Raw genomic sequence first — 72,089 nt, 5'->3', positions numbered from 1 at the left:
TCGATATTACAAATTTGCATTCTACCAGGAAGGAAACAGGCCCACGTTCCTAAACTTCTATTCCTAGGGTAAGTTGAAGTTTCTAAAGCATGCATGAATTCAGGGGGATTTAGAAAGAAAAAGGGCAAAAATATTGATTATATCCTTACTGGGGAGGGCTGCTAAATATTCCATGAAGCTCCCATATCACTTCTTTTCATAGTCCTTCATCTGTGCCATTTTCTCCAGAGAGAAGCATAGGAAGTTTTTATTCAAGGAAAGGGAAACTTGTTTTCTGAGTGGGAAGATTTCTAGGCTCTGTTTATGCAATTCTAGGCCCTAACTACTATTTTGTCTTCTAACTTTTATGTCCAAGAGGTTTTGGGACTCCTTAGGCTTTTCTCTGACACAGTGGAAAATGAACTACTACTGCAACTTTACTTGTGGGGTCTGGAAAAGGAAGTGTCTTCTTATCTAACGTCTTCTAGCTTGTCTTTAAGGCTGAGTCGAGTGGGATTATTGTGGAATGATTATTGTAGAACCTGTTCTAAGGGGAACATGCTGGGATGACAGTGGTATTCTTCCATTTCCATTATGCACATTGTAATGGTGGATTGTCTGCTAAAGTAGTGGTGTAATTTCCATGGCATGATGGGGGAAGAAAGTGGGAGAGGAAGGCTGGTCTTTGGTTTCTGTCTTAGTTTTGTTGTTCTAAAAACATGTAGAAGAAGCATATTTTTTCCCAGCTACATTAAAGAAAATGTAGAAAAGAACTATTATTGGTGAGTTTTTGTCAAATAATTTTTTTATTGATTTAATATAAAAGATGACTCACTCTCATTCCTCTAGACTTCAACCACTCTGTGGTTGCAGTTTCTCTATTCCCATTATTCTCTGGTTGTAAAACTCAGAAACCTTATAAGGACAGTCTCTTCAATAAGCGGTGCTGGGAAAATTGGACAGATACATGCAAAAGAATGAAACTAGACCACCAACTTTCACCATACACAAAAATAAACTCAAAATGGATAAAAGACTTAAATGTAAGTCACGAAACCATAAAAATCCTGGAAGAAAACATAGGCAGTAAAGTCACAGACATCCCACGTAGTGGACTTTTCACTGATACATCTCCTAGGGCAAGAGAAACAAAGGAAAAAATAAACATACGGGACTACATCAAACTAAAAAGCTTCTGCACAGCCAAAGAAAACAGCCTCAAAATACAAAGGAACCCCACGGTCTGGGAAAACATATTTGCCAAGGATGAATCTGATAAGGGGCTAATTTCCAAAGTGTACAAAGAACTCATAGCACTCAGCAAGAGGAAGACAAACAACCCAATTAAGAAATGGGCAAAGGACTTAAATAGACACTTCTCCAAAGAGGACATACGGATGGCCAAGAGACACATGAGAAAATGCTCAATGTGGCTAATCATCAGAGAGATGCAAATTAAAACCACAATGAGGTATCACTTCACACCTGTCAGAATGGCTGCCATCAACAAATCAACAAACAACATGTGCTGGAGCGGGTGTGGAGAAAGGGGAACCCTAGTACACTGCTGGTGGGAATGCAGACTGGTGCAGCCACTATGGAAAACTGTATGGAGGTTCCTCAAAAAATTAAAAATGGAGCTGCCATTTGACCCAGTGATTCCACTCCTAGGAATGTATCCTAAGAATCCTGAAACATTCATCAGAAAGGATTTATGCACCCCTATGTTCATAGCAGCACAGTTTACAATAGCTAAGATCTGGAAACAGCCCAAGTGCCCATCAGTAGATGAGTGGATAAAAAAGCTGTGGGACATTTACACCATGGAATACTACGCAGCTGTAAAGAAGAAGAATCTCGTACCCTTTGGGACAGTATGGATGGACCTGGAGAATATTATGCTGAGTGAAATAAGCCAGGCAGCGAAAGACAAATATCACATGATCTCGCTTATACGTGGAATCTAAAGAACTTAATAAACTGATGGACAGAATAGATTCAATGACATGGAAGCACAGGTGAGACTGAGGAATGTCAGAGGGATGGGGGAGGGCGGGTGGGTGGAGGGGGAGAGAGTAACCAAAGAATTTATATACATATATGCACAACCCAAGGACAGGGACAATGGTGGGGAGAGGGACTGGGGAGGGGGAAGGAACGGGGTGGAACGGGTCATCGGGGAGAAAAAGGGACATCTGTAATATTTTAAACAATAATAAAACTTAAAAAAAATAAAATAAAATTTAAAAAAGTCAACAGCAATTGTTTGTCTGTATGTTAAAAATAGTAATCGTGGATAAAAGGGGAATATTCTTTGCTATACTCTTTTAATGATGTATTCCAAAAAATAAATTGGAAGGTTGAATTTAATTTTGATGTTTAATAAATAACTATATATATATATATATATATTATACCACAATTTGCCTAGAATAGATATTGATGTCAAAAGGGGGTTTTTGGTCATGGCTGGGTGGCTCAGTTAGTTGGAGCATTGTCCTGTACACCAAAAGGTTGTGGGCTCGAGGTGGGAGCACATAAGAAGCAACCAATAAATGTTCCTGTCTCACATCAATGTTTCTCTCTCTTCCTCTCTGTTTAAAATCAATGAAAACATACTCTTTAAAAAAAGAAAGAAAAGAGGGGGTTTTGTACTTTGGTACTTTAATTTAAAATTATTTTAATTTATATTTAGAATTCTAAAGGTGATTTTTTAGTGTTTAAATTGTTTGTATAAAATATCCAATATTTGTTAGCATAGTACTGACTGAGTATATCACGTAAAACTCCAGTAAACTTAATCCTTAACTGAAAAAAAAAAACACAAAAAAAACCAAAAAACTCAGAAACCTTTAATCTACTGCACTCTGTAGAGAGATATAGAAATAATTTTCTAAAGAAAGTGCAATTTTTAAACCTAAGCACCAATTCCATGTTGCTTGAGTTTAAGAACTATGTAAAACCTGACAGAGAAAATAATCAGATTTTAACAACATGGTCTTGTATAAGTAAAAAGGTGAAGGTGGCATTGAGAAAACAACTTGATTGAACTATTTTCTTTTATTTATTTATCTTTATTGTTGAAAGTATTACAGATGTCCCCATTGATCCCCTCCACCCCACATCCCCCCCAGTCCCTCACCACACTATTGCCTGTGTCCATGGGTTATGCATATATGCATATAAGTTCTTTGAGTAATCTTTTCCCACCCACTCCCCCACCCTGCCTTGCCACTCAGATCCCTCAGTCTGTTCCATGCTTCTATGTCTCTAAATCTATTTTGTTCCTCAGGCCATTTTGTTTATTAGATTCCACATATGAGTGAGTTCATGGAAAACTGAATCAGGAAGAATCAGAAAACCTGAATAGGCTAATAACAACTGATGAAATCAAACAGTAATAAAAATTTTTTAAAAATAATTTTAAAAATAAAAAGCTTGGCAAACAAAAGCCCTGATCAGGATGCCTTTACAGGAGATCTTTCTAATTCTTTAAGTTGTAGGGTTAGATAGTTCACTAAAAATTTTTCTTGCTCTTTGAGGTAGGCCTGCAATGCTATGAACTTCCCTCTTAGGACTGTTTTCTCTGTGTTCCATAGATTTGGGGTTGTTGTGTGTTCATTTTCATTTGTTTCCAGGAAGTTTTTTATTTCTTTCTTAATCTTATTGGTAACCCATTAAATGTTTAATAGCATGCTATTTAGCCTCCATGTGTTGGATGGTTTTTGAGTGTTTTTACTGTAGTTGATTTCTAATTTCATGCCCTTGTGATATGAGATGTTTGATATGATTTCAATCTTCTTGAACTTGTAGAGACTTGTTTTGTGTTCTATCATATGGCCTATCTTTGAGCATAACCCATGCGCACTAGAGAGGAATGTATATTCTGCAGCTTTGGGGTTAAATGTTCTGTAAATATCAAATAAATCTATCTGATCTAGTGTGTCATTTAGAGTCACTGTTTCTGTGTTGACTTTTTGTCTGGAAGATCTATTCAGTGAAGTCAGTGGGGTGTCAAAGTCCACAACTATGACTGTATTGCTGTTGATCTCTCCCTTAAAGTCCATAAGGTTATTATTGATAGATCCTTATTTATTGGCATTTTAATTCTTTATGCCTATGTTTCTCTCTCTATTTTTACTTTTAATTACAGCAGTCCCTTTAATAGTTCCTGCAATGCTGGTTTGGTGGTGATAAATTCCTTTAGCCTTTTTTGGCCTGGGGAAGCTCTTTATTTCACTGTCTATTTTGAATGATAGCCTTGCTGGACAAAGTAGTTTTGGTTTTAGATCCTTGTTTTGCATTACCTTGAATACTTCATGCCATTCCCTTCTGGCCTGTAGAGTTTCTGATGAGAAGTCAGCTGACAGCCTTATGGGAGCTCCTTTGTAGGTAACAGATTGCTTTTCTATTGCTGCCTTTAACATTATCTCTTTGTCTTGAATTTTTGGCATTTTAATTATGATGTGTCTGGGCATGGGCCTCTTTGGATTCTTATTGCTTGGGACTCTCTGTGCCTCCTGAACTTATGTCCCATTTTCCTTCAAAAGGTTAGGGAAGTTTTCTGCTATTACTTCTTCAAACAGGTTCTTTAACCCTTACTTACTTTTGACCTCTTCTGGTACTCCTATGATGCAAATATTATGTTTCATGTTATCCCACAGCTAACTTAGAATGTCTTCCTGTTTTTTAATTGTTTTTTCTTTTTGGATCTCTGATTTTGTGATTTTTTTCTACCCTGTCTTCTAATTCGCTGATCCAATCCTCAGCTTCTTTAATCTACTGCTTATTCCTTCCACTGTATTCTTTATTTCTGCTATGTCATTCATTTCTGACTGGCCATATTTCAGTTTCCATATCTTTTTTCATGCTGTTGAGCATCCTTAAAATCAGTATTCTGAACTCTATATCTGATAGATTGCTTATCTCCATTTTATTTAGCTCTTTTTCTGGAGACTTCTCTTGTTCTTTCATTTGGATCTTGTTGTTGTTTTTTTGTCTGCCCATTTTGGCTGCCTATTTGGGTTTGCTTATATGTATTAGGTAGGCCTTCTAGGACTCTCAGTCTTTTTGGAAGGTCTCTGGTGAAGGCCAATATCAGATACTGTTTGTGAGTGGCCTTGTGTACCCTGTTTGGAGCTATCAACAACCCATGGCTTGAGGTCACCTTTGTTTGGATTTGGACAGGCCCAAGATGTACACCAAAGTCTGTTTTTCCAAGGCCTGGGTCCGGAAGCAGATCAGGCAGAGATTCAAAACACTCTGAGGTCTGCTTTTGCCTGCAAGCTGAATAATCTGATTCTCTTAGTGAGCCTAAGGCTGTAGAAACTCCGCAGGGTGGGGTGGCTGACTGTTATCAGCCTCTTAATGAGCCTCAGGTTGTAGAAACTCCACAGTGTAGGGTGAGAGGTTATCCTACAGGGCGGGATAATTGCTTCCCCCTCAGGCAAAAGCTGCTTGGTAGGTAAATATTTCTGAAAGATGCCCTCTGCAGTATGGGAGAATGACTCAGCACTGGAATCCGAAGGGGTGCCCTCTGAGCTCTATCTCTAGTACCCACAACCCTAGAGTCTCCTCACACAGCTCCAGTCCACTCTGCCCTCCCTCTCTTGGAGCCAAAGATGAGTGGATGCACACTAAACTTTGTGCATTGGCTCTTTAAGAAGGTGCCTGTATTTCCAGCTGTCTCTCCCTTGCAGACAGAAACCTGGCTGCTTCTCAGTCAGATGTTACGTGGGCACATTTCTCAGGTCTGGTGCTCTTGGCTTAGAAGCCCAGCCTGGGGTTTAGGCTCCAGAGTCCGCAGTGGGAACCCCCCAGAGCTGAGATATCCCTGTGAACCTCCAGTTGCTGCCTGTAGGAGCCCAGCCAACCCTCTCTCACCTCCACACTTCCTGCCAGTCTCTATGGGACCTCCGTTTTTCCTCCTTGGTTATGAGGGTGCTCTTCATCCTGTCTTTAGTTGCAGTTGATTATTCAGGATGGTTTTTCTATTAAAATATAGAAATTGGTAATTCCAATTTGGTCCTAAGAGAGTGTCAGTGTAGCTTCCACTCAGTCCACCACCATCTTTAATCTCCTGAACTATTTTCTGGAGAAAAAAAGATTGCTACTGATATCAGTGGACTGAGAGAAGTATGTATTAGAAAGTTTTAAGATGAATAAGAAATCCATAGGGGATTGTTCCAGCAAGGAATGGGCATAATTGGTTATGAATGAAGTTACTCTATTCAGTGTTTTCTGTCTGATGGTGAAGAAATGAGACTCATATATGTGTACTCCAAAATTTTATATTAAAAGTATTCTAATAAAAGGATGTCACATCAATATGTCTTTTTTTTTTTTTTTTTTTAATATATCTTTATTGATCTCAGAGAGAGGGAGAGAGAGATAGAAACATCAATGATGAGAGAGTCATTGATTGGCTAGCCCACAACCCGGGCATGTGCCCTGACCGGGAATCTAACCCTGATCGCCCAGATTCTAGGTCGAGGCTCCACCGCTGAACCACGCCTGACCGGGCACTTTTTTTTTTTTTTTTAATATGTCTTAATAGGATCACATTTCTAAACAATTTAGTCATAATGAACATATTCACCCTTTTGTTCTTTCTTATTTCTCAAGAGTACAACTTTCAATATTGGGATTTTCCTTTGGCTTATTTCTTTATAAAGTCTAAAATGCCTTGCATGTTTTTTAAAAATATATCTTTATTGAATTCAGAAAGAGGAAGAGAGAGGGAGAGAGAGATAGAAACATCAATGATTAGAGAATAGTCATTGATCTGCTGCCCCCTGTTGGGGATCAAGCCCACAACCCAGGCACGTGCCTTGACTGGGAATTGAACTGTGATCTCCTGGACTCTAGGTCCATGCCCAACTGCTGAGCCACGTCCTTTCAGGAACCTTGCACATTTTTATAATGTGCTCTAATATGCAAATGTATCTCATCAAAGAAAAAACACAAGAGTGGGATTCTCCTGCATATTTTATTCAGTGAAGATTAAGACAAAGAATATATTCACTTTCTCTGCTAATCTCTCCAGCCAACAAGGGCATACTTTGTGTACAATGATTAAGATATTCCAGTAAGTTTCCTTTACGTCACTTCCTTGAAGCATCTGTTTTTGGTTTTCAAATATTTCCTCCCTCTTATATTTGACTTATTTTAGTTACTATGTGAACTTTATCTATTATATTTCAAGAACTTAAACACATTCTTGTTTGTTTTTTTCTGAAAAATTATTCCATATTTATGTGTTTGTTGTTAAAAATATACCCTAGATTTTTTGTTGTGTTTAGTTCATCATTCTAAAATAAGGACAATAAGACCAAAGTAAGCAGGGATTTAGCTACTAACTCTCAGAATGTTAAGAAGGGGTCACATCCTTGGGAAACAGGTAAAAAGCAGATTGGTTGCAGATCAAAAAAGGTGGTCTTTCACGTAAGAAGACATATAATTATAATCAAATTTTAAGTATTTATGTATGATTACTTTGTGTTTTTAGAACCTCAAGAGTTGGCACACACTAAAGAATAATCAGAAAGGATGTCAAAAATCATAAATAACTAAGCCAAGATCAATTATAAAGAAAATGTAAAATCCACTGGCAGGAAACCATTAAAGATGAAATCCATGAGGCCAACTACATAGGCTTTCATATTACACTTTTTGCTACTACTTTTATAGGCAGTATTCCAGGCTAAATAATCTATAAGCCTAATCAAAAATGTTTTTTAATGCTTTTTATAAAATGCAAATAAGAAATATGATAAATGTAATTTAAAACATGTCCCTTATTTGGACTTTTTTTAAAGCTCACTTTCATTTTCAACAGTGTTTTCATTTTGTTTCAACAATTCTTATTAGCTTAATGATACTGGTGACATTTGGAACATTTAAGATTGCATTCTTTTATATGAAAAAGGTAATAACAAAGTTGATCAGTGTTTTACTGCTAGATATTCTAAATGTTGTAACCTACAATTCCTTATTATACTCATACATTAAAAATGAGTACTCAGCATGGGATATATATTATACATTATATAACAGAGAGGTTTCAGATATTAAAATTCTGACCAGAAAATTGTTAAGTACCTTGGCTCACTATATAAGATGAGTTTATTATTTCTTATTATTAGTTATTATTACTATCCTTTTGAAAATGCTGAAGTTCTTGTTTTCTTATCCCAAAGATAGCCTAAAGAATTCTAAATTTATTTATTTAGCTTTTAAGGATATAACATAGAAAAACATGAATAAGAAAGTATTGAAATCAGTGATAATTTTCATAAAAAACATCAAAGAATCAAAATTCCCTTGGTGCATGGTACTGTAAATTTAATACGAACCACTTACATGAATATTAATTGTTAGCTATATGTCATGATATCAATTTTCACTGTTTTACCTTTAAGGGAGTATATTTTCAGTTTTCTGAAATTTCACCAGTTTATCATTAAGTTCTGCGCAATATGCTTATGAGAACATTGGAGAACGTTAATAAGAATCTAAAATTAAAATAATACAAACAAAGTGCTTCATTAAATTTTAGTAGCAGACAAAATGATGAGGTAATTGAATTGTATTTTTAATTTTTAAATTATTCTTTAGTGCTTTTATAATGCCAGTATTTTTTTTTTAATTTTATTGATTTCAGAGAAAGGAAAGGAGAGAGAGAAACATTTTTTGGCTGCTTCCCATATGTGTCCCGACTGAGGACTGAACCAGAAACCCTGGTATGTGCCTTGACTGGGAGTCGAACCAGCCATGCAAGGCGATATAAATGACTTTTAATAGAATTATCTGAGATGATGTTAGTTTACTAAACAAAAAACAGTAATGTGTTTGAATGGTGTGAGGGGTGTGTGTGTGTGTGTGTGTGTGTGTGTGTGTGTGTGTGTGTCTTAAACAAAGAAAGAGAGAATGAGAGTGTGAGAGAGAGAATCCAAGAATCCAAGAGAAGGACAAGATTTACTTACAAGTTAATGAAGTACATGAGCAGAATCTTCACTGTGAAAGTTCAGTTGATATGGTGCTTGTGAGATGTTTTCAGCCCTAAGGTAATTCATAAAAATTTTACAGAAGAATTTCCCTTTTAATAATCAAAATTATTGCAAGGATTTAAGCCAAATACATCTTGATTCTGAAGTACCAAGAGACTAAAAATGCAATTGTCATGAACATATATAGCTCTCAGAAAATAATTTAAAAGTTACTTTTTCTGTATAAATATCAGGATTTTAAAAGAAAAACGTCAGGATATTATTTGATCAAGTGACCATTTGACTGGATACAGAAAACTAGGAAATTAACTTAAGGTGCTAACTATAACATTGACAAAGTGTAAACATATTATAAATCAATCATTGTATAGAATAATTTAGGAAAATTGTGTAGCTTTCATAAGAAAATTCTTATAAAATTTAATTACCTGTTCATAAATATGTGCCTTTGATAAATCTTGCCTCTACGTCAGACTTAACTATAATCAAACCTAACATCAGACATGGTTAATCATTCCTTGATTTTAATTAGTATTGTTTCATAAATTTCTTTTTCTGATTATTAATTTCTATCATTCAGTTATAAAATTCAATTTTATATTAATATTGTATCCTGAAAGACTGTGTTAATCTCACTTATTAGCTCTGCAGTGTCTTTAATTCCATTGCATATTCTATATAGACAAACATGTCTTATACAAATAAAGGTATTTTTTACTTCTTAAAAAAATAAAAGAATATAAGTGGAATTTGTAATGAAATTAGTAGTTTATAAATCTCAGCTGCTTGCAGCTAACAAAGCTGGGATTCTTCTCCATACTGTCCATCAGAGTTAATGCTATTCCAAACCTGTTTTAGTCATTCACGATGGTAGTATATAATGATATTTTTGCCATAAAAGGAAAACCTCATGATTCATCAGTTACAGCAACAACAGCAGAGCTATGTTGTTATAGTTAGCTCTTGAACATACAGCCTGTGTGTTTGAGTGCAGATCATGTGCAGCACTGAATGTATTACCTGTCACAACAGTTCCTCAAACTGGATAAATTATAACCCTCAGTTGGGTAGTACAATGGTAATTTTGTTGCCATATGTTGTGCCAAAGAGCTACTGCTGTGACAGGATACATTATCGATGATGTGTGTCTATGAAATGTCCATTTTCTTTTTCTTTTACAGAAATTGCACCTCTATGAAGTTTGTGATATTCCAATATAGAGGTTTTGCCAGAGCTAAAAATTCCAAAGTACATAAAAGCACCATTCCAACTTAGAGTATGATTCTGTTACAATTATTAGAATGATCAGCTGTTATAAATGTACTCTAAACCTTATAACCAGCGCATGCTGGTTTCAAGATGATTTCAAGATGAAGAAAAGTTTCTTTTAAGTATATTAGGCAACACGTATATTGAGAATTCACTCTTTTTTTCTTGCATTTTAAAATTATACTATTCTAAAATTAAACTTGTGCTGTGAACTCTTTTTTGAAGGATTAACCAAATAATTATTTGTTATCATGAGGCTACATGTTAGACCACACAAATATGAAGATATGATTCTAAATAACAAGGCAAATGAAACACACCACAGAAGTCTTTCTCAAACCTGATTGCTTCAGTAAGTTAAATAAATATAATAATAAATATAATAATAAAAACTCTATAAGTTCTGAAGGAAGCCAACATAGCAAACATTTATCATAGAAGGGATAACAAGCAAGGGCATTTCTCAATGCACTCAGATAATTTTTTTTAAAAAACACGCAAAAAAACATTTTAAAACAGCAATTTCAATTCACAAAATCCAGTCTCTGAACCCTCTCAAGGGATTAGATTCTAGTCATAACTGTGTCCTTGCTAATTACAGCAGACCAATGTTTAATAATGTTTCCAGAGAAAGGCTTGACCTGAATTATAAAAAGTGTAAAAATGTATAAGCTATTAATAACCTTTGGGGTAGATTTAAATTACCTTGTTTCTTCATAATAACTAAACAGACTTATTAAATCAGCACCATGAACTTGGTGGACTTATGTTGGTGGTGGCTTTTCTCACTTTGGCAATAGCTAAACTGACCAGTGTTCCTGCTTAGTGTAACACTTATTTTTAATTATGTGATTAAACAAACATTATACATAAACCTTCTCCATTGTGCGACTGATCCAAAAATGGCAATAGAGAATATAGGAGATGGAGTTATTGCTATTCTAACACTTTAATACATAGCCTCTTCTTTGTTATATATCCAAAATGAGATGTTGCAGTGCTATAGTTTTCTGAAGGTGGAGCTTAGTATGGATCACTGAAAAATCTTGATATATATATGGACTCCTCTAATAAAAAAAGTAAGCACTTTTTTAAGTATATCCAGATGAATAGCATAATCAACTCAATCAAATACAGTTAATATATATTTATTGTCTACTTTATTGTTATGTCAAATTTATTTTATTGTTTTTAACCTGTCTCATGTTGATTTATTTTTTATCTTTTTTATTGAATTTATTGGGGTGACAGTGATTAATAAAATTATATAGGTTTCAGGTGTACAATTCTATAACACATCATGTGTATATTGTATTGTGTGTTCACCACCCCAAGTCAAGTCTCCTTCCATCACCATTTATCCCCCTTTACCCTCTTCTACCTCCCTGCACCCACCTTCCATCTGGCACTCACCATGCTGTTGTCTGGGTCTATGAGGTTTTTTTGGTTTTTTGTTTGTTTTGCTTACTCCCTTCACCTTTTTCACCAGGCCACACAACCCCTCCCCGCCCCCACAGCTGTCAGTCTGCTCTCTGTGAGTCTGTTTTCGTTTTGCTTGTTAGTTTAAATTGCGTCACCTCACAATGGTAAGCAAAATACCATCGACACAAAGACATCACCCTGTTGGCTGCCGTATTAGAAGGAATGGGAGGGGTAGCAAAGCATTTAGCCAAGGAACCACTGTGTATCCTTAGAATGTATTTCAAAATGTTTCTACCATCTGTCTCATGTATCCCCACTCAAAAAAGAAGTTTAAATCTTTTGAAATGAAAACCATTGCCTTTGGCTTTAATTCCAAACGATAGGATTTTTTTTTTTTTCCTGTCTTCCACTTTTAGTCACTGCATAAGCAAAATATTGAGCTACTTACTGTTATGGTATTAAATGTATTCTTAGGAGTACACCAGTCATATTGAATTAGGGCCCCACCTTTTTTACTCATTTAATCTTAATTACTTTTTTAAAGGCCCTATCTCCTTATACAATCACATTGGGGGTCAGAGCTTCAACATAGAATTTTTGAAGGAAACAGAATTCAGTACATAACACATGGTTATATATCACCCAGAACATCCTGATCATAGTCATGAGAAATAAATTCTATGTAGATAAACTAAGGGTACCACAAATAAGTGGAATCAAAGCTATTTTCCCACTATGCTACAAAGAAAGATTATTATTTTATTTCTCTTTAGAAACGGACCAGTAGGAGAGCAATATCAGCAAGACGGTGAAGTAGAAGTTTTCAGCCCTCATCTCCCACAGAAACACTGATTTTGATAACCACTCACAGATAAGAATACCATTGTGGGAGCCTGCAAATCCAGCAGAGATCTCAGTAGTCCATTGGAGAAAAGTAAATCAATTGATCAATTAATCAATCAAAGGAAAGATTCATTGAAGAGGGTGAGAAAACAATTTCACTTTACCCATGTCACTCTTCCCCCATGGTGGCACAGGTTAGTGCTAAGAGACACCCCCCCGGCTCATGATTTCTCCCATAGGGGAAAGTGAGAACAAAGTGAGTGCCCAGCTTACCCAGCTGCTCAAAAGGTCCACTTCTTCCCCACCCAACTCAGAACACTTATGGGATTGTCATGGCTGAATAGTATTCAGGCAGCCAGGAGAAGGGAAAACGGGTAGAGGCTCAAACTACTAGGGCAGGAACTCAACAAAAGGACATGGTTTCTACTAAGCACCTTGTGGACTCTACCAAGAGACCTGACAATAAACCTTGTAGGGAACATCACCTGCAGACCAACCTACTAGCCCATGCAAGTCCCTAATAGTCTATTTTCCCCTCCTATCTGCAGCCAGATCCCTGCACATGCCCCCATGGAAGGAAGCATAGGCTTCTGTAGATCTGCACAAGCATACACACACAGCTTGCCCAACTCTGCTGGGTTGGGAGAATGTATATAATCTTGAATACATCAGGGTATTGTTTTGGGAAAAATAAATGGAAGGCTTTCAGAACTAGTCTTTGCTTTGTAGGATGAATAGAAGGCATACAATACTAAAACTTCCCCACAACAGAGGAAAAGAGGAGTGGAATCTATGCCTCCATAGAAAAGGCATGAGCAATTACCAGAATTCCCAGCTGGGCTGACTGGTGAAGGCCTTTTTCTCCCAAAGCCAGACAGTAACTACTGGATGGGATGATTGTTTCTTCAAATGCAAAGACAGCAACACAAAATTTTGTATAAGAAGAAAAATCAAGGAAATATTACATATACATAACAAAAAACAATTTTCCAATAACTGACATAAAAATAGATATTTATGAATTGATTTACAAAGAACACAAAGTAGCTGTTTTAAGGAAGTTCAGTGAACTCCAAGGGACAACAAATCAGGGAAATAATACATGGAAAGAAAATGTACAGCAAGATATAAAAATAACAAAACAACAGAAAAGAACCAAATAGAAATACTGGAGCAAAAGAATACAATAAATGAAATAGAAAATTTCAAGAGGAGACTCAATCAAGCAGACCTATCTGTGGGAACAAAGAGAGATCATAAGAAATTATCCTGCCTTTCTGGGCATGGCTCAGGGATTGGGCATTGACCTAGGATCCAGGAGATTGCTGTTCGATTCCCGGGCAGGGCACATGCCCAGGTTGTAGGTTTGATCCCCAGTTGGAGGCGTGAAGGAGGTAGCTGATCAATGATGACTCTCTCATCATTGATGTTTCTATCTCTCTTTCCCTCTCCCTTCCTCTCTCTGAAATCAATAAAGATATAGTAAGAAAGAAAGAAAGAAAGAAAGAAAGAAAGAAAGAAAGAAAGAAAGAAAGAAAGAAAGAAAGAAAGAAAGAAAGAAAGAGAGAAAGAAAGAAAGAAGAAGGAAGGAAGGAAGGAAGGAAGGAAGGAAGGAAGGAAGGAAGGAAGGAAGGAAGGAAGGAAGGAAGGAAGGAAGGAAGGAAGGAAGGAAGGAAGGAAGGAAGAGAAAGAAAGGAATTATCTTATCTGAAGTGAAAAAAAAAGAGTAAAGAATACCTACAGGTTTAATGGGACACCATCAAGTGAATACATATTATGGGAGTTCCAGAACGAGAGAAAAGAGATAAGGGCAGAAAACTTATTTACAAAAACAATAGCTAAAAAATTCCCAAATCTTGAGAGAAATATAGACATCCAGGTTCATGAAACCCAAAAGCCCCCAAACAAGATCAACCTAAAAAAAGATTACAGTGAGATATATTATAATCAAATTATCAAAGTCAAAGACAAAAACAAAGATAATTTTTAAAGCAGGAAGAGAAAAGTGACACCTCCCATAAAAAGGAACATCCACAAGACTATCAGAATATTTCTCAGCAGAAACTCTGCTGTCAAAGATAGAGTGTGATGATATACTCCAAGCATTGAAAAAAAAGAATTCCAACCAAACTTACTATACCCAGAAAAGTAGTTATTAAGAAATGAAGGAGAGATAAAAGACTTTCCCAGACAAACAAAAGTTGAGTTTATCACCACTTGATCTGCCTTGTAAGAAATGCTAAAAGGAGTTATTCAGGTTGAAATGAAAACATGTCAACTGATAAATGAAAACATATGAAAGTACATAGTAAAATTTAGAAGCTTCCAAAACTAATGGTAGTGCATAAATTAATTTAAACAAGTATAAAAGTGAAAACACAAAAGTGTTAAAAAAAAAAACAAGAGCTATCATGTTAATGGATACATAATATAAAATGATAAATTATGGCATCAAAAACAAAATGTAGGGTAAAGAGAGTATAGGGAAATAGTTGTTATAAGTGATCAAAGTTAAGGTGTTATTAGCTTAAAATGGACTGTGATTATTATGTTTTCATGATAACCACAAATGAAAAAAAATACAAGAGGAAGAAATTAAAGCATAAGAAACAAATCATTAAATCACAAAGACAGCAAGAGAGTCAGAAAAGAACTAAGAGACTATGAAACAGAAAACAATTAAAATGGCAATAATAAATCCTTAGCTATCCATGACTACTTTAAATGTAGATGAAGTAAAGTCTCTAATCAAAAGTCATCAAGAGGCTGAGTAGATTTAAAAAAAATAACCAGCTCTATGCCACCTACAAGATACTAATTTCAGCTTTAAGGGCACACACAGGTCAAAAATGAAAGAATGCAAAAAGATATTCCATTCAAATAGTAGCCAAAAGAGAGCAGGGTTGGGTTTATAAATATTAGACAAATAGACTTTAAGTCAAAATCTGTGACAACAGATGATGAATATGTTCTGGAGATCTAATGTACACCATATTAACTACAGTTAATAATATTGTATCATATACTTGACGTTTACTAAGAAGTCAAATCTTAAGTGTTCTAGCACAAAAGAAAATGGTAATTACGGAAGATGATGGATATGTCAATTAGCTTGATTATGGTAATAATTTCATAATGTACATATCTATGAAGTCATTACAGTTTACACTTTAAGTATATACATTTTTATTTTCCAATTATACCTCAATAAATCTGGAAAAATTGGTTAGAAAGTAAGAAAAATTAGTTTTGTTAGCATTCTCTATAAAAAAATTATAATGGGTCAATATTTTTCTGAGATAAAAGCAGCAATTGAAGCAGTTTTTTTGTAATTGCAAGTTCTGTCTTTCATTCTGTGCATGCTTTTCCAATCTCACTTAAGTTCTCAAAGCTTTTGCTATGCTTCTTTGCATCTGTCCCAGACGTGCACAACTCAGGGGTGACCTCAAAACTATAGATACAATTATGGGATTCCTTTCTCAAGTTATTTTTCCTCTAGCATTTCCCTCATATTATCTGGCCATTAGGGGTCCTCTTTCCCTGTTTTTTGGACCAAAACCTAGTTGTTTTAAAAATACACACACACACACACATATTGCACCATAGCTTCAATGCCAGGCTCCATAACTGGGCATTGCCTCATGACAGAATCATGAGAGAAATTGAACCCAAAAAGCAAACAAGAAAAAGAATACAAGTAATTCATTATTGTGTGCATTGTTTTTTCATATTTTGACACCTATTCACGATCTTCTTGTTTTTGAAATTTTTTGTGTGTTTTTCAAAGTCTTTGGCATTTGCTTTTTGTAATTTGTCCAAGGTTTTAAGTCATAAACAACAAGAAAGTTAGGCTATATTGGGCTTATGCTGTTGTAAGGGCAGAATTGGATATACATATATAAACTTTCATTACCTCCCATCATCCCAGTCACTCTATGTAAAGCCCAGAAAAGCCTTGCATTCACTTGATTTATTTTTTGTTTGTTTGTTTGGCTGTCACTTACTGAATTCCCAGAAAACAATATATATTAAAGTTTGGTAGAGCCTGTCATTTATTCAGTAAACATATAATTCTTACTATTTTCCAAGCAGGTAAAACAGAACTTTAAAAAAAAAAAAAATCCTTGCCTTTAAAGTTTAAATTTGAGCTGCTTTTATTTCAAGAGGATATATTCTGTGGCAATATACACTGTCCTTTTTTTTTTTTTTTCAATTTTAAAGAATTTATTTTTCTACTTGTAGAGTAACAATATTGTAAAATCCACAGTTATTGCAACACCTGCATTGGTTAAAAGAGCTCCTAAGAATTTTTTAAGCATATTTTTTAAAATCTGAGCCAAAATAATGTACATTTTATCTCTGAATATTGTGTCATTAAAGTCCACAAAATGTCCTCTGTATAAATCAATGTGATGCTACCTAATATACATGATCTTAATTCTAAAAGAAGTACACAGATAATAAGGTGGTTCAAGATAAGCTAGATGTTTATAATTTTCTTTCACTAATCTTTCAGTGAAATTAAGGCACTTCAACAATTATACCTACTTTAATAGAAGGCACATTCCCCCAATGATTTTTCCTAAAAAATAAAATAAAGCCCCAGCAGGCCCAGTGGTTGAGAATCAAGCTATGATCCAGGAGATTGCAGTTCAGTTCCTTGTCAGGGCACATGCCTGGGTTGCAGGGCTCAATCTCCAGTAGGGGTATGCAGGAGGTAACTGATCAATCACTCTAGTCATTGATGTTTCTATCTCTCTCTCTTCCTCTCCCTTCCTCTCTCGGAAATCAATAAAGATATATTTTTTAATTTAATTTAAAAATTAAAAGAAGACATAACACTACTTCAATATACGCTGGATCAGAAGGGAATCCAGATGAATAGAAGCAGTTATCCTTATGTAGTTACCTTAAGTGGAAACTGTGTCAAACCTTCTGGTTCCATAGATCCATGGACTACAAACTTTGTTGAACCTTCATTCCATGCATTTCTGATTAAGTGCTACCAATATATATATATAGATTTATTCCTAAATATTACACATGCATATTTATACTATATACATTATGAGGTGTACACACAAGTAAAATCATGATTATATAAATGGGAAGCACAAGCAGTTCTAATATTTTCTCATGCTGCAATACATCTTTTTGTGTGTCCTGTGGTGTTCACACATATGAATTTTGAAATAATTATTGTAAATATGTAAAATGTTCTGTGAAAAGAGAAAATTATATCAACAAAATTGGGATAAATATTTAAATTTTAATGATCATTAACCAGATAGAGATATTTCTAGTTCATTCTAACTTACTCATGTGACTATAATTCTAGGGTAAATTCTTAGCCAGTTTGTCATACAAAATATCTATTCCTTTAAAACCCAGAAAATCAGTTCTTGCCATTTCTATCTTTCTGTTTTACCAAATAACTTCCCTGATTGTTCCCTTAAAGAGGAAGTCTCTAAACTGATTTTGTTTCTTTAAAAAGCACAGAAAATTTCTTGAGCTCAAAGGCTTCAAAACCTTTTACAGAAGCCAAAATATCAGAAATATATAAAAAAAATCTTTTCACTCCTCTTAAACGTTCTGGACAGTTAGTTGTTTTTGACACTTTTATTTCAAGATTTTGATGGAAATAGAGTATTTTTAGAAGACTTTAGAAGATCATTTATAAGAGTGCATTTATTACCTGAGTATTGCTGAAATAAGCAGAGAGCAAATTTTGATCAGGGCCTTTAAATCTAAGGTGAATTAATTAAATCTCCACTGATATGAAGAAGAAATAATGCTCGTAGGAAAAAATATTTGCTTAACAAGAATTCAAACATGTTTGCCATTTGTTCACTGATTAAATTACCCACTGACCACAAAAAATCCTGAATAGCCAAAGCTATCTTGAGAAAGAAAACAAAAACAAAAACACAAAGCTGGAAGCATTACGCTCCCTGATTTCAAACTATATTACACAACTAAGCTAATTAAAACAGTATGGGACCGGCATAAAAACAGACACATAAGTCAATGGAACAGAATAGAACCCAGAAATAAACCTATGCATACATTGTCAATTAATTTATGATAAAGGAGCCAAGAATGTACAATGAGAAAATGACAGTGTCCTCAATAAATGGTGTTGAGATAACTGGGCAGCCACATACAAAATAATGAAACTTGATCACTATCTTACGCCATACACAAAAATTATCTCAAAATGAATTCAAGATTTGAATGTAAGGCCTGGAACTCTTAAAGTCCTAACAGAAAACCTGGGTGGTTTTCTTGACATAGGTCTTGGCAATGATTTTTAAAAATCTGACAACAAAAGCAAAATAAACAAGTGAGATTATATCAAACTAAAAAGCTTCTGCACAGCAAAGGAAACCATTAACAAAGTAAAAAAGCAATCTACTGAGTGAGAGATAAGGTTTACAAATCATACATCTGATAAGGACTTAATATCCAAAAAATATATATATTTTTAAATCTCAAACAACTCAATAGCAAAAAAGAACCTGATTAAAAAATGGGCAGATGTGAATAGACATTTTCCAAAGGGGAAATATGGATGGCCAACAGGTACATGAAAAGTTGCTCAACGTCATTATTCATCACTGAAATGCAAATCAAAACCACAATAAGATAGCACCTCACACCTATTAGAATGGCTTTTATAAAAAAAGACAAGAAATAACTCTGACTTTTGTGGCTCAGTTGGTTGAGACTCGTACCCTTCACTGAAATGTTGGCAGTTCAATTCCCAGTTAGGGCACATACCCAGGTTGTGGGTTCAATTCCCAGTCATGTGCGGTAAGCAATCGATTGATGTTTTTCATATTGATGTTTCTCTCTCACATTGATGTTTCTCTCTCTCTCCCTCTCCCTTCTTCTCTCTCTCAAAAAATCAAAATAAACATATTTTTTAAAAAGACAAGAAATTAATGTTGATGAGAATGTGGAGAAAACAGAACACTTGTGAATGTAAATCGGTACAGCCACTATGGAAAACAATATGGAGATTTCTCAAAGAATTAAAAACAAAACTGCCATCACACCCAGCAATCCCATTTGTGGGTATTTATCCAAAGGAAACAAAAACATTAAACACAAAAGATATATGCACCCCCATGCTTATTGCAGCATTGTTTATAATAGCCAAGATATAGAAACAACCTAAGTGTCCATTGATGGTTGAATAAATGAAGGAAATAGTGGTACATACATAACAATATTATTCCGCCATAAAAGGCAATGGAATCTTGACATTTGCAATAACATGGATGGGCCCTGAGGCATTATATTAAGTGAAATAAGTTAGTCAGAGAAAGACAAATACCCAATGATCTCTTTTATCTTTGGAGTCTAAAATAAAAACAAAAACATGTTCATAGATAAAGAGAACAGATAGGTGATTTTCAGAGGCCAAAAAAGGGTGAGAGGCAGTAGGAGAAGGGGAGAAAAGAGTGAAAGAGGTCAAAATGGAAAAAAAGTAAAAGAAAAAACATACACAACTAATAGCCATTTGTGTATTTAATAAGCATTGCTATTTGAGGCAGCCAGAATTCTTCTTCCCTCAATCCCTGTCCAACAGTCTCTCCCCAAAATACATCTTATCATCCATTCAATGATTTTAGCTCCCAGAAACATCTAAACATCCTAGAATATATCAGATGGAACTGAAATCTAGGGCAAAAAATCAAGGGCAACTGGCAATAATATATTAAGTCCTAAGAACTGTCATCCTCCCATGTAAAAATAATGTAGTTAAGAATGAATAAACTCTAATAGCAGTGTGCCTGCTAGAGATTGTAGCTTTGGATTCTTGTATGCCCATTTGTTTAATTTAATATGCTCTGGAAAATAAAGAAGTGTAGGATAGAGAAGATCTCATTTAACTACATCACAGACTGGGTGTGTTAGTCCAGGTGCTCTGTAAATCTGACATCAAAATATCATATATGTGCAATAAATTTAATAAGGGAAATACCTGTGAAAGAAAAAGGGGAAGGACCTGAGGGAGTCTGGGAATGACATTGTATTGTGGTGCAGTTATTCAAGGCATGACCTGGAGTGAAAGGACAAGGGAAGGAAGGAAGCTTAGGTAAAAGTGTCTTAGACTGCAATGAGTTCTAAGGATAGATTACCAAGATGAACGGGGTGTCTTGGAGCCAAATTTTCCTGTCAGAGGAGTTCACCATTACCCAGGAACACGACAGCCTTAATGTCCCAGATGAGTTCAATCTTCACTGGGAGTGTCCCTTTGGAAAGCATGGATTTCAGCACAGCAACCGGGACCCTTCCTTAGTCAATTACAATTCTTGCATGAGGAGCATTCTGATGGCTGCCACACATGAAAGGATCTGGCAGAGGTACTTATCCTCCTGTAGATTTCAGGAGATATGAACACAGAGACGGGAAATGCCACATGTGTATTTTATCAATAAAAAAATAAGTAAATAAATATTCCATTGAATTTTTCCAGTTAAAACAATGAAAACCTTGGTAATTTTTGATCATTTCCATATTATGATTTCTACAAGGTTATTCTTTTGCTGGAGAATAACTTCCCTTTGCAAGGTAATTTCATTCATTTATGAGGAGTAAGAGAAACTTTTAAGAGTGAAAACAAACTTGTCAAGAAAATTAGATATCCCAGGAGCCTTCTGGCTTACTCAAGTTGAAATCCTTATATATTACATATATTTTATTCTATTATTCTATTCTATTCTATTCTATTCTATTCTATTCTATTCTATTCTATTCTATTCTATTCTTTTATATTATATTATATTATTATATTATATTATATTATATTATATTATATTATATTATATTATATTATATTAAATATAATCATATGCTTATTATATGTGCATATATACTCATATACAGAGAGGAATATATATCCATGCGTTCTATCTAAAACTTCTATTTCTTGGGTTTTTTTTCTTATAATTTCCTTTGCTCCTAAAAGGAAATGTATTATATTTGGAAGTGAAGGAGGAGATTAAAGATAGCAGCAGACTGAGTGAAAATTAAACTGACACTCTCCCAGGAGCAAACTGGAATTCCAAATAAAATATAAAACAACCAAATTGAATAATTAACTGCAACTGAAGACTAGCTGGAGAGCACCCTCATAACCAGGGAGGACAAGTGGAGACTGCATAGAGACTGGTACGAAGTACAGAGGAGTGAGAGGGCTGGCTGGGCTCCCACAGGCAGCATCTAAAGGTACAGAGGGATATCTCAGCTGTGGGAGATTCCTACTGAGGACTCTGGGGCCTAAACCTTAAGTTGTGCTTCCCAGCCCAGAGCACCAGAATTGAGAAAGGTGCCCAAATAACATCTGGCTTTGAAAAGCAGCTGGGTTTCTGTCTGCCAGGGAGCGACTGCTGGAAATGGAGGCACCCTCTTAAAGGGCCAATGAACAAAGTTTTGTGTGCCGCTACTCACCTTGGGCTCCAGCAGAGGGAGGACAGAGTGGACTGGAGTTGTGTGAGAAGAATCTAGGGTTGTGGGCTCTGGAGAAAGAGCTCAGAGGTCACCCACCTGTATTCCTCTGCCTAGTCATTCCCTCAAACTGCAGAGAATGTCTTCCACAGGCAGACATTTAGTTTCCAGGCAGCTTTTGACCGGAGGGGGAGCAAGCAATTGCCCCACCCTGCTGGTAAACCACTGGCTCTACCCCCTGGAGTTTCTACGACCTGAGGTTCATTAAGAGAATCAGATTAATCAGCCTGCAGGCACAGGCAGACCTCAGAGTGTTTTGAGTCTTTGCCTGATCTGCTTCTGGACCCAGGCCTTGGAAAATGAGACTTTGGCGTGCATCTTGGTCTTGTCAAAATGCACCCAGCCTCAGCAGAGGGGACCTCAATCCATGGATTGTTGATACTTTCAAACAAGGTACTCAAGGCCAGTCACAAACATCATCTGACATTGACCTGCACCAGAGATCTTCCAAAAAGACTGAGAGTCTTAGCAGGTCTACTTGATATACAGAAACAAACCCAAATAGGCAGCCAAAATGAAAGAACCAGAGAAGTCTCCAAAAAAGAGATAAATGAAATGGAGATAAGCAATCTCTCAGATATAGAGTTCAGAATACTGATTGTAAGGATGCTCAATAGCATGAAAAAGATATGGAAACTATGAAGGAAATGAAGAATGACATAGCAGAAATAAAGAATATATTGGAAGGAATAAACAGCAGATTAGAAGAAGCTGAGAATCTGATCAGTGAATTGAAACACGGTAGAAAAAAATCACTCATTTAGAGATCTATAAAGAAAAAACAAATACCAGGAGGACAGTCTAAGGGAGGTGTGGGACAACATAAAACATAACAATGTTCACATCATAGGAGCATCAGGATAGGTTGAAAGTAAGCAAGGGTTAGAGAATCTGTTTGAAGAAATAATGGCAGAAAACCACCTTAACCTGGTCAAGAAAAAAGTCACTCAAGTTCAGGAGGCACAAAGAATCACAAGCAAGAAGAATCCAAAGAGGCCCATGCCCAGACACATCATAATTAAAATGCCGAAAATTGAAGACAAAGAGAGAATCTTAAAGGCAACTAGAGCAAAGCAATCTGTTACCTACAAAGGAGCTCTCATAAGGTTGTCAGCTGACTTCTCATCAGAAATTCTACAGGCCAGAAGGGAATGGCATGAAGTGTTCAATGCAATGCAAAACAAGGATCTGAAACCAAGACTACTCTTTCCAGCAAGGCTATCATTCAAAATAAATGGTGAAATAAAGAGCTTCCCAGACCAAAAAATACTAAAGGAGTTTATCACCACCAAACCAGCATTGCATGAAATGTTAAAGGGATTGCTGAAATTAGAAGTAGTAATGGAAACACTGAAAGAAATGTTAAAGGAACTGCTTTAATAATAAGAAATAGAGAAAGAAACATAGGCATAAAGAATTAAAATGGCAATAAATTAGGACCTATCAATAATAACCTTAAAGACTTTAAAAGAGAGATCAAGAGCAATACAGTCATAGCTGTGGACTTTGACACCCCACTGACTTCACTGGATAGAGCTTCCAGACAAAAAGTCAGCACAGAAACGATGACTCTAAGTGGCACACTAGATCAGATGAATGCAACTGATACTTACAGAATATTTCACCCCAAAGCTGCAGAATATACATTTTTCTCAAGTACACATTGGTCATGCTCAAGGATAGACCACATGTTAGGACACAAAACCAAAACCAGTCTCTATAAGTTCAAGAAGAGTGAAATCATATCAAGCATCTCAGATCACAATGGCATGAAATTAGAAATCAACTACAGTAAAAACACTCAAAGACATTCAAACACATGGAGGCTAAATAGCATGTTATTAAACAATGAATTGGTTACCAATAAGATCAAGAAAGAAATCAAAAACTCCCTGGAAACCAATGAAAATGAACATACAACAACCCAAAATCTATGGGACACCCCAAAAGCTGTCCTAAGAGAGAAGTTCACAGCACTATTGGCCTACCTCAAAAAGCAAGAAAAATTTTTAGTAAACTAACCCTACAACTTAAAGAATTAGAAAACTCCCCTCTGAAGCTGTCTGGTCCAGGGCTTTTGTTTCCTGGGAGTTTTTTAATTGGTGCTTCAATTTCAACAGTTGTTATTAGCCCATTCAGGCTTTCTGATTTTTCTTGATTCAGTTTTATATGATCTAAGTCATATGTGAAATCTAATAAACAAAATAGCCTGAGGAACAAAATAGATCCAGAGACATAGAAGCATGGCACAGACTGATGATTCTCAGTGGGAAGGCCTAGGTGGATCAGTGGGTGAAGAGAGATTAATCAAACAAACCCTATGGATGGATGTATAACCCATGGATGCTGAGGGTGGTATGGTGAGGGCCCAAGAGGTGGGGCAAATACAGGGTGGTGTGGATCAATGGGAAAAAAAGGGGGATACCTGTAATTCTTTTAACAGTAAAGATAAATGATAAATTAAAAAATAAAAATTAATAAAAGAAGTGAAGTACTGAACACCTTATCTTCTACATCCATCACTTAAATAACTAATGCTGAAAAGCAAAAACATTTAACAAGAGAGATTATTTATTTCCCCACTGCATTTTTATTTTTTGACACTTTTGAATTTTATATACTGTTAATGATTAAAAGAGAATATGGGGATGCAATTTGAAAAATACTTTTGACTAACATAAAGCTAGCATTATGAGTACCATTAGGTGATTTGGAATATTGTATTGGAGTATAAAATTTCACAATCATGCATTCTTTTCTCTAGGATTGCCAGAGAGTATCCTCAGCATTTTGAATTATTTGTAATAAAAAAGATTAATTCTACAGACAGCTTCCTGGGAACAAAATTTAGTTTCCTGTATGTGTCACTGAAACAATAATTCATTAGGTGATCAAATATACAACAAAAAAGTTGGTTGAGAAAAAATGATTTAAGGAAAGGAGGCTAAAAAGCAATAGTTTTATGATAACACATTCAAAAAGAAAGCATTTGTTGAAGATTATTTATTTTACATAAAATGATAGCTCCCCTCAGACTTAATTCCTTTCACAAAGTGTTGATGGTATAACATGTAATATAGTTAGCACCTTGCTCTTCTGAAGGTCTCTTACACCTTCAAGTGTTTGAGAGAGTGTCTGATTGTAAGTCTAAGGATACTCTCCTGAGATACACCTTTGCCTTATGATTTGCTACATCTGGTATTATATATATGCAATATTATATATATATATATATAAATTGTTGCAGATTTAACTTAAGCACAAGGAGCACAGACTTGATAAATGTATATATTATTACATTTCTCTTCACCTCATAACTTTATCTCATATTAGTCCACTATGATATTGATAAACATTACTGTGTTCTCTAATTTTCTCTATTTCTCCAAACTATATCTATCAATTTCCTATAGGGAAATAAGAGTGAAAACGTTCATTGTGAGGTTAAGGTTTTATTTCTTGGATATCTACCAAAAGCCCTTCTTCCTAGATTCTACTTTCATGAATTTGACATTGGCCAGAGCTTTGTTTTCAACATTAAATATTGTAGATCTTATTTTGTTTTTAGAACACAAAGAGTAAATACATCTTTCTGGGTAATATTCCATTATCTAAGTACATAGAGATGGATGCGACAAATTAAAATGATGATTTATTCATTTAAAATAAAATATATATAATAGGGACCAGAATAGGTAAATTGCATGAAGAGCACATACTATTCCTGTGGACATATCCACATGAAAAGTCAATATGTCATGAGAATGTTGTCTAATTGGAGCATAGACTCTGAACAAGACAAATTAGATTGAGGTATGACTCAGAAGTGACATGTCTGAGTGGGCAGAGTTTGTTCTGACCTTTCACTCACTTTGATGGATTCAACACTTTGACACATCCCTAAAGTAGATCCAACTTCCCGTTGCATTAACAAGACATAAATATTTTTAAGAACATTTTGTGACTAGAGAATTAAAAACAGATTATGTCTCCCTAGCTAGTTTGGTTCAGTGGTGAAAGCATCAGCCCATGGACTGAAGGGTCCCAGGTTCCATTTGGGCCAAGGGCATGTAGCTCAGTTGCAAGCTCGTTCCTCAGCCTGGTTGGAGCGAGTGTGCAGGATTCAACCAATTGATGTATCTCTCTCACATCAATGTCTCTCTCTCTCTCTCTCTCCCTCCTTTCCATTCTTCTCTGAAAAACAATGTAAAAAATATCCTCAGGTGAGGGTTAAAAAATTTATGTCATAAACAAAATAGCAATGATTTACAGAATCCCCTTAAAAAATCTTTTTGTTTTCCCCAAAGTTAAGGAGCCTCATTTTTCCTGTTTCTTTTTTTCCCTCCTATAGCTGCTAAAACACCAGTTTATATTTCAGAGTAATTTAGTTCCTAGCTTCAGCTAGCATACTCAGCAAAACAAAAGCCTAGTAATTTGTCCTATAGATAGATCTTCAAGTATTTCTCAAATATGTCTCTTAGTGTCTCTAAGTCCATCCAGTCACATAGAACTCAAATATGTAATATTATTAAGCTAAAATTGTCTGACTTATGTATGTCCACAACTCTCCTTGCCAATAAGACAAAAAAAGTATTCAGAATCTATTACTGGCCTCAAGTCCTTCTTTGGAACATGTTTCTATCGACACTGCCCACATTAGTCTCTGAATTTTATTTATTTCTTTGCTTTGCTCCCATCCACATAATTAATTGAAATTCATCTTCTTTAGGTATGTTAATACAGATAGAAAAATACAGGCTGATATTTTTCAGGTGTTAGGAAGTGCTTTATAGGCTTTATACTCACAGATGCATTTCATTCTTACAACAACCCCATGAACACTATTATTACTTCATATATATGTATAATGTAAGACACAGAGAAGATAATTAACTTGGTCAAGGTCACACTGCTAATGAATAATCTTATTGAAAGTTATAATCTAGACAGTCTAATTTTAGCCCAGACCCCTACACAGCAGTTAGATCTTCTCTTCTAATCCTGTAGATCAATCTTACAGAAAATAAACTAATTATTCAGATCAACAGGGTTTCTTGTGCCCTTTATTTGGCATATTTGAACAAAATATGTTATCACTTTTTGTACAGTATTATATATCTGAAATGTGTACATGTCATGGGATGTTTATCTTGCAATTTATACTGATATAATTCCCTCAGAATTATAACAACCATTATTAGGTACTGAGAGTTTATCCATTCCCACTTTATAGCAGTTAGTGTGATATACACTAAACAGAATCAAATGTGATTGTAAGTTGTGATTGAAGAATGACACTCTCCCTTAGTCTTCTACCTTTATCTTCCCCAAGTATAAATATCTGCTTCCATACTTTGTCCTAATGATATCCTTGTATTCTAGGCTGAAGGGTTATAGTTTAAGATTAGTAATATTTCATAGAGAGAATATAGCTAACATTTTCCTCATATTTAAATTTACTTCCAGTTCTGGTGGTATTATCTGAGGATGCATTTTAACATATGTTTTTATGGAAGACACCTTTTAAAATAGTAACAGCCTTCACACATATTTACAGACATAGGACATTAAAGTGCATGAATATGTTAAGGTCAACCTTGGTCATGCAAGCCTAGGCTCTGAGAAAACAGAGTGCATGACTCATCTTTATTATCAGCAGTGATGAAATATGGAAAGAGTTCTTTCAGAATGTGTTTGTTAATTATGTTATTTAAGTATAACTATTTTAGAAACATGGGATATAACTGTATACCTTAAGATACCTTTAAAAATAACATTTCTTCTTGCAACCACTGACAATTTAATTTTTCTATTTCAAATAATGGTTTTAATGAAGGGGATAAAGTGATACACAAATAATAAGAGTTTATGTGCTCTGTTGTACTATTATACAAGGTAAAAATGAGAAAACAAAATGTATGAAACTCTATTTTTAAAATGACATCTTGATTTTATTTAATTATATGGATGCAATTTAAAGACTTAACCACCTATTCTGAATAAGAATATTTTCAATTAACTTTTTACAAAAGAAAATGCTTCACTCAAGAATAAATACAGCATACATTAATGGCTAATTTATTTGATTATATGTACTTGCTTTTCCAATATGAATATATTTGTGTTAATTAGTATGGCAAATTACAAACATACAATTCCTATACAGAAAGTTCCCAATTTATATAAAGATTTTCAATATAAACAGACATTTGAAAGATAGCCATCAAATAATTAATTTATGATAAGCATTGAAGTATTAAGTAGAAAAAAGATAAGGTGCTATATGATCCCATTATAAAAGCCTATAATAATTACTTATCACTAGCCTGATAAGTTTATGTGTATGAAAGCTTTATTTTAGAAGCTGAGTTTGTTTTGCCGGTAATAGACCCTGGAAGAATGAAAGATGCTAAATACATTTTACAATTTGACAAATATGTAGGTTTCTATGGATTAAGATTTACCACCCAATTCTCCTCCCTCAGGTATAGCATATATGGTGAAGATGGCAGGGCATCAGCAGAGTATTAGAATCAGTATACATTAAGTATAAACATATCCAAACAATTCACTTTATTAATGATGGAAAAACCTGAGAGTAATTGTGGCTTTCCAAATGTTATATAGAATTGTAGGGCTATGATTATAAAATTAGAAACACTAAAGCAGAACACAATCCTCTAAAAACAAACAAAAATCCTCATGAGTTTGGGCTACAGGCTAAGGCCTTTCGCCTTAAGAAGAGATTTGTACAACACCTGGATTTAAGACTGTTAAACAGTATTGGCAATTGTGTTAGCCAAAATATAGACCAGAAATTATTTAGACAATTAATCAGAACCGAAAATAATATTTTGTCAAACTTTTCCTAAAGTTATAACTATAATTCAAATATTGGATAAAATACAAAGGTACTGTTATTTGTCAAGTAGATAAGATATTTAGAGGATTGTTTGAATGTTTCATTCCACATACATTTTTTATTATTATATAGATACAACAACCAAATATTCAAAGGTTGTTATGATTTTAAAACACTCTAGTCTCTATTAAAATAAAAAGAAATGCATGCTTTGTCAATAAGTGTTTATTGGATCTTATAGAAACTATATTAAATATATTAATTCACATAAAATTTCCAATAATTGACATCCATTAAACTATAAAAATAGGAATTTTATATTGCTCAACATAAGACATGAGCAAATTTTCATAGAATAGTTGCAATTTTTATCCAAATAACCATTTTCACTTTCTACCACTTGCCCCACTTGCTTATAAACACAACTGGGTATTTTTATAGGATAAAACTTAGAAAAGCTTTGCTTCATAGTAATTGTTAGAGTGTGTATATGCATGTGTGTATACATGCGTGACAGCTACTATGCTTTCCAAAGGGCTCCTAAATGGAAAATATTCTGAGATGATATGACTTGCAACCAACCTCTGAATGTGTCTGCAATAGCACATAGTTATCTCACTCACCTGAAATGATACTTTGTTTTTCCACTGCAAAATATTTTTTTCATGTATATAAAAAAATGAAAATTTTAGAATATGAAAAAAATGTGGACTTGAAATGCAGACTGCAAAACAAATATACAATTATCTACATTTGAAATCTGGTGATGTTAGCCACTAAAACTTGTATTACTACAAATGTGAGTTTGGTGAAATTATTTTAATTATACTTTATTTTTTAAATAAAATGTAACTTATTTATTTGCCTACATTTAAAAAATAAACTTAATATGCTTGCAAAAACATATATAATCTAGGTAGTAATGAAAGTAAAATAGCATAATTGAGACTCTTGTGTTGTACCTTATAGTAAAATGAGTAATCAGAACAAAAGGTTTCTAAGACCAGAAATTTCAGTTAAAACAAAACAAATATAATTAAATGTTTAGCTACGCTTTTAAGAAAGTAAAGAAAAAAATTCCATGATCCAAAAATAAAGGGAATCCTGAAATCAGAACAATGAAATAAATGCACCTTTCTTGCTGCCATGTGGGGATCTGAGTAGCTAAGAGCATTTTGTTTTAATCAATACAAGGTCATGAGACATGACCTTGTACATAGCTAGTATTTCGAAACCCTAAATGAAACGGGGAACTAGAAATAATAAATTTACCATCAAAGAAATTCTTCAATAAAACTTTCCTGTATTTGCCTGGACTCTGGATAAAGATGTGTGCAAATTGTAAATGGTAACTCTTCATATTTTCCTGTTGCTTCAACACCCCCACAAACAGGGAGTGAACACCCCTCCCAATTGACCAAGTGTACCATTGTGAAAACACTGACCCTTGCCAAGGGTCTCTCTCTCCTTCCCATCTCCCAACCTGCTTAGTTGAGCCCACTCCCTTGATAATCCTCTCTGTATGACAATCTCATGGCATGTACTGACTCTGTCTCTCTAGGACCTTTGAGTATAATAAACTTTGTTTTCTGTGTCTTTCCTGTGTCCTCTCTTGTGCTGCACCTAACTTATCATCTTATGGAAGAATATAAAATAGTATTGTTAATGGAGGGGAGAGGTCCTCATCTCCTCTCTTTGGTAGTAAGGGTGGATTTTTTGTGATATCCAGAGAAAAAGAATTTTCTGAGGCTCCCACAGGAGAATGAGGTATTATAGAAAGCTGAATTTCCATGGAATTAAATCCCTGGGAGATGACATAGACAATGTTCAAACAAGCTGGCATCCTTATTATAGTCTAGAAGGGACAAACTTGACAAGAAGGTTAAAAGGTACAATTCAAAGGTGAGGAGACTTATAGCAATTAAAGGTCTAGTGAGATAAAAACCCATGTCATAGAGGGAAAGACTAACTTTATAATGTTCCAGATTAGGTTGGAGGAGGAGCTTCCCTGGAGGCAGGTGTGTCGCACCTGTCTGAAGCCTTTCTTCCCACCACTCTTAAATCAAATTAAGCTAAGGGAAATATTCTAAGATTCCCCCCCATGAGACACTATGGACCCTTTCTGTCTGAACCATTTGGGCAGAAGAGGGAAAGCAGTTTCAAGTGAAGCCAATAGACCATCTATACTTCATTGAGTCAACCATAAGTCCAAGTTGTTGAGTCTCATTTCAGGAGGCAGTGATGCAGATGGCTTCTAATGTCAGGATTATATTGTGTAAACAAACAATAAGATAAATTAGGATATAGGCATACATTCTATGAAAATATAAAAACACAAAACACGAAGTTTAATGTACACAGCAAATCATAAATCAGTTGAGAAGACTTCCAGATGCAAGGCTTCTGTTGGAATGAAAGCAAACAGTGACAATCTGGTTGACTGTCTGCAGTTAGACATCTCTGATTATGTAATCAGGTGCTGAGGTCTGTACGGCATACACAGACACAACCTTAAGAGCAAAACTTTGAAAACAGTTAACTGTACTTGAGTCTAATTTCCACAATTGGACATTGTAGTTTTCCATTGAAACACAACTTTTCTCCCTAAGATTCCCTCATTTTCAGAGACTGCATTAAGACCCTCTTTAATTTGGTCTGATTATTTGCGTAAACACAACAAAAATAGTAACGGATCAAATAAATCACACTGCTTTTTCAAATCTGCTTTGCTGAAATTTTTGAAAGGAATCTTTAGATTGAGCTTTAGTGAGCAGTCAGCCCCTCAGGGCAAAGAAGCCAAGCCACAGTTGCCATCAGGCTTTGCCTGTAATACTTGTAGGTTTGGGTAAATTCCTCAAATCCTTGAGGTCCCCAAAGATGTCTTGAGATTCCTTTTTTGCCATCTTTCAGGAAAGTAATCTTTGTTCCTTTCCTGGAAAGGCTGCCATGAACCACGTGACCAACGAAGGTACCAGGGCATTTCTGCAATGGGCTTTTGATTGGCTTTGAAGTCAATTTTAATTCTTTAAGACTTTCTGGTGACATCCAGAGTCCAGGCATGTCTCTCTTGGACATTACATTCCAATCAAAATCTTAGTTAATAAGACCGAAAGTGAACACTGGTCCTATTGAATTTATGCAAAGAAACATATTGCCATGACTCACTCTTTAAGAATTGCCAAATCCTAGAGGGATCAAGCAGGGAGAAAAAACTAAAAGTAAGTAATTAACATTCCCTATAATGGAGAACACATTCTATAACTTCTAGAAACATAAGTTTCTTTACTGTCAAAGAATCTTTGTGCTCAGTTAATTTTCACCACTTTTGTTAATGTTTTTTTAAAGTTGTTTCTTCTAACTTGAGCCTTTTCTGAGGACTGCTTTTTGGCAGTATTCCTTTGCTGGAATGCTAGTTAGTGAGTATTTCATGCTCTCTCATCTTCTCATCTAAACTGATAGAAGCTCAGGTGAGTAGAAAGTTAGAAGCCATGTTTCGAATGTTGTCATATGTCTATTTTTGAACAAAGTATTAGCTACAGGCCGTTGCCTACCATAATAATTTCCACAACATGGGCATGTGATAACTGTGCAATGGGTAAATGATGGAAAACTTTTTATAGAGATGTACTGAAGTCATTTCTAATTGTCAACTACTGACAGAAATAATTCTATAAATAATTAATGTGTAATAACTCAAAACTAGAAAACATTCATAATATTTTTTCTTCTTTGATTTATTACAAAAGGATTTTTCAAATTTGTGAACATGATGTCCTGCTGACAGTGAAGCTTAAGTGAAATTCATTTCTTATTTTTAAATAACAGCTTTCTTAACCCACAATTATTATTTAAAAGAATGTTAAATTGCCCAGTAACAGAAATAAAACAGTATCAGATTGTTACAAATCCAGGGTGTCTTGGTACTCTACTAACTAAGATGATAATTATTCAATATGAAGTTCTTCAAAGACAACATTGACTGAAATGGTTTCTACCCAGGGATGACAAATAGCCTTTTTGTAAAAAATAAAAGAACAGGTTGAAAAATGTCTAGAGATGCCTAAGGTATGACCAATATGTTCTGTCATATGAATGATAAACTACTTTGCATCATTCATGGAAGGTTCGAATTGGAAGAAGTTGACATATTTCTGAATCTGCTACAGCTCTATTTTTTCTTGTACCGACTTTTTATTACCCATACATACAACTCTGGAAAATGCTTTTGCGTGGACAGAATACTTTAGAATTCTACACTTCTTAAAACTCTTCTAATATTTTAGTTCATTTCTTCACTATTCTCCTTCATCCTATGTACATTAAGTTGTGTATGTGTGTGTGTGTGTGTGTGCTTATTTTATAGTGAATCTACTTCAACTGGTTAGGCTTCAAATGTAATCTTTGTCTACCGCATGTACAATTTATTTGAGGTACAAGTTTTCCCATTACATGAAAGCAAGAGGCACCTTAGGAACTAAAGGAGAATAACTGATGCAAGAATTTCTGCTTAGATTTCAGAAAGAATTATAACTTTGCAGTTTTATCCCATAGACTATATAATAAGAGAAAGATTAAAACTCCTTTCTAGACTATTCTTGGTAGTGTTAACACTATGACAGCTATTCCCGCTGTATATGCTTAGCTGAGCAGAAGTAGTTGAGGCATTACTGTTACCATAGCAGCATGGTTAACTCATTCATGAGTTTCATCTTGGCAATAGATTAAAAAGAAATAGGCCAGGAAATCTGGTATAAAAATGTTAATTCTCTTAATAAATCTAAAGTTTGGACAATCTGCCAACCAGGAAGTTACATCTCCAAAGATGTTAAGACTGGTAATGGCATAGACATTGGGTATATGAGACAGTCTCAACGTCACTTGTATTAGCATTTCAAATAGAAAAATAAAAAAAATTAAAAGAAAGGTCTTAGTCTCTTCTATTTCTGGAAGAAGATTGATAGGAATTACACCAGCCATTATGTAATTTGTATGAATCACTGCTAGCATGGGCTGAAAATACAAAAGCATGATAATGAGAAGAGATAAAAAGATATCAATGATAATAATAAAATATTGTTTATGAAATGTGCTGTTCATGTTCTCCATATAATGAATTTATTTCCTGTCTTAGTCTATGACAGGTAACCAGAACACATTTGGAGTTTTTTATAAGCCAGTAGTGCAAAATATAAAAAGTCAAGAATTTAGTTATTAGAAACCTCCCTCAACCATTATGTTTCCCATCTGGTAGTACTAACAACAAGCAAAATAAAACAAAACAAAACTTCAAAAAACCTTGATTTTGAAGTGCACTATGAAAAAAATGATGTTTTAGAAGTTCAATCTGAAGTAAAGAGAAAATTAGTCTTCCTAGATGTCCCTTGACACTAAAAATCTTAGTCCTTACACTATTCTTTTAACCAGATAAATTGGCAACAATGCATAATTGACAGTAGTTCATGTTAGCTATTTTATTTATCTTGATCAATGCCCAATGCTGATGATTATAAAATCCAGAGAGAAAAAATTGGTATCTGTATTTGTTTCATATAATTCATTTTGAATACTGAACAGCTGTGAATACCTCTTTTATGTTTTGGAAATTTCTTACCTAATCCAACCATGGAAGGCAAAATCTAGACTTCTGAGTCTGCCTTATAAGTAAGGCACAGACATAGTACAAAAACTGCATCACATTTTGCAGAAGTAGCTAATAACATCAAGAACTAGGCAGCAAATTGATTCAGTTAAGGCACAGGTAATTATATCTACAACCAGTTTCTAGCTTCAGAGGTTCCAGCCCTACTATTCATAGCCCATTATTCTCTATAGTATCATGGTAGCAATAATATCTTATTTCTTTATTTACCTTTATTATTGAAAGTATTACACTTCCCCCCTTATTTTCCCCCACTGACACCCTCTACCCCACCCCTGCCCTCTCCCCAGGCTTTCACCACTGTATTATTTGTCAGTGGGATTATGCATATATGCATATAAATTCTTTGGTTAATCTCTTCCTGCCCCCCCCACCCCCTTCCCTATGAAATTCCTCAGTCTGTTACATGCTGCAAGTCTCAAATTTTTTTTGGTTGGCACTCTGGTGGGGAGGTCTCAGCAAAGGAACAATGGCCTTTGCCAGCACTTTTGGACAGCTTTGTCTGAGATAAAGCTGCCCACCAGATCTTGTCCTGATGCCAGACAATTTAGTTCCTCCCCCTAATTCCCTGGATCCTTTCAAGCTACTGACCCAGCTCTGGAGCTCAGAGGGAATGAGTCTGAGTAAATCTATGCACCAGCCCTTTAAGAGGAACTGCCTGGGACTCCAGCAGCCTTCTGGTCACTCCGCCACAATCCCTGCTGGTTTTTACAGTCCAAAGTTATGGGGACTTCTCTTCCTGACAGTGGAACCCTGGCTGAGGGGACTGATGTGGGACTGGGACCCCTTGCTCCTCATGAGTGACCTCTGCAGCCAAGATATCCCTTCTAATTAAAAAAAAAATACCACACATGGGTGTCAGACCAGCCTGTTCAAGGTTCTGCCCCTCTTACCAATCTCAATGTGGCGTCTTCTTTAATTGTCCAGTTGTGAGACTTCAGTTCAGCCAGATTTCAGGCAGTTCTAAATGATGGTTGTTCTATAATTTAGTTGTAATTTTGATGTGGTTGTGGGAGGAGGCAAGTACTGTGTTTACCTACGCTGCCATCTTGAACCTTCCATCTCTGGATCTATTTTGTTTGTCACTTTATTTTGTTCATTAGATTCCACATATAAGTGTGATCATGTGATACTTGTTTTTCTCTGACTGGCTTATTTCACCTAGCATAATACTCTCCAGTTCCATTCATGCTGTCCCAAAGGGTAAGAGATTCTTATTTTTTATAGCTGCATAGTATTCCATTTTGTAAATGTCCCACAGCTTTTTTATCCACTCTTCTACTGATGGGCACTTGGGCTGTTTCCAGATCTTAGCTATTGTAAATAATGCTGCTATGAACATAAGGGTGCTATATTCTTTCTGATTGGTGCTTTAGGCTTCTTAAGATATATTCTTAGAAGTGGAATCACTCAGTCAAATGGCAGATCCATTTTTAATTTTTTTAAGAACCTCCATACTGTTTTCCACAGTGACTGCACCAGTGTGCATTCCCACCAGCAGTGTGCTAGTGTTCCCTTTCCTTCACATCCTCACCAGCACTTGTTATTTGCTGACTTGTTGATAGTAGTCATTCTGACAGATGTGAGGTGATACCTCATTGGGGTTTTAATTGGTAGTCATACTATCTTAACCAGACCAGCTCAACAGCATCATGTGGGGAATAATTTCTGGTTTCATAGCTTCTGAACGTGCTTCTGTCACCCTCTCGGAGATGCTATGAATTACATAATGTCCTTTAGTAAATTAATTTCTCTCCTCAATTGACTTTTTAAATTTGCAACTAAAGATACAATTCCTCCCAATAAAATAAACATTCATTAAGCATTTATTATATAATGAATACAAGCTTTCCTCCACTCCCAAAAGGTAACAGTGAGATATACATAAAGGATATGAGTAAGCAAACGAACCAATTGATAACATGCATAGCTCTGGCGGATGTGCTCAGGGGTTAGAGAATCAGCCCACACAGGGAAGGGTGATGGGTTTGATTCCTAGTCATGTGCACATACCTGGGTTACAGGTTTGATCCCAAGTGCAGGAGGCAACCAATCAATGTGTCTTTCTCACATCAATGTTTTTCTCTTCTCCCCCCTCCATTCCTCTCTTCCATTCTCTCTAAAAATCAATGGAAAAAATATACTCTGGTGAGAATTAACAAAAAACAAACAAATGAACAAAAACCATGCATAAAGAGTTATGGGATCACAGATATCGATATTGTCCTAGATTGTATATATAGGCTAATTTATCATTTATAAATTGATTTAGGACTCATTTTAAAACTATCATACTTGTCAATATAAAAGTAGTTGCCCGAATATTTGATGCAATCTGGTTATAACTGATCCATGATCAAATTAATGCCCAGAGTAAATGAATCAGTTGGTAGTTGGTTTGTGAATCTATGATTATTTAATCTGATCTTTCCTATAGTCACTTATACATTACATTACTTATGTTCCATTGCTTCTGTCTATTTAGACCGATGAATCTCAGTGGGAAGGCGGGGGTGAGGGAGTGGATGGGGAGTGATTAATCAAAGAACTTATATGCATTGTGGACAAAAAGGGGCCACATGTTAAACCTGACAAGCTCAAGGAAGGCCTGCATGGTGGCCTTGCAAACTCAGAGACCTAAAATAACCACAAAGGACGGTCTGAAATTAAAACATTTTAACTAAAAGAAGTCTATCCTGAGTAGTCATGCCCTAAGGCAGTATTTTTCCTTCACAAAGGATTATTTTCACCTTAACTAAGCCTGTCCTTTGTATTTTGCATATGAGATAACATACCTGATTAACACATGCCTGGGCAAAACAAAGTAATTTCCCCCTTTTTTTGGGCCCTCAGTGCACCAGGGCAGAGACCAAGGATCTTCTCATTGTTATTGATACCTGGTTGACTGTTGACTCTTCACTATGCTGAACCACTAATGTAAAAGAAGCATGTGTCTAGCATTTTACTTTTTATCCAATCCCAGAGGTTTCCCTGCTTTGCTTTCTCCCCCTCCCTAATCTATCACCAATGGATTTCATGTAATCCACTTATATCTCCCCCTTTGATTGTAATCTGTAAAGCAAGGTGCAAAACTGCCATTCTCCAGAGCATTATTTCAATCCATTGAGGTTTTGGCTTCCTGGCAATTGTCAACAATTTGGCTCAAATAAACTCACAAAAATTTTTCACAGGTTTGAATGATTTCTTAACACATATATGCATAACCCATAGATACAGACAATAGTGTGGTGAAGTCCTGGGGATAGGGACAGATGTGGGGTGGAGGGGATCAATGTGGAAAAAAAAGTAGATATCTGTAATATTTTCAACAATAAAGATAAATTTTAAAAATATACGTATATATATATTTTTAAAAGACTTTAAAATCATTTTGTCAACTTCAGAATAATTTGTACTTTTAAAATTGGGATTCCACTAAATTTAGAAATCTATAGTGTGTGCTATTTTACTTAATAAAGTGTAATATTTTTGAGTAAAAAAAATATAACTGGATATTTGGAGTGATAAGAACTATTCTATAAGTAAAATTTTCACACAAATCCTTTACAAACATCATCATATCCACCCCAGCAGGATAATGGTATTTAGGAATAAATACTGTAAAATTCCTCATCAATCAAACTGCAAGATCCACAAATAGCTCTATCACTCATCAAAAATGAGGATAAGTAGCACTGGCCCGTGCGGCTCATTTGGTTGAGCATCGTTCCATGCACCAGATATCGCTGGTTTGATTTCTCGTCAGGGTACATGCCCAGGTTGAGGGCTCCATCCCCAGTAGGAAGCGTGCAAGAGGCAGCCAGTTGATGTTTTGCTCTCACATCGATGCTTCTCTCTCTGTAAAATCACTACTACTACAGACTGACAATTCTCAGAGGGAAGGGGGGTGAGAGTAGGAAAGAGCTTAACCAAAAAACTTATATGCATATATGCCTAACCCATGGACACAGACAAGTGTGTAGTGAAGCCCTGGGGAGGGAGCAGGAGTGCACAGGAGGGGATCAATGGGGGATAAAAGGGGACATCTGTAACACTTCCAACAATGTAGATAATTTTTTTAAAAAAAGCATAGCAAGGCTCGGCCTGGAGTGGCTCAACTGTTGAGCGTCGACCTAGGATCCAGGCGATCGGGGTTTGATTCCCTGTCAGGGCACATGTCCTTGATCCCCAGTTGGGAGAGTGCAGGAGACAGCCAATTAATGACTCTCTCATCATTGATGTTTTTCTCTCTCTCTCTCTCTCTCTCTCTTCCTCTCTCTGAAATCAATACAGATATCTTTTTTTTAAAAAAAAAAACAAAACATAGCAAGAAAGGAAAAACAAATGCTAAAGAGTGATAAAATAATCATTTATACATGGTAATAAATAAAATTGTTTACTTTTTAGAAAAAAAAGAAAATCAATAAAAAATATATTCTTTAAAAAAATGAGGATAAGTAATTTAATATTCTTGTTTCAAAAATATGATTTCTATCTAAACCTAATTCCTTGTTTATCTTTCTTCCTCACAGATCCATGTTTTAGCATCACAGATTACATTCTTATAAAATAAATTTTAAGTTATGCTATCATTAATAATTAAAAATTAATGAATGCTTAGAACTTGTGTGTCATTTTCTTTAAACATCACAACAGCCCTATGAGCTGTACTATACTTTACACATGCAACAGTAGAGGCAAGGAGATGTTAACTGATTTGTTTTAGAGCACACAGTTTGATGGAGTCAGGATTTGAACTTGGGACTCTATGACTCTTAAGTGCCTAAAAAAGTATAATGCTAATATTTTCAAAAATGTTATTTTACCATGAGAGTAATAGGGATCCTCTTAAACATACTGTATTTACTGATTTAAATAAAAGAAAAATAATTGTTTTTAGACATGTAGATTAAAAAAACAAATAATGTCATAACAAGGTTCTATCATTTAATTTTAGTTTGTTTCACAGGTATACTGGTTAGAAAAAGAACCTGGAAAGAAAAGAAAGTCCATGGCAAATTTACAGGAAAAATTCAGTGATGAGCTAGAAATAATTTCTGAATAACCCAGTGCTTTCGTCCTATACAAAAAGCTATCTACCATGTGTCTTAGAGAGCAGTATTGTCTCTGATAGTAAAGCACTGCAAAATGAGAAGGTTATTATAAAGAATAGCAAATCAATGTAATTTAAAGCCAAGATGTTGAATTAAAAAGTAAACCATGTTAACAAAATGTGTGTATTTTTCTCAGCATCATTAATCAAGGCATTAAACAGCAGCAATATTCTTTATTATACCAGCAGGAAATATATATATTCAATGTTATTACTATAATTCCAATGAAAGAGTCTTATTAGTCAGTCACTCTCCCAAGTAGTTACTTCAGAAAGAACAAATATGGCCTGGCAGGCATGGCTCAGTGGTTGAGTGTTAACCTATGAGCCAGGAGGTCATAGTTCGATTCTGGTCAGGGTTCATGCCAGGGTTTCAGGTTGGATCCCCAGTAGGGGGGCGTGTAGGAGACAGGCAATCAATGACTCTCTTTCATCATTGATGTTTCTCTCTCCCTCTCCCTTCCTCTCTCTGAAATCAATAAAAACATATTTTAAAAAAAGAAAGAACAAATATGTAATATAATACATGATTTTTAATGGTGTTAAAATATATATACTCATGCACACACATATCATATGTATATATTGTTCTTAGTGTTTCATATACATATATTTTTCTTCATTTTCTTCTGCTTGTTTTGATCTTAATATCTCATTATTATGGATAAAATATTTTTAGAACCTATGTTAATTAAATCAGAAATCATACTGTTTTAATTTTACACAAAACAGTCTTAATTCAATGACAAACATACAAATCAGTAGAGAAACCAAAACTGCAGGTGATACATATACAATGTACTTAAGAGAATACCCGATTCAAACCCTCTGAGGAACTTTTGAAGCCCCTATTTTTTGGCTTATATTTTTGTATATATAATTTTAAGTTATTATTACTTATTAATTTAAGCAGATTAGTAATGAGTAACCCAGTTTGAAATTATCAAATATTTATTAACACTCTCTATATGCAAAACACCGTACTAGCTGGTAGAAATAAAAAGAATCATAGGGCCTATAGTTAATATTTTTATCTTTGAGAGGAGACCATAACTTAGACCTTCCATGATCTTATACCAACCTCCTTCTATTTAATTCAAATCAATAAAGGTATCTCCATAGACTATATGACACTAAAATACTTAATATTTTGTTGCAAAGCCATACAATTCTTTGCGTATTCAAAATATTTCGATTTTCAGATTTATACTTTTCTGGTAAACCTGGATTTTACAGATTAAATATTATGTTAAACTGTTTTATGAGAAAAAAGAAAGACACTCTATTACACTCAACTAACTGTCTATTGGTTCCCAAGCACCTCCTGTAATGATGAAGTATCAATGAAGTAGAAAAAATTCTAGATCCTTTACCAATAATTTCAGAAATGGCCATTAGCACTAGCTCTTTACTTCTATTAATCATTGAAAAATTATAAATAAGATTTTGCAGGTTTACCATAGATTGAGATATAGTGAAATGAGAATGTGTCCACTTGCAAAACATGAGAAAAGATGTTTGGTTTCAGTCAAGATGACTTTATTGAAAGTAGATAATACATCTACCCTTTTACATATGCCCTTTCAAGCTTAGTAAAATATTCAGTGCAATTGAAATAGCTTGGATAGTTTGAATCTAAGAAGGGATTTCTTTAAGAAAAAAAATTAAAATATAATATTACAAAAGGTAGAGATATATAATTATCATAAGTTTCTTAAAGTACCCACTAAAAATTAGATCTTTCACCACACTAAAAGGGTTTTTCTTGAATAAGTGATATGATTTTATATCTTATTTATATACTGCCAGTCTTCAGATTCCTCGAGAACAGAATTAAACTCCTCAATTCATTATAACAAAACAGCATCTCCTCTTTTTTTATTGAATTTATTGGGGTGATATTGGTTAATAATATTATATGTTTAAGTGTACAATTCTATAATACATCATCTGTATATTTTATTGTGTGCTCACACCCAAAGTCTAGTCTTCTTTTGTCACCATATATTTCACCCCCTTTACTTTCTTTGGCCTGCCTCCACCCGCTTCCCTCTGGTAACCACCACATTGCTGTCTGTGTCTATGAGTTTTTGTTTGTTTGATTGGTTTGTTCATTTGTTGCTTTCAGTTTTATATCTCACATGAGTGAAATCATATGGTTTTTATCCTTTTTTGTGTGACTTATTTTACTTAGCATGATACTCTCAAGCTCCATTTATATTGCCACAAATGGCAGTATTTCATCTTTTTTTATAGCTGAGTAGTATTCCATTGTATATATGTAGCATGTCTTCTTTATCCAATCATCAATCAAAGGACAATTGGGTTGTTTCCATGTCTTGCTTACTGTGAATAATGCTGCAATGAACACAGAGATACATACATATTTACAAGTAAATGTTTTCAAATTTTTGGGGTAGACACCCAGAAGAGGAATTGCTGTGTTATATGATAATTCTATTAATTTTTGAGGAACCTCCACATGGTTTTCCACAGTGGCTATACCAGTTTACATCCCCACCAACAGTGTGTCAGGGTACCTTTTTCTCCACATACTCTCCAAACTTGTTATTTCTTGTGTTGATGATAATAGCCATTCTAACAGGTGTGAGGTTGTATTTCAGTGTGGTTTTCATTTGCATTTCCCTTATAGCTAGTGAAGTTGAACATCTTTTCATATATCTGTTGGCCATTTGTATGTCTTCTTGGGAAAAGTATTCAGGTAATCTGCCCATTTTTTTAAATTAGAATGTTTGTTTTTATGTTGTTGAGTTGTGTGTTATTTATATATGTCGGATATTAGCCCCTTATCAGATACATGACTTGCAAATATCTGCTCCAATTTGGTTGCCTGCCTTTTAATTTTGTTCATGATTTCCTTTGCTGTGCAGAAGGTTTTTAGTTTGATGTAGCCCCATTCATTTATTTTTGCTTTTACTTCCCTTGCCTTTGGGGTCAAACTCATAAAATCCTCTTTGACACCAAGGTTCATAAAATTAGTACTTGTGCTTTCTTCTATGTACTTTAATGTGTCAGGTCTTATATTTAGGTCCTTGTTCCATTTTGAGCTAATTTTTGTCTATAGCATCAAATAGCAGTCTAGTTTCATTTTTTTCCATGTGGCTTTCCTATTTTCCCAACACCATTTATGGAAGACTCTTTCTTTTCTCCATTGTATGTTGTTGGCTCCTTTGTAAAAAAATTAGTTGCCCAAATACATGTGGGTTTATTTCTGGCTCTCAATTCTGTTCCATTGTTCTATGTGTCTGCATTTCTGCCAATACCATACTGTTTTGATTATTGTAGCTTATTGCAAGTTTTGTTTAAGTTCCATTTTAATGAAGAACTATTCACTCTGACATTAATATAATTTTTATTTGTTAATTGTATAGCAGAAATCAAACAGTTTTTGCTTTGTTTAGTTTTGTTTTGGGCTCTAAGGATGAAAGGATACTGAACTTTTAATTACAACTCAACTAGAATCATAGGATCTCAATCTATTCTATTTACCAAAGAGTATACAGCTTTTTTCATTTGTTTTACTTTGAACAAATGGCCTCTAACATTTTTTAAAGCCTAAGTTTGTCTACATAAGATATCTTCATTTTTCTTCAATAAATGTTTCATCTGTAATGTGGCTGAAATATAAACACACTATCATCCTTGTTCTCAAAGGCTTCTACATTTTTATGATGTGACTACAGGCAACTGAAGAGTTTTGCACACTATTTCAGTCAGTGTAAATATATGAAACATACATATGATAAGACTTCTAGTAAGGCTGTATTATACTGATATTTCAAAATAAATGCTAAAATAAATACATGTGATAGAAAATGATAGGTTTATAAACCATATTCAGTCTTGTGTGTTCCAGCTATATTGTTATGTTTCTGAAGTTGGCTTATCTTTGGATAAATAACCAAAGCTTGAAAACCAAAGATTAAATATTCTTATAACGGATAGGGTTGCTGCATCTAAATTGCAAAATTGATTGTCTTGATGATAACGGAGAATCTTTACTTAAATACAAATTTTATTTTGTAAATAAAAGAGATGAACATGGTTTAAAAAGCCATACCATGGAAAAAGAGATACATTCAAATTATAACTACCATCACAAATTCTGGCCCTCTTTCCATAGGTACCTCTCACTGTGCCACTAATATTTATTTTATGTGTATTATTACAGAAAAAATGTGTATAACTGTGTTTTACATCCAGTTATGTATATTTATATTGTATATGTATACATGTACTTTTAAACAGTTATGCGGATATAATAATTATGTATATTATTTTGTATATTATGTATATTAATTATGTATATTACTTTGTTTTTCTCAGGTTATATTATATCAGAGATCTTTATCAAATAGTATATAGTGATCTATATTTTACAGAGAAATAATATTTTATTATATGAATGATACATTTAATATGTTAAATATACTAAAGTATGTTAAATATATGAACCATTCCTCTACTGATGATATTTAATTTGTCTTCATTTTGGTTAGTACAAAAAAGTGCTACAATAAAAATGTATCACATACATCCAAATGATAGAAATGTAGAGATAAAGTATTTATATTTATAGATTTCTGATAGATATTGCCAAATTTCCATTAATAAGTTGCACCAAGAATTCTACATCTGACATAAAAGCAAAAGGAGTTCTGCTGAGTCTCCAGAAAAACTAGTGAATATTATTTTTAGATTTTTTTAATTCTCACCTGAGGATATGTTTATTGATTTGAGAGAGAGAGAAACATTGGTGTGAGAGAGAAACATTGATTGACCTGAAAATCTTTTGGGTAATAAGGGAGGACTGCTCCAATGAACTGAGTCACACCCAACTGAGACATAGGTTAGAGCTATTATTTTTTTCTTCTTTCTTTCTTTCTTTCTTTCTTTCTTTCTTTCTTTCTTTCTTTCTTTCTTTCTTTCTTTCTTTCTTTCTTTCTTTCTCTTTCTTTCTTTCTTTCTTCTCTTTCTTTCTTTCTTTCTTCTTTCTTTCTTTCTTTCTTCTTTCTTTCTTCTTTCTTTTTTTCTTATTTCTTTCTTTCTTTCTTCTTTCTTTCTTTCTTTTTCTTTCTTTCTTTCTTTCTTCTTTCTTTCTTTTTCTTTCTTCTTTCTTTCTTTCTTTCTTTTTTTCTTCTTTCTTTCTTTCTTTCTTTCTTTCTTCTTCTTTCTTTCTTTCTTTCTTTTTCTTTCTTTCTTTCTTTCTTTCTTTCTTTCTTTCTTTCTTTCTTTCTTTCTTTCTTTCTTTCTTTCTTTCTTCTCTTTCTTTCTTTCTTTCTTTCTTTCTTTCTTCTTTCTTTCTTCTTTCTTTTTTTCTTATTTCTTTCTTTCTTCTTTCTTTCTTTTTTTCTTCTTTCTTTCTTTTTCTTTCTTTCTTTCTTTCTTTCTTCTTTCTTTCTTTTTCTTTCTTCTTTCTTTTTTTCTTATTTCTTTCTTTCTTTCTTCTTTCTTTCTTTCTTTTTTTCTTCTTTCTTTCTTTCTTTCTTTCTCTTTCTTTCTTTCTTTCTTTCTTTCTTTCTTTCTTTTTCTTTCTTTTTTTCTTTCTATATATCAATAAAGATATATCTTTATCTCTTTCCTTTCAGAGAGAGGAAAGGAGAGGGAGAGAGAGATAGAAACATCAATGATGAGAGAGTCACTGATAGGCTGCCTCCTGCACGCCCCCAACCGGGGATCGAGCCGGCAACCCGGGCATGAGCCCTGACCAGGAATCGAACCCGGATCATCTGGATCCTAGGTCAACACTCAACCGCTGAGCCATGCCCAGCCGAGCAGAGCTATTATTTCTAGTCCCTGGAAATGTTCCTAAGGGCATACAAGAAAGGAGGAACATGTATTCATGAATATCCACTCACGTAGTAAAAACATTTAAGAGTCTGTAGAACTTAAACTAGGTCTTGCTATGCCCTCCCTACTTCCCAGCTGGGCCAGATGGAAACTCCATTACAGAATCATGCAGCAGGAACATATTGATCCCCAAACCTGCATTCCAGTTAGAAGACTATCTTCTGAGGATAGACAGGGCATCAGTATTTCTAATCCTTATCTCATTTAACTGTTGCCAAGGTTAACTTCTAGGAAACTTCACCTGAGAGGTGGGTTTTCTTTTTCCGCTCAGCCTGCACTTGTGGGACAGATAGTCTACTTTGGGTGGAGTGCTACCGAGAATACTGGGCACCTGATTGTCCTTATTCTGGCTCATATGGTGGAGCAGAGGCAACTGAAAACAAAACAAAACTAAACAAAACTAAACAAGAAAACAATCTGAGGCTACTTCATTTCTTGATTGAGCTCCAGATTCTAAAGCTAAGAGAAGTTTGTCATTGTACCCATCCCCCATTAAGAGCCATTGCTCCGAGATTTTCCCTGTGGGGAGAAACAGCCCCATAAAACAGAAAGCTCTGAATCACTTCCCGAAGGAACTGACTTCATTTGCAACAAAGTGTGGAGTAATTCAAGCTTATGGGTCCACTCAAAAACAATGAAGTTTGTTTTGAAAAAGATTCATTGGAGATATAAGCTAAACTCAGAGATGGCTAGTTTGTCAGAGAGAATCAGAGAAAGAGACTTCTAAAAAGAGCTTTTGTGGCGTTACAACAACGAATCTCAAACATTGACATTATAAATTGTTTCTAAAGAAACAGAATTTATTTGGATTAGTATATGGAGCAATTTATGCCCCATGGCATTATTGAAAAAATAAAGCAATCAGATGACAACTAAGGAGTTTAACAGCTAGGTATAGTAAGGGAAAGAGACAGTCCAAGACAGCTCCACCAAACCCACGGCTATCCCAGGGTGACTGTGGGCATATCCCAGTCACACCTGTGTGAATTCTCTGATGAAGAACATCATTAAGGGCTTCATACTGTGTCAGGCAGAGGAGTAGACTTCACTAAAAGAAGTCAGCCAGTCACTAAACAAATGAACAAACAAATAACAAGCCAGTCACTAAACAAATGAACAAATAATAAATGGAGTCATTACACTATATTACCTAAGATGTCCAGTTTCCAAGAAAAAAGTTATGAGTTATACAAAAAAAGGGTAAACAAAGTATCTTATCAGAGAATATCATTAAATGGACAACATTGATATATATATGTATATATATAAGAACCTAACAGAAATTCTGGAGTTGAAAAGAAAAATAACAAATAGAAATATTCACTAGAAGTGATGAAGAGTAGATTTGAACTGGCAGAGGAAGAAAAATTTGGTTTAAGACATAAACTCCAGTTTAAGGAAAAATTAATACAAAGCTAATGAACGTGAAAAATACTTATTCTCAGTTTTCATCAAAGAAATCCTAAAGCAATGGTATATCATTTTAAATTATTGCATTGTCCAAAGTAAATATTTTGATAATACAAAGACTCTTCTGAAGTATAGCACTCCCATTTCAGCCTTGACAACTGCTACTTTGAAGATAAGCAGGAACAACAAAATTTGGTAGAAACAATGACCTCTTCCCCTTCTCCTGGCTCTTTGTAAACTTTGTAAAAGGTTTCTGCCCCTAAAAATTCCAGGGAGTAAATTCCACGGAATAATTAACCAAGAAAGTTAATTAACGCTTCTCTTAGCTTCTGTCTACGGCTTCGCTAGTCCCCCACCTGCCTCCTTAGCCAAAGAGAATGTGGTTTTTGCCTTTACATTCTCCCTGTGAAGACTGTTGGGGGCTGCGAGTTTGTTTAGGGCAGGAGCCCGCTCGTGGCCCCCGGCCAAATAAATTCCAAACGCTCAATTTGGTTCTTGTGAATTAATCTCGCAAAAACTGGGTATAACACTATAACATTGTGAATATACTAAAATTTTTATTTCTTGTAGTTGGGAAAAATAATATGATGCGATTTTTTAAGGAGGAGCATTTTTTCTATTTTAAAGGCAGCATAATATTATTTTATAAAAGCTTTATTAAGATATAGTTCACGAATGATACAATTCATCTATTTAAAGTGTACAATTTAATGGTTTTTAGTATATTAGTTGATATGTGCAACCAAAACAACAGTTTTCATCCCCAGTTTGCACCCCTGGGTTGCAGGCTCTAACCCCAGCCAGGGGTGTGCAGAAGGCAGTCGATCAATGATAGAAACATCACTGATGTTTCTTTCTCTCTCTCTCTCTCTCTCTCTCTCTCTCTCTCTCTCTGAAATCAATAAAGATATATTTAAAAAGAAAATAATAATAAAATAAAACATTTTCATCACCTCAAAAATAAACCCCATAATCTTTAGCTATTACCCCATATTCCTCCAGTTCTATGCAATCACTAATATACTTTCTAGCTATGTAAACTGATCAATGCTGGACATTTTATATAAATGGAATCATATAACACGTGGTCTTTTATGAGATTATTTCACTTAGCATAATGTCATCAAAGTTCATCCATGTTGCAGCATGTATATGTAACATTCCAATGTATGATATACCACATTTTGTTTATTCATTCATCAGTTGATAGACACTTGGTTTGTCCTCACATTCGGTTATTATGAATAATATGGCCTTGAACATCTGTGTACAGTTTTTTGTGTAGATATATGTTTTCTCTTATCTTGGATATACAGCTTGATGTGAAATGGCTGGGCCATATGGGGACACTATGGATAACCACTTAAGGGCTGCCAAACAGTTTTCCAAAGTGGCTGGTCTTTTTAACACTCCAATTAGCTATCAGTGTATGAGGGGCTGATTCTTCTACATTTTTGCTAGCAGGTATTATTATCTGACTTTTTTTTTATATATATCCTAGTGAGTGTGATGTGGTCTCTCATTGTATGTGTGATTTCTTTAAAGACTTTATTTTTTAGAGCAGTTTTTGGTTCACAGCAAAATTGAGGGGAAGGTACAGAGATTTCCCATATAACCCATACTTCCACACATGCATAGTCTCCTTGATTATCAACTTCTCTCACCAGATTGGTACATTTGTTACAATTTGTGAACCTACATTAACACATCCTAATCACCCAAAGTCTATAGTTTACACTATGGTTCACTCTTGGCTTTGTATGTTCTATGGGTGATGATAAATGTATAATGGCATTTATCCAACATTATGGTATCATATAGAGTATTTTCATTGCCTTAAATATCCTCTGGACTCTACTTATTCATTCCTCTCCTCTGCAACTTCTCACTACCACTAATATTTTTACTGTCTCCATAGAATTGCCTCCTGCAGAATAGCATACAGTTGAATCATAAGTATACAGTATACTTAGCAATGTACATTTAAGGTTACACCATGTCTTTTCATGACTTTATAGTTCACTTATTTTTAGAAAGGAATAATATTCTGTTGTCTGGATGTACCAAGTTTTTTCATTCATTCACATACAGAAGGACATCTTGATTGTTTCCAAGTTTTAACAATTATGAAAAAACCTGCTATAAACATCTGTGTAAAGGTTTTTGTATGGACACAAGTTTTCAACTATTGCTGATAAATACCAGGGAGTTCACTTGCTGGATTTAATGACAAGAGTACATTTAGTTTTGAAGAAACCATATAACTGTCTTTCAAAGCAGCTCTATTATTTTGTATTTTCACCAGCAATGAATGAGACTTCCTATCATTGCATATCCTCATCAGTATCCGGTGTTGTAAAGGTTCTAGATTTTGGCTGTTCTAATATGTGTATAGTGGTATCACATTGTTGCTGCAATTTGCATTTCCCTGATGCCACAAATGTGGAATATTCTTTCATATACTTATTTGCCATCTTTATATCTTCTTTAGTGAGGTGTGCCTGTTAAGATCTTCGGCTGATTGTGGTTATGACTTGCATTTGCCTGATAACTAATTTTTATTGGTCATTTGTGTATCTTCTTTGGAGAATCATCTATTTATATTCCCTTTCCAATTAAAATTTTTTAAAATTTAGTTGTTGGAGTTCTTCATATGTTCTGAATACAAATTCCTTACCAGTCATATGATCTGCAATACTTTATTCCATTTTATATGCTTTCTTTACACTATATTGAGAAGGTCCTTTGAAGCCTAGAAGTTTTTAATTTTGATGAAATTTAATTAATTCACTTTTTGTTGTTTCTTGTGCTTTTGGTAAAATACCTAAGAATTTATTGACAAATCTAAAGTCATAAAGAATCACCCCTATGTTTCGGGTAAGGGGTTTATAGTTTTAGCACTTACATTTAGTTCTCTGATACATTTTTAATTAGTTTTTGTGTATGGTGAGAAGTAAAGGTTCACTTTCACTTTTTTGCATGTGGCTATCCATTTGTTCCTGAATCATTAGTTGAAAAGAGGATTTTTTTTTTCTCCTAGAAGAAAACATGGGAAGTGAAATCTCTGACATTTCTCTTAGCAGTATTTTTTCTGATATATCTCCTTGGGCAGGGGAAACAAATGAAAAAATACACAAATGGGACTACATCAAACTAAAAAATGTTTGCACAGCAAAGGAAATCATCAACAAAACAAAAAGGCAACTTAATGGAAGAAGATATTAGCCAATGATACATCTGGTAAGGGGTTAATACACAAAATTTATAAAGAACCCATGCAACTCAACACCAGAAAAACAAACAATCCAATTAAAAAATGGGCACAGGACCAAATTAGACACTTCTCCAAAGAGGACATATGGATGGCCAACAGACATAAGAAAACATGCTCAATATCACTAATCACCAAAGAAGTACAAATTGAAACCACAATGAGGTGTCACCTCACACCTGCCAGAATGGCTGCCATCAATAAATCAACAAACAAGTGCTGGCGAGGGTGTGGAGAAAAGGGCACCCTAGTGCACTGTTGCTGGGAATGCAGACTGGGGCAGCCACTCTGGAAAACAGGATGAAAGTTCCTCAAAAATTTAAAAATGGAAGTGTCTTATGACCTAGCAATTCCACTTTTAGGTATATATGCAAAGAAACCCCAAAACACTAATTCACAAGAATATATTCACTCCTATGTTCATTGCATGGTTAATTACAATAGCCAATATATGGAAACAACCCAAGTGCCCATTAATAGAAGAGTGGATAAAAAAGTAGTGGTACATGTACACGATGAATATTACTCGGCTGTAAAAAACAGTGAAATCTTACCATGTGTGACAGCATGGATGGACCTAGAGGGCACTACAGTAAGTAAAACAAGTCAGTCAGAGAAAGACAAATACCATATGATTTCATTTATATGTGGAATCTAAAGAACAAAATAAATGAGCAAACAAAATACAAACATACTCATAGATACAGAGAACAGACTGATGGTTGCCAGAAGGGAGGGGGTTTAGGGGCTGGGTGAAAAAGGTGACGAGATGAGAAGTACAAATGGGTGGTTACAGAATAATCACAAAGATGTAAAGTACAGCATAGGGAATATAGTTAATATTATTGTAATAAGTGTGTATGTTGCCAGGTGGGTACTGGGAATATTGGGGGAACAATTTGTAAAGTATATGATTGTGTAACCACTATGTTGTACACTTGAAGCTAACACAAAATAATATTAAATGTAAACTGTAATTGGGAGAGAAAGACTATTTTTTTCTCCATTGAAAGGTCTTGGCACCACTTGAGAAACAGCTTTTGGCTCACTGTTAGTAAAGATTGAACACTTAACTATGGGCCAGTAAGTTCATATGCAACCTTAGCTAATCATAAACAAGATGTTGTCTGATACACTAAACCTTAAATTTGTGTACACAGCAACACTCCATCATAAAATTAAAGTGGTATTTGCAAGTTCTGAGGGCATAATTGTTACATGAAGTGACCTAAATGCCCACAGTCCCCACTCTTTCTGCATTACCTTCTCTCTCCCAGTCCATACCTATGTCCTCATACCTATTTTACTAAAGAAGAGAAAATTTAGGCCTAGTTAACAGATGGTTCTGTGTGATATACAGGTACCACCCAAATATTGACAGCTGCAACAATATAGCCTTTTTTCTGGGACATCCCTGACAAACAGTGATAAAGAAAAACCTTCCCAGGGGCAGAACTTTAGGCAATGCAACTAGTTGTCAATTTTGTTTGGAAGGAGAAATGTGAAGACATGTAATTATGTATCAGTTCTTAGGCCATGACCAGTAAATAGGCTGAATGATCAGGGACATGCAAGGAATGGGATTAGAAAAATGCTAATAATGTTTGGGAAAGAGGTATGCCCATAGTGCTTTCTGAATGAGCAAAAATCATGAAGATATCTGTGTCCCACGGGAATGCTCACCAAAGGCTGACTTCAGCGGAGGACAATTTTAATAATCAAGTCAATATAATGACCCATCTGTGGATAAAACTCAGGAAAGGCAAGGAGACCGTAGATCACTTAGATTAAACTCCCAATTTGTTTCCTCAGTGACTCTCAACATAGATGCAAAAATAAAGTTAAAGTTGCGTGACTTTGGGATTGGTGATGAAATTTTATATGGAAGACAAAATATGCAACTCATAAATGAAAATTTTCATAAATTGAAATTTCTTAGTTAAAAACTTTTACTCTCTGAAATTCACTATTAAGAGAATAAAAAAGTAAGTCACAGACTGGAAGAAACTATTTGTAAATTATGTATATGATAAAGGACTTATATGTAGAATATACAAATGATCCTTAAAACTTATGAAAACAAACATACACATTTTAAATATGGACAAAAGATCTGAACATACACTCTACTGAAGAAGATATACAGATGGTAAACAAGCTTACAAAAATGTTACTCAACATTACTATTGATGTCCAGGAAACAGAGCAACAGGAACTTCCATTCATTGCTGGAGAGAATGCAAATTTGTGCAGCTATCTTGAAAGACAGTTTATCAGTTTCTTATAAAACTGAAGTCTTAAAATATGATCCATTAATCACACTCTTAGTTATTTATTCAATTTATTTGAAAATGTATGACTGCTCAAAAATTGCAATTGAATCTTTATAAGAGAATTTCGTAATCACCAAAAATTGGAATTAAGATGCCTTTCAATATGTGAGTGTACAAATAAAATGGTCCATCCATACGATGAAATACTATTTAGCAAGAAAAAAGGATGAACTATCAATCTATGCAACAACATAGGTAAATCTTACATTTATATGTTATTCTAAAAATACAAAACTATGAGATTAAAAGCAGATCAGTGGTTCTTCAGGTTTTGGAGAGGGGGAGGGTTAAATAGTGAAGTGTAGGGGACTTTTTTAAGGTGGTGAAACTTCTATATGATGCTGTAGTAGTGGATACATCACACTAAGCATAGGGCAAAACTTACAGTATTTTGTAGCACAAAGAATGAAATTTAATGCAATTTTTTTAATAAAAACCTCAGGAGCTCCTATTACCATAGGATGGAATATAGGCTGAAACCAAATAGTTTAATTATATTACAAATCCTTGATATGACCTCACTGAGGGAATGAGGGGAAATGGAACTGAGCTGAACTAAGTAACTTTGGAAATAAATGGGAACATAAAGTGAAAGACAAGAAGAACTGTACATAAGCACTGTATTTTAGATGGCAAACTTATTTCCTGTGAGGATATGGGTTAACAATTTGCAATCATTGTACATGTACACAGGCACTGATCAAATAAGGAAATAGATAGTGGATAATGAGAGTCATGTTTCTCACTGTTTGAGGAGAAGATTAAGGCAAGCAGGTGAAGAGGCTAGCATAACCTTGTGGTCCTAGATTAGAGTTGGAGACATCACAATGACGGATATGTCAAAGGTACACAGCAGCCACTTGAAAGAAAGAGCTCCCAATGGCCAAAGATGGAAGAATTTTAAATCTGAGCAATAAATTGAAGCAACATTGGATTATCATCTAAATTATAAAATAAATACCAACGAATCTATACTGACATAAATAAATAATTTAAGAAATAAATGAAAAGAATGAAAAGTTTCCCACAGAGAATTCCAAATCATTTATGTAGATTACTGGCCCCTCAAGATACTCTCCATTCTCCCCGGCCCTCCAGTTGTTGGCTTCACAGGGCAACTTTCTTTTAAGGATATATTACTGATAGGGGGAAACAGTAATTTTTACGGTGAAATAACCTGACAAACTTTACCTTACCCAAGTGATCAGGTTAATATTATCAGTGATCATTATCTTTAATAGCATTTATCCTTGATATGTGATAAAAATTGTACTTTATCTATCCTGTCTTTCTCCCCAAATTCATAAATACTGTGTTGCCATGAGGAAAATGTCAAACTAAAATTCAAGGTCATTGTACAAATTACCTGTTCAGTATTTCTCAAAGCTGTCAAGGTCATCAAAAACAAGGAGAGCTTGAAAGAGTGTCACAGTCTAGAGAAGCCTAAGGAGACATGACAACTAAATGTAATTGGTACCCTGATGGGTTACTGAAATGGAAAAGGACATTATGCAAAAACTGAGGAAATTTGAATAACATGGACTTTAGTTATAATAATGTATAAATATTGGTTCATTAATCTTGACAAATGTACCATGTTAATGTAAAATGTTAGTAATAAGGGGAAATGAGTGTGAGGTATACAGGAAGCCTCTGTACTATCTTCAGAATAATTCTGTAAATTTGAAACTGTTCTAAAATTAAAAATTTATTAAATGTTAAAAAGCCTGTAAATAGTTCTTGGTTAGGATGAAGGGCAAACTAATTCTCTTATACACTGCTAGTATGGATGCAAAATGGTATAACCACTTGGAAAACATTTTGTCAGGTTCTTATAAAGTTAAAAACACTTATATGTCAGCCAGAAATTCTACTCCTAGGTATTTATCCAAGAAATAAAAAAACATATTTCCATACAAACACTTGTAAATGAATGTTTATAGTAGCTTTATTTATAATAGCCTCAAACTGAAAACAACTCAAATGTTAATTAACAGGTGAATGTATAAACAAATTTTAGTCAATCCATAAATTAAAATCTTACAGAAAAACATGCATACATCATTATGCATGAATCCCAAAACATTATGCTAAGTGAAAGGTGGAGGAAACAAAATATAGGCACTTCATGGTTCAATTTGTAAGATATTCTATAAAAGGCAATTCTATAAGGGCTAAAAACAGATAAATGTTTGCAAGGGACTTGGAGTAGGTAGAGGAGATTAAGTAAATTGAGGCATGAAGGAATATTTGAGAGTAATTGAACTTTTCTATATCTTGTTTTAGATGGTGGTTAAATGTACATATTTGTCAAAATAAAGAAAAATCACATACCAGAAAATGTAAATTTTACTTTATGTAAATTAAAATTCAAGAAATCAAGTCTCCTTCCATCACCATTTATCCCTCCTATACTTTCTTCTACCTTGCTCCACCTGTCTCTAATTTTAGAATTGGTTTTCCAAGTATTTTGAAAATCTTTGTTGGGGTTTTGATTTTAAAGGTATCTATTCTGTGTATCAATTTGGGGATAATATCTTTATTATTTTTTAAAATTTATCTTTATTGTTGAAAGTATTACAGATATCCCCCTTGTACACCCCATTAATCCCCTCCACCTTGCATCACCCACCTCAGGCCTTCACCACAGTGTCCGTGGGTTATGCGTATATGATATAAGTTCTTTGATTAATCTCTCCCTACCCACTCCCCCCTTCCCACTGAGATTCATTAGTCTGTTCCATGTTTCTGTGTCTCTGGATCTATTTTGTTCCTCAGGCTATTTTGTTTATTAGATTCCACATATGAGTGAAATCATGGAAAACTGAATCAGGAGGAATCAGAAAACTTAAATAGGCTAATAACAACCGATGAAATCAAAGCAGAAATAATAATAATAAAAAAATCCCAGCAAACAAAAGCCCTGGTCCAGAGGGCTTCTCAGGGGAGCTTCTAATTCAAGTTGTAGGGTTAGATAGTTTACTAAAAATTTTTCTTGCTTTTTGAGGTAGGCCTGTAGTGCTATGAACATCCCTCTTAGGACGGCTTTCACTGTGTCCCATAGATTTTGGGTTATTGTGTGTTCATTTTCAATGGTTTCCAGGAAGTTTTTGATTTCCTTTTTGATCTTATTGGTAACCAATTCATTGTTTAATAACATGCTATTTAGCCTTCATGTGTTGGAAGGTTTTTGAGTGTTTTTACTGTAGTTGATTTCTAATTTCATGCCATTGTGATCTGAGATGTTTGATATGATTTCAGTCTTCTTGAACTTGTAGAGGCTTGTTTTGTGTCCTAACATGTGGTCTATCTTTGAGAATGATTCTGTGGTTTTGGGGTGAAATGCCCTATAAATATCAATTACATCCATCTGATCTAGTGTACCATTTAGAGTCACTATTTCTGTGTTGACTTTTTATCTGGAAGATCCATCCAGTGAAGTCAGTCGGGTGTTCAAGTCCATGGCTATGACCACATTGCTGTTGATCGCTCCCTTAAAGTCCTTAAGGTTATTATTGACAGGTACTTATTTATTGCCATTTTAATTCTTTATGCCTATGTTTCTCTATTTCTTCTTATTATTACAACAGTTCCTTTAACATTTCCTGTAATGTTTCTATTTCCACTTCTAATTACAGCAGTCCCTTTAACATGTTCTGCAATGTTGGTTTGGTGGTGATAAATTCCTTTAGCCTTTTTTGGTCTGGGAAGTTCTTTATTTCACCATCTATTTTGAATGATAGAGTAGTCTTGGTTTCAGATCCTTGTTTTGCATTACCTTCAATACTTCATGCCATTCCCTTTTGGCCTGTAGAGTTTCTTATGAGAAGTCATCTGACAGCCTTATGGGAGCTCCTTTGTAGGTAACAGATTGCTTTTCCCAGCTGCCTTTAAGATACTCTCTTTGTCCTGAGTTCTTGGCATTTTAATTATGATGTGCCTGGGTGTGGGCCTCTTTGGATTCTTCTTGCTTGTGAGTCTCTGTGCCTCCTGAAATTGAGTGACTTTTTCCTTGAACAGGTTAGGAAGGTTTTTTGCCATTATTTCTTCAAATAGGTTCTCTAACCCTTGCTTACTTTCGACCTTTTCTGGCATACCTATAATGCACATATTGTTATGTTTCATGCTATCCCACAGCTCCCTTAGACTGTCCTCCTGTTTTTAAATTGTTTTTTCTTTTTGGCTCTCTGGTTTTGTGATTTTTTTCTACCCTGTCTTCTAATTCAATGATCCAGTCCTCAGCCCCCTGAGATCTGCTGTTTATTCCTCCCAATGTATTCTTTATTTCTGCTATGTCATTCTTCAGTTTCCATATCTTTTTTCATGCTTTTGAGCATCCTTACAATCAGTGTTCTGAACCCTGTATCTGATAGATTGCTTATCTCCATTTCATTTAGCTCTTTTTCTAGAGAGTTCTCTTGTTCTTTCATTTGGACCTTGTTTTTTTGTCTCCCCATTTATTTTGGCTGCTTGTTTTGGTTTGTTTCTCTGTATTAGGTAAATCTGCTAGGACTCTCAGTTTTTTGGAGGATCTCTGGTGCAGGCCAATGTCCGATGCAGTTTGTGACTGACTGATTACCCGGTTTGGAGCTATCAACAACGCATGGCTGGAGGTCTCCTCTGCTGGGGCTGGGTGCTCTTGGACAGGACCAAGATGCACACCAAAGTCTGCTTTTCCAAGACCTGGGTCCAGAAGCAGACGAGGCAGAGACTCAAAGCACTCTGAGGTCTGCCTCTGCCTGCAGGCTCACTAATCTGATTCTCTTAATGAGCCTCAGGCTATTAAAGCTCCTCTGGGTAGGGTAAGAAATTTTCCAGCAGAGCAGGGCAATTGCTTCCCCCACTAAGGAAAAGCAGCAAATTGTCTGCCTGAGAAAGGTGTCCTCTGCAGTATGGGAGAATGACTTGACACAGGATTCCAGGTAGGTGCCCTCTGAGCTTTATCTCCAGAGCCCACACCCTAGGTTCTCCTCACACAACTCCAGTCCACTCTGCCCTCCCTCTGCTGGAGCCCAAGGTGAGTGGCTACACATGAATCTTTGTGACTAGGCTCTATAAGAGGGTGCCTGCATTTCCAGCTGCCTCTCCCTGGCAGACAGAAACCCTGCTGCTTTTCACAGCCAGATGTTATGTGGGCACCTTTCTCAGTTCTGGTGTTCTTGATTGGGAAGCCCAGAATAGGGTTCGGGCCCCAGGGTCCTCACTGGGAACCCCCACAGCTTGAGATATCCCTCCAGATCTTCAGCTGCTGCCTGTGGGAGCCCAGCCAGCCCTCTCATGTCTCCGCACTTTCTACCAGTCTCTATGGGCCCTCTACTTTTCCTCCTTGGTTATGAGGTTACTCTCCAGCCTGTCTTCAGTTGCAGTTGATAATTCAGAATGTTTTTTCTATATTTAGTTTGTAATTCCAGTTTGGTCCTGGGAGAGTGTCTGTGTAGCTTCCACCCAGTCTGCCGCCATCTTTAATCTCCCCTTTATTTTTTTATTGAACTTCCCTACCTACTTATGAACATGGCTTAATTTTCTTATGTTTACCCACTATACAGTATTAATTAAAATTTTATAATTTTACACATACTTAATTTTGTACTTCTTTCCTTACATTAGTATTAATCACATTAAGGTTTATATTACTATTGTATTGGTATTTTATAGCTGATACTACTTGTGGAGTTTTAGTTTTACTCTATATATCATTTCCAACAAATTCTTAAGGAATCTTTTTTAGTAAAATATGTGTCTATAGAATATTTGAATTTTCTAACCATTGAAAGAGAATTACATTTTTGTTTCTTCTTTTATAATATTGTTTTTCCTGCACCTTTTTCCTGGCTATTATTGCAAATACAATATTAAAGAGATTTTAGTGAACATCTTTATCTTATTACTGATTTTAGAAAGCATGGCTTTATTCTAATTTATAATGGTGTTTACTGTAGGTTTTTGATAAATATTCATTATAAAGTTCAGAAAGGCTCTTTTACTTTTCCAAGTATTTTTAATGAATTAGGGTTATATTTTAATAAATGCTTATTATGACACTGTTTGAATGGTCCTACATTTTTCTTCTTATATTTATTATTGTAGTTGACATTAATATATATTTTAATGTTGATAAATCCTTGAATGTCTGGGAATAACTCACCTTCACCATGGTTCATTATCTTTTTTAAGCACCGCTGTTTTTATAAATATGTTTTTATTGATTTTTTTAGAGAGAGAGGAAGGGAGAGTGAGAGAGATAAATTGATTGTCTGCCTCCTGCACACCCCCTACTGGGGAATCAAGCCCACAACCCAGGCATATGACCTGACCAGGAATCAAATCAGCAACCTCTTGTTGCATGGGACAATGCTCAATTCATTGAACCACACTGGCCAGGCAACACTGCTGGTTTTGTTTGTTTGTTTGTTTGTTATTTTATGAGCTTTGTATCTATGATCTTGGGTGAAATTGTACTAATATTGGCCATTTTTGTTTCGTTTTTGGTTTTGGTAAAAGTATTATAGTAGCTTCACTAAATTAAGTTTGGGATATTCTTTTTGATTATTTGAGAGAATTTGTATAATATTTGGTGGTTTCCTTATGGAAAATTTTCATCATCTGATTCCATCTGATTTCCATCTGAGTTCTTCATCTCAGTGTTGGCATCAGTTCATTGTGCTTTGTCATGCAAATTTTCATTTTCCTGGTTTGTGGTACGATGGCTGATTTTCTATTGTGTACTGGATAGTTTGGTTATTATGTTAAGAGAATATCAGTTCTATGTAAATCTTTTATTTTATCAAGCAGTCACCATGTTTAGGCTTAGCATACAGATCTTGGCTTATGGTTTGTGGGCTGTCTTCCCAAGGACAATTGAATTAGTAGTGGTATTTTAGTTAACTTTGTTTTGTTTTTTTCATGCTGCTAGGGCTCCAACTGGTTCCTGTTGATTTTGCATGATGGGGCAGAAATGTTCTCCTTAGACCTAGGTCATCTGATATTTTCTGGTGGTAGAAAGAGTGTCTCAGGCCTATGGAGGTAGGGTGAGGTGTGGTGAGAGGCAGGTTAGGAGGCTTTCTTGGCTGAGTAATTGTTTTTGTGGAATTTCCACTTGTCTGTGAGGCATGGAGAGAACTTCCTACACCGGGTGCCTGTGGTGACAAGCTTCCTTTGCCCATGCCCTCCAGCTTCCCATGTCACTGAACAGTGGAAAGAGGAAGTCTTCAGTCCACAGAGACAAATAGCCTTCTCAGGCCAAAGCACTTGTTTTAGCACAATCTCTCCTGTTGGTGCCATACAACCAGCCCAATATCTCTTGGTAGGCAAAGGGAATTTTGAATTCTTAAAAACAAAGAAGTTCTGCAGCACTATCTGTTTGCTATGGGATAGTCTCTCTGGTTGGTACCACTGAGCCACCCTAATATCTTTAAGTCAGGAAGAGAGCCTCGGGCCCCATTAGGAAAGAAAACATTCTCCTGGCCTTTTATGGGTAACAGAGCTCTTGATGGATCTCTCCTTCCAATGGTACTTGTTTTATCTAAAGTTGTCAGAGAGACTTTTGTTTCATCTGAGAGAGAAATGTACCCATCTGATCTGCCTTCTGTTGCTGGGTTTGGGGTTTGGAAATGCTGAGAACAGATGGCGTTCTGCTGTTGGGTGGGGTGGGGTGAGCACACTTAAAACTGCTGTGGTATTATTTCTCCAGTCCTAGGGTCCCAAACAAATGTACCTTTCTCTTACTGCCTTTTAGAGGTCTCTACGGGCTGCTTTTTGTGCTGTTTTCAGGGTTTATATTTGTTCATAGTGGGGAGGAGTAGAGAGAAATGAAATCTTATCTAGACTGAAAGCCTTATCTTTGACTTTTGATCATTTTGTGACTTTATGATTTAAGCATGCTCATATATATACATATATGTGTGTGTGTGTATAAAAGCTATTTTTTTCTTCCTACTTTTAATCCAATATCTAAATGTGTATGTTTTAAATTAGAAAATTATCAATTTGCATTTATTGTAGTTATTCATATATTTGAACTTGATTCTATCATCTTATATGTGGATTTTAATCCCTTTCTCTTTTTCTATATTGCTTTTCCTTCACTGCCTTTAAAATATTTATTGAAGTCTTAAGTTACTATTCTCAGATTATATTTCCCCTGTACTGATTTTGAACTTCTATTATCTATTCCTTTCTTTTTAGTGGTTACCATGAAATTTTACCATAAGTAATTAAAATCTAATAATAGTATTTTACTTGTTTTCCCTGAAATTACAAGAACATTGAACACTCTAACTTAGATCACTCCTCTGTGGACCTACATGCTATTCTGGCCCAGCATTTTATACAACCCACTCCCAATTAGAAGTCATTATTGTGGTCCTTATTATAAGAAGCTGTTGTATCTGTACAGTTACTGCCTCTGTGGGTCCACAGTCAAACATCTGTTGGTAGGTCTGGTTATCAGAACCAGAAGATAGAGATATAAACTGTGTAATTTAGAGGACATTGAGGGCAAGCTGTGATCTCTTGGTCACATCTGTATCTGTCTGTCACTATATATAACCATAAAAATTTTATTAAAATAATGTCTGACCATGACAATACTATTATAATAATGGCCACTGTTTCATCTGTGCTGTTCAAATCTTATTCAAGTTTTTCTTTGGCCAACTTTAACCCATAAGAATATAGGCAAGGAGATTTTGAGAAACGTAGGCCCTCAGCTTAACCAAGTTGACAACACAATCTAGCACACAGACTGTGTTATGCATATTTACTGATTTGTTAGAGTTTTGTGTGTTTTTTAATGGGATGAAAATGTGTTCCCTTTTCTTCTTATGAGATAAGCAATATGATTCAAATCATATTACATGAAGTTCTGTTTGTTTTGAAGCAAGATGTTCCTTCAGATTATCTAGTTCATTATAGTGTCAGAAAGAGAAGTTGTCTGATTACCTTTTTGTAAAAAAAATTATGTCAGTTTAGTAATTTTATTGTCAAAATTTTGCACTTTATGAAGTTACATTCAACATGGTATGTCAGTAGAAAAATTTTAAAGCAATGTGATTGTACTTTGTTTTAAATATCTTTTAGTTTAAAATGGTTAATATAAGTAGTTTTCAAAAGTGGAAGAGAACAAGGTTTTTTTTTGTATTTTACCAATATAAATTTACAAAGTAGCCACGTTTTATCATTTAGAGTAATTTAATGCTTGATATCCTAAGAGAAAAGATTAGATGCTAAGTGATATATGACAACAGGTGAAGTTGACTGATGAATCACATTTTGTTCATTAGAGCAAATGGTGATAGAGATTCAACAAAATTTTGGAAAATCTTGATTATATTTTACTTTTTGAAGATGCTATGTCTGCTTTACCTATTGCAAGGGCATACATTGCTCCAGAAAAAATTGCCAGTTATTTGGCTGTCTCAGTTTTGTTTCATTCTCTCTGAAGAAGGCTAGAGGGATTAGGTGATTGTTTTTCCCTAGCTTGAAATGGAGGTCTGTTTTTTCACTTAACAAGCCTCTGGCCACATAATGTCATGTAGAGTCATTTCTATTTAATATGCAGCACTGTACAGTGATCGTCTTAATTTTTTAAAAAACCCCATAGAGAGATTAAAAATGGTGGCAGACTGAGTGGAAGCTATACTGACACTCTCCCAGGACCAAACTGGAATTACAACTAAAATATACAAAAAATATCCTGAATAATCAACTGCAAATGAAGACAGGCTGAAGAGCACCCTCATAACCAAGGAGGAAAAGTAGAGGCTCCATAGAGACTGGTAGGAAGTGCAGAGGCTTGAGAGGGCTGGCTGGGCTCCCACAGGCAGCAGCTGAAGGTCTAGAGGGATATCTCAGCTGTGGGGGGTTCCAACTGAGGACTCTGGGGCCTAAGCCCCTGGCTGGGCTTCCCAACCTAGAGCACTAGAACAGAGAAAGGTGCCCACATAACATCTGGCTGTGAAAAGCAGCCGGGTTTCTGTCTGCCAGGGAGAGGCAGCTGGAAATGCAGGCACCCTCTTATATAGCCTAGGCACAAAGATTCATGTGCAGCCACTCACCTTGGGCTCCAGCAGAGGGAGGGCAGAGTGGACCAGAGCTGTGTGAGGAGAACCTAGGGTTGTGGGCTCTGGAGATAAAGCTCAGAGGGCACCTACCTGGAATCCTGTGTCAAGTCATTCTCCCATACTGCAGAGGACATCTTTCTCAGGCAGACTATTTGCTGCTTTTGCTTGGTGGGGGTGGGGAGGGGCAATTGCCCTGCTCTGCTGGAAAACCTCTCACCTTACCCAGAGGAGTTTCTTCAGCCTGAGAGTCCCTAAGAAACTGATAACAATCACCCACCCCACCCTATAGAGTTTCTATAGCCTGAGGCTCATTAAGAGAATCAGATTAATCAGCCTGCAGGCAGAGGCAGACCTCAGAGTGCTTGGAGACTTTGCCTAATCTGCTTCTGGACCTGGACCTTGGAAAAGCAGACTTTGGTGAGAATTTTGGTCCTGTCCAACAATACCCAGCCCCAGAAGAGGAGACCAAAAGCCCAGGGTTGTTGATAGCTACAAACAGGGTACTCAGAGCCAGGTTCAAACTGCATCTGACATTGGCCTGCACCAGAGACCCTCCAAAAAACTGAGAGTCCTAGCAGATCTACCTAATACAGAGAAACAAACCAAAACAAGCAGCCAAAATAAATGGGGAGACAAAAAAAAAACAAGGTCCAAATGAAAGAACAAGAAGTCTCCAGAAAAAAGCTAAATGAAATGGAGATAAACAATCTATGAGATATAGAGTTCTGAATACCAATTTTAAGGATGCTCAACAGGATGAAAAAAGATATGGAAACTATGCAGGAAATTAAGCTTGACATAGCAGAAATAAATACATTGGAAGGAATAAAAGGTAGATTAGAGGAAGGAGAGTCTCGGATCAGCGAATTAGAAGACAGGGTAGAAAAAGCATCACTCAATCAGAGACTCAAAAAGTAAAAACAAAAAACAGGAGGACAGTTTAGGGGAGCTTTGGGACAAAATGAAATGTAACTATATTTGCATTATAGGAGTGTCAAAAGAGGTAGAAAGTAAGCAAGGGTTAGAGAACCTGTTTAAAGAAATGATGGCAGAAAACTTCCCTAACCTGGTCAAAGAAAAAGTGACACAAGTTCAGGAGTCACAGAGAGTCCTAAGCAAGAAGAATCCAAAGAGGCCCATGCCCAGACATATCATAATTAAAATGCCAAAACTTCAAGACAATCAGAGAATCTTAAAGGCAGCAAGATTAAAGCAATCTGTTACCTACAAAGGAGCTCCCATACAGCTGTCAGCTGACTTCTCATCAGAAACTCTACAGGCCAGAAGGGAATGGCATGAAGTATTCAAGGTAATGCAAAACAAGGATCTGAAACCAAGACTACTCTATCCAGAAAGACTATCATTCAAGATAGATGGTGAAATAGTTTCCCAAACAAAAAAGGCTAAAGGAGTTTATCACCACCAAACCAGCATTGCAGGAAATGCTAAAGGAAGTAATTAGAAGTAGAAATTAGAGAGAAAGAGAAACATAGACAGAAAGTATTAAAATGGCAATAGATAAGTATCGATCAGTAATAACCTTAAACATAAATGGATTAAATGCTCCAATAAAGTGACATAGGGTGACTGAGTGGATAAGAAAAAATGACCAAATATATGCTGTCTACAAGAGACTCACCTCAAAACAAAAGACTCACACAGGATGAGAGTAAAGGGATGGAAAAAATTTTTCCATTCAAATGGAAATGAAAGAAAAAAGCTGGGGTAGCAATACTCATATTGAACAAAATAGACTTCAAAATGAAGACCAGAACGAGAGACAAGAAAGGTCACTACATAATACTAAAGGGATCAATCCAACAAGAGGATATAATCCTGATAAACATATATGCACCCAATATAGGAGCACCTAAATTTATAAGAAAACTTCTAGAGGACTTTAAGGGAGAGATTGACAGCAAGACAGTCATACTAGGGGACTTTTACACTCCACTGAATTCAGACAAAAATACTAGACACTGGGTAAGTCTTCCAGACAAAAATTCAACAAAGAAACAGTGACTCTAAATGACACCCTAGTTCAGATGGATTTAAATGACATTTGTAGAACATTCCACCCCAGAGCTGCAGAATATACATTCTTCTCAAGTGCACATCAGTAGATGAGTGGATAAAAAAGCTGTGGTGCATTTACACTATGGAATACTATGCAGCTGTAAAAAAGAAAGATCACTTATCCTTTGGGACAGCATGGAGGGAACTGGAGAGTATCATGCTTAGGGAAATAAGCCAGTCAGAGAAAGACAAGTACCACATGATCTCACTCATATGTGGAATCTAATGAACAAAATAAACTGATGAACAAAATAAATCCAGAGACATAGAAGCATGGAACAGACTGAGGGATCTCAGAGGGAAGGTGGGGGTGGGGGAGTGGGTGGGAAGAGATTAATCAAAGAACTTATATGTCTATAAACATAACCCTTGGACACAGACATTGTTATGGGGAAGACCTAGGGGTGGGATGGATGTGGGGTGGAGGGAATCAATGGGGGGAAAATGGGACATCTATACTACTTTCAACAATAAAGATAAGTTAAAAAATAAATAGATAAATAATTACCCCATAGATTTTTCATAGTAAACTTGCATCTTAGCAATAGATACAAGTCTAAAACTCAACTTGAAATTCAAAGCTCTTAAATAAGTGAATTTTATAAAACATGTTAAAGTGATATGCAAAACCCATTTTTCCTTTAAATAAAAACTGTGTGCAGAACTTATTTTTGATGAATATAGTATTTCAATTTCACTTCACTTTGGATACTAACAAAAATATCAGCAGTATTGACTATAGGGAAATATGAGAATAAAAAATGTTCTTGATACCTCCTCCATTTTTCTGACCTTCTGTCATTTCCCACCCATATCTCCTCTGCAGCATTTCACACCAGCACTTTCTTCAAAGAAACTACCTCACACTCATTTTCTTGAGGAATTCCCACCTCCTATTCTGAAACCTCATGGTTTTGGGCTACTATGTTACTTTATTTAGATGACATATTTTCACTTTTAACTGTAACTTCTTAAAACTCAAGTGTTACTAATTATAAGAAAATTAAGTACCATAAAAACTGAAAATCCTTTTTGGGAAGCATTATTCATATTTCACATATGAATTTTATTTGTTTTGAATGCCTGAGAGTATTATTTCTTTATTTATCTGTATTCCAAATTTTTTAGTCCTTACTTTCAAGGACATTTCTGCTCCAACATAAATCTAAAACCACGTGTCTGCTTAAAGAGAGCAATTGTCTACATTTAAGTGAAAAAAGCTCACCATACATTTGCAACGTGTGTGTGTATTATACATATATTATCATTGTGTATGTGTCCCCGATTTTATGCATGTAACAAAACATTTTGAAATAAAAATTAAAAATAGAATGCATAAATATCTTTATTTTGTATTATCTAATAATAATTTTAAAAAATTTTGCTTTTACTAAAATATTGTCTAATAGAGAAATATATTTTATTACCTGGCTTATTTTTATAAATTATAGTGGTTGCCATGAATAAACATATAATGAACAAAACTACATTGTTCCAAAGGGGAAAATTACTAATTGCTTCTGCTTATTTTATGATGATTTTCACTTTTAGAAATCTTCTACCAATTACACAAATTTGGGGTCGGGGGGAATTTATCTTATGTCAGTTTTTCTTGATAAACCGAAACTGTTTTATTTTTCTATATTTAATGATCAGGTTCAAAACACACTTAAACACTTAGGAATATATTTATATTATTTAGAATATTTTCCACTTTTGTAAAAATAAAATAATATTGTTTTTGCAAAATAGCCAGTAAAACAATGTGTATATATCCACACATTCTTTTCCAGAATTATCTCTCTATAATATGTGTTTCTTTCAAAAGGCAGTTACATCTTTACTCATTATTAAAGTGTCACTAGTAAATTAATGTAGAGATTCCTGAGATTCGGTTCACTGACATTTGGAGGACTCTGAGACGCTTTAAGGGGATCTGTAAGGTCAAAAGTCTCTTCATAATAACACATGTATTTTTCAAAATAATATGCTGTGTTTTTCATTGTGTTAACATGTGTAAAAACAACCACTGGTGCTGTAGCATAAATCAAGGCTGTGATAACACACTGTATACAGATCCCTTTTATTCTTTGCTGTCACACTGCCAGAAAAAAAAAAAAATGCCAGTTTCACTTAAGAATGTTCTTGGTGAAGTAGCAAAAGTTATTAATTTTATTTAGATTTCAACCATTGAGTATACATCTTTAGATGAAATTCAAAGTTCACATATTTTCTTTGATGAAATTGAAAGTATACATAAAGGATTTTTGCTTTATGCCAAGATACTATGGGTGTCATAAAGGAAACCCACTTGAGTAATTCAGTTGTGAGATGTTTGCTGTTGTTTTTTCATGTAACTGCATTTTTATTGGTAAGAATGATTGATTGACCAAGTATGGTTGTTGATACCTGGATATTTGGTAGATATTATTACATAAATTACTTAAGTGGACCTATCACTTCAAAGTTAGTGTTTTGCCAATTATAAAAGTGAAGTTTTCAAGGGAAAATTAGAATGATGGGAAACTTTTATTTGCAAATGTGAGCTTCTGTTTGTCACTGTGAATTGGATAGATTCCCACCGAATACATAAGATATTTTTTGCATATATATTTACATATTTATATCTACATTACATATGCCATAATATAATGTTTCAATATTTGGAAATTCTCTATAATTTACTTACTAATATTTTTCAATTGGCTAATTCTTGGCATTATGAAATTTTGCCTGGGTAAAGAAAAGATATATTCAAAGTATAAAATAGATGAATATTTTTAATATAACAAAGTGAAAAGTTCACAGGTATGGTTTCAGATTCTACATTGCAACTAAACTTTACAAAATTAATACTTGTTGATTTTTGGTGTATTTCTCAACGAATATGAACATTATCTGAAAATATTAAAATGTCTTCCCTTTTTTAAATTGCATATCTATGGAAGATTGGATTTCCTTCATATGCCTCAACCAAAACAATATATTACAACAGATTGAATGAAGAAGTAAATATGAGAATTCAGCTGCTAACTTTTAGGAAAATTTACAAAATGTGAAAACTTACCATTTTTCTCAATATTCTTTTGAAAATAATAGATGTTCTTTATATTTACATGCAATAGGGTTTTTTTTATATTTTAACTGAATTAACATATTTTTCTTTGATTGTGTTTTAATCTCTAATACTATAAATAGTAGTAGATATAACCCACATGAAGTAAAGCTTTTGGGGCCTTCAATAATTTTTAATATTGTAAAGAACTCTTGAGAACCAAAAGCTTGAAAATGTTTATGTTTAAAAAAGAAATTATTCATTTACTATTTTATAAAATCTATTGGAGTTAGACAACCATTTTTTTAATCACAGAAAAGTCTATTAAAAAATCCGTAGCTCATCTATTAACTTTACACACCTCTAATTTGTTGCCATAAAATAACCAGCAAAATTGTGTACTATAGATTTACATGGTAACACCCACATTGTAACAAAGTATTGGATGATTGTATTACATTTTAAAGGTCTTATTTTATGGAGTTCATAACATTGATGATACCCTTTGAAGAATTTGGGTTTCAATTTCTTTGTAATTGTATGTGTGTTGCTACTTCTGTAAAATTTTCCTGGAATCTTTCTATTATTCTATGTAAAACACTTCTTCCTTCAGTGTTTAGATTTTACAAAAATTTCCCATAAACATTGTTTTTATTAAAGAAATCATTACTGGTGAGAATACACCTCAGATATGGGGGGTTTTTATTATTGGTTTATGAAAAAGTCGTCTTTGTACACTTTATTTAAACAAACCCAGTAACTATTATTTGCAACAAGTTAGAAACATATGACTTCCAACAATATTTGTTGAAAAGGATACATTTTAGTTGTAACCATATCTTTTTTCATAAATTAATTTAGCCATTTATACAAAGAGGGGAAGAATAAGTGTTTCTACTATGGTACGTAGAATATTCACCTTTTGTTCACAGAGAGAAACTTCAAAAGAAGTTTGAAGATATTTATCATATATTTGAATTTTGTAAAGCACTGGATTCAGTAGTACAAGTTTTAAATACCACTGAAAATATTATAGCAGTTTGTACGAATATCATAGAAATTAGTCATTAAGCGCAATAGGAATAGTGATGGTTCTATACATTTAGCATAAATTGATTAGAGGTTCAAGATAATATTAGGCTACAAATATGTTATCAAATAGTCTTCTTGATAAAACAATATTTTGGCTAGTGTCTTATAAAGTCTGACTAGATTGTTTTAAACATCGTTTAATGTGGCTGATGAGAGCTTTTACTAGGAGTAAGAGTGTCATATGTTAGACTTGTCACTCATGCTTACACTATTATGATTTTCAAGTTTTTTTGCAGAACTTTTAATGCATTTGTGCATTTTGTGATTGAATTTAGGCAAAAATTAGAGAATATAATCTGTAAATCAACTTAACTGGATTGGAGTTCTTTTTTTTTTGTTCTTAAATATGTCTTTTTGACTGCAGAGAGAGGAAGGGAGAGAGAAAAAACCCCACACATCAATGATGAGAGTCATTGATTAGCTGCCTCCTGCACGCCCCCCACTGGGGCTAGAACCCCCAACCGGGACAGGTGCCCTGTCCTGGAACCCAATCATCATCTCCTGGATCATGGGTCCATGCTTAACCTCTGAGCCAGGCCAACTGGGCTGGACTTGAGTTCTTAATCACTGGTAATTGTCCCTCTCAAATCTATAATATAAACTCTTCTTCAAAGTTCATGCATGAGTGACAAGTCAGACTCTAGAGTCAAATTCCCTGAGATCAAATCCTAACTCTAGCACCTGTTCCTGAGAACAAAGAGAAGCCTGAAAGGGAAATAGGCTACTGACCCCCGGCAGGCAGCTTGGGGCTGGCTCAGCTGCAGAGAAAAAAGAAAAAAGTTGAACCCGGAGGGCGGGAGACTAAGGCGGGGAGCAAAGGGTTAAAGTGACTGGATGTGGCCAGGGCAGAATCTTTCAAAATAGCCAATGGAACGACAATCAGGGAGATAGAACCCCTGGACAAAGAAACTCTCTGGGCTCCCTGTTCGGGACCCCTCTGGTTGCCACGGGAGCTTTTGTCCCTCCTCCCCTTCACTAAACTTTTGCTTTCCTTCACCTCTCCAACTGTCCATGGATTCATTGTTCGACCCCATGACACACGAACCTGGCTGACCAGAACCTCGGTGACATTACTAAGTGGTATTAGGTATGGCACTTAACCACCCTGCCTTAATTTCCTCAACTGTAAAATAGGAAAAATAATAGTACTTATAGGATGAACTGGGAACCTTAAAGGCAATCATACATGTAAAATGATAAGATAGTCTTTGGTACATAGTAAAACTCATATTAATTTATTTTTCATAATTATGATTACAGTAGTCTCCCTTTATCTGCAGGGAACATGTTCCAGCCCTGCCCCCCAGTGGATGCCTGAAGGCACGGATGATACCAAACACGGCATACACTATTTTTTTCTATACATACATATATATGATAAAGTTTAATTTATAAATTAAGCATAGAAGGAGATTAACAACAACAATGATAAAGTGGAACAATTATAATAATATTAGTTATGCGAATGTGGTCTCTCTCTCAAAATGTCTTATTGTATTGCACTCACTTTTTCTTTTCTTTTTTCTTTTTTAAATATATCTTTATTGATTTCAGAGAGAGGAAAGGAGAGGGAGAGAAAGAGATAGAAACACCAATGATGAGAGAGTCATTGATCGAGCCCGCAACCCGGGCCTGTGCCCTGACCCGGAATCGAACCCCGATCGCCTGGATCCCAGGTTGATGCTCAACCGCTGACCACGCCCGGCCGGGCTCACCTTTGCATTTTAAGAAGCACTCTACAGCTTCTCTTGCCATATCCGAATTGCCAATGTCAACTACTCTTGTGCTTTGGCGCCATTATTAAAGTAAATAAAGCTTACTTGAGCGCAAGCACAGTGACGCGGTGACAGCCAGTCTGACAGCCTAAGCAGCCACTAAGTGACTCACAGGCGGGCGGCATCCACAGCGGGTGCTCTAGACAAGGCCATGGCCGAAGGCTGCGCAGGGACAGAGCAGGAGGGTGCGAGGCTTCCTCACACTGCTCAGAACAGCATGCAATTGAGAACTTATGAATTATTTCTGGGACTTTCCATTTAATGTTTTCAGACCGTGGTTGACCCCCAGTAACTGAAACCATGAAAAGCCAAACCATGAATAAAGGGAAACTACGTACAGTATTACAATTTCAGAGAAAAAGCAGAGTGCGGTGTTTAAGAGACAGGGACTAAAGTCAGGTTGTCATATTGAAATTCTATCTTGGTCACTCACAGTTTTAAGAACTCAGTCAAGTTTCTTTAACCTCTCTATAAATGATAATAATGCCCACCTCACAGGATTATTATAAAATTAAATGAGTTACTAATAGTAGTTTTTTTAAACACTGCCTGGCACATAGTAAGCATTATATACATTCATATTAAACATATTTTCTTATTTATATGAAAATAGAAATATTTTCTTATTTATCTTTGTGCTATGGAATTAATGAACTCAACCTTTGTTGAATAATCAAAGTGAGAATAACTTGGAAATCCCTTTCTCTAACTCATGCTCATGTGTTACCCTGCCAATCCTTGCTTTTTACCCTTCAGTTTCTTTTCTCCTTTGATGTGTTTAAATGCTGGGTGAGTGGGTGGATATCCTATCGATTCACCATAACTTGGTTTTTTTTTCAGCCAATAATACATTTGACAAGATAGGACAGAATTGATAATAAAACATAATGTAGTTAATCACTTTTTCTGGAGACAACAGAGCATCTTGATTTCTGCCAATCCGGTATGATTACAGACTTATTCAAGAGGATTTAACAACATGTGAAAATGCAGGTTTCGATTTTACGAATCTTTTGGTTCCCTTCAGCAAGAAGTTAATTATGTAACATATTTCAGAAACTTTACTTCATTCATATTATTGTACTTAAAACAAAAAGAGCAGACATGACAACGAAATGTAATGTATTTTGGATGTAATCCTGGAACAGAAAAAAAGAACATTGATAAAAAAAAATGAACAAATCTGAATAATGTCTGTATTTTAGTTAATAATATTATATATCAATTTTAATTTCTAAATTTTGGTAAATGTTAATACATAAAATATTAACATTATGGAAATACAGGCAAAGAATATACGAGAACTTTCTCTACTATACTCTTAACTCCTTTGTAAATTCAAAATTATTTCAAATGTACATGTTAAAAATTTTAAGTATATGCATACCATGTTACCTATCCATTCCACTTTCAGAGGTTTGGAGAAATGAAAGCATTGCCTGTATAGAGACTTGTAGAAGAATGTTCACAGCTG

Source organism: Miniopterus natalensis, chromosome X, assembly GCF_054644295.1.
Source record: "Miniopterus natalensis isolate mMinNat1 chromosome X, mMinNat1.hap1, whole genome shotgun sequence".
In the NCBI taxonomy this organism is placed as follows: Eukaryota; Metazoa; Chordata; class Mammalia; order Chiroptera; family Miniopteridae; genus Miniopterus; species Miniopterus natalensis.
Note: the sequence above shows the minus strand (reverse complement) of the source record.